The sequence below is a fragment of the Pyrus communis genome, chromosome 11 (genome assembly GCF_041283825.1).
Source record: "Pyrus communis isolate YQ-2024b chromosome 11, ASM4128382v1, whole genome shotgun sequence".
In the NCBI taxonomy this organism is placed as follows: Eukaryota; Viridiplantae; Streptophyta; class Magnoliopsida; order Rosales; family Rosaceae; genus Pyrus; species Pyrus communis.
In genome coordinates this window covers 30,110,497-30,181,208 of record NC_142575.1, presented here as the reverse complement: position 1 = coordinate 30,181,208, position 70,712 = coordinate 30,110,497, and the positions used below count along the sequence as shown (strand labels likewise).

General features: G+C 36.4%; 7 protein-coding genes across 16 annotated transcripts; 6 read left to right on the top strand and 1 right to left on the bottom strand.

Annotated features, from left to right (window-relative positions):
* Positions 1–6,878: 6,878 nt before the first annotated feature.
* Positions 6,879–8,079, bottom strand: LOC137742605 (3'-5' exonuclease). The gene has a single exon (XM_068482514.2). The coding sequence runs from the start codon at positions 7,930–7,932 to the stop codon at positions 7,240–7,242; it is 693 nt and encodes a 230-aa protein (XP_068338615.2). The 5' UTR covers positions 7,933–8,079; the 3' UTR covers positions 6,879–7,239.
* Positions 8,080–11,385: 3,306 nt separating this feature from the next.
* Positions 11,386–16,679, top strand: LOC137741864 (F-box/FBD/LRR-repeat protein At1g78750-like). Its single transcript, XM_088680346.1, has 5 exons — positions 11,386–11,393; positions 13,977–14,821; positions 15,738–15,808; positions 15,907–16,035; positions 16,125–16,679. The coding sequence occupies exons 1-5, from the start codon at positions 11,386–11,388 to the stop codon at positions 16,314–16,316; spliced, it is 1,245 nt and encodes a 414-aa protein (XP_088536472.1). The 3' UTR covers positions 16,317–16,679.
* Positions 16,680–19,933: 3,254 nt separating this feature from the next.
* Positions 19,934–28,743, top strand: LOC137741992 (polycomb group protein EMBRYONIC FLOWER 2). 9 transcript variants are annotated; one of them, XM_088679376.1, is made up of 22 exons: positions 19,971–20,211; positions 20,298–20,451; positions 20,570–20,625; positions 20,730–20,844; positions 20,955–21,114; positions 21,202–21,270; positions 22,014–22,153; positions 22,362–22,424; positions 22,597–22,721; positions 23,157–23,221; positions 23,492–23,544; positions 23,754–23,807; positions 23,893–23,952; positions 24,425–24,471; positions 24,592–24,713; positions 25,638–25,655; positions 25,755–25,893; positions 26,662–26,710; positions 27,179–27,262; positions 27,531–27,610; positions 27,825–27,914; positions 28,402–28,743. In XM_088679376.1, the coding sequence occupies exons 2-22, from the start codon at positions 20,326–20,328 to the stop codon at positions 28,520–28,522; spliced, it is 1,836 nt and encodes a 611-aa protein (XP_088535502.1). In that variant the 5' UTR covers positions 19,971–20,211; positions 20,298–20,325; the 3' UTR covers positions 28,523–28,743. The 9 variants fall into 9 exon arrangements, with proteins under 9 accessions (XP_068337817.2, XP_088535502.1, XP_068337815.2 ...); XM_068481714.2 differs by having other exon boundaries at positions 25,638–25,676; XM_068481716.2 differs by lacking the exon at positions 25,638–25,655 and having other exon boundaries at positions 19,934–20,211.
* Positions 28,744–29,757: 1,014 nt separating this feature from the next.
* Positions 29,758–32,093, top strand: LOC137741865 (cytochrome P450 CYP72A219-like). Its single transcript, XM_088679381.1, has 5 exons — positions 29,758–30,132; positions 30,302–30,519; positions 30,755–31,011; positions 31,086–31,479; positions 31,580–32,093. Exons 1-5 carry the CDS (start codon positions 29,853–29,855, stop codon positions 32,009–32,011), a joined length of 1,581 nt encoding a protein of 526 aa, XP_088535507.1. The 5' UTR covers positions 29,758–29,852; the 3' UTR covers positions 32,012–32,093.
* A 9,056-nt stretch (positions 32,094–41,149) lies between these two features.
* LOC137741478 (cytochrome P450 CYP72A219-like) lies at positions 41,150–43,672 on the top strand. Its single transcript, XM_068481183.2, has 5 exons — positions 41,150–41,525; positions 41,681–41,898; positions 42,134–42,387; positions 42,459–42,852; positions 42,961–43,672. The coding sequence occupies exons 1-5, from the start codon at positions 41,246–41,248 to the stop codon at positions 43,390–43,392; spliced, it is 1,578 nt and encodes a 525-aa protein (XP_068337284.2). The 5' UTR covers positions 41,150–41,245; the 3' UTR covers positions 43,393–43,672.
* A 6,659-nt stretch (positions 43,673–50,331) lies between these two features.
* LOC137743577 (cytochrome P450 CYP72A219-like) lies at positions 50,332–54,209 on the top strand. Its single transcript, XM_068483498.2, has 5 exons — positions 50,332–50,768; positions 50,999–51,216; positions 51,391–51,635; positions 52,671–53,058; positions 53,596–54,209. The coding sequence occupies exons 1-5, from the start codon at positions 50,486–50,488 to the stop codon at positions 54,019–54,021; spliced, it is 1,560 nt and encodes a 519-aa protein (XP_068339599.2). The 5' UTR covers positions 50,332–50,485; the 3' UTR covers positions 54,022–54,209.
* Positions 54,210–58,853: 4,644 nt separating this feature from the next.
* On the top strand, positions 58,854–62,263 carry LOC137743591 (cytochrome P450 72A397). 2 transcript variants are annotated; one of them, XM_068483514.2, is made up of 5 exons: positions 58,854–59,308; positions 59,534–59,751; positions 59,916–60,160; positions 60,700–61,087; positions 61,638–62,263. In XM_068483514.2, exons 3-5 carry the CDS (start codon positions 59,919–59,921, stop codon positions 62,061–62,063), a joined length of 1,056 nt encoding a protein of 351 aa, XP_068339615.2. In that variant the 5' UTR covers positions 58,854–59,308; positions 59,534–59,751; positions 59,916–59,918; the 3' UTR covers positions 62,064–62,263. The 2 variants fall into 2 exon arrangements, with proteins under 2 accessions (XP_068339615.2, XP_088536738.1); XM_088680612.1 differs by lacking the exon at positions 59,534–59,751 and having other exon boundaries at positions 59,166–59,308.
* The last annotated feature ends 8,449 nt before the right edge of the window (positions 62,264–70,712 follow it).

Below are 70,712 nucleotides of genomic sequence, written 5' to 3'. Positions count from 1 at the left end.
ATAACCCCTTGGCATCTTCAAAGCATCAATCTTCTTGGAGTAAGGCTTTGAGTACAGTACGGAGTCATGCGAGCTTCCTTCGTACTGTGTCTTGACAGTGCTTGCGATCATCTCCTGTAGCTGCTGGATAGAGAGAGATCCCATGAATGCCGTTGCTTGGTCTAGCTTCGGCTTCTCTTCAACTTTCTCCACTGGTGGCTCCTCTTCTTCGTCGTCTTCTTTCTTTAATAGGCCAATATTTGGGTCGACTTTCACGTCGGGCAGCGCATCTAGTTGGTTGACAAGTGCGGCAATCTGCAAGTCCTTCTCTTCCACAGTCCGTGTGAGCTTTGCGATTGCTTCATTCATCTGAGCTAGCTGCTCCTCGATTGAAGTTGCTCCAGTGGTCATGACTTGCATGGTTGTACTGCCGCTTGGATCAGGGTCGGAGAGTAGGGACTCTGAGTATTTCCTCGGGCTTTCGTCTTCTTTACCTTCTTGAACCGTGATGTAGAAAACATCTTGGATCTCCTCTTCAGTGCCGTTCTCTTGGGTTTGTTGGCATGAAGATTTGCCAGTGTGGACGATGATGCGCCTCCTTACCTTCAGTGGTCCTTTTGTGTCGACCTCTAGGATTGCTTGGCGCTCCATCCTTGAAGGAATCAAGCTTCGAGCGTCGTCTTTTTCTCCTAACCCATCGAGCTTTTCTCCCTTTGGGGTTGTCTTCCTCTTTCCAAAAGGCTTACCATTATCTTCAAATATTTCTGAAGCTGATCGTCGCAGAGGAGAGAGAGCTGTGTTGCTTTGTTTCTTAGGCTTTAACAACCTTTCAAAAACAGAGCTTTGGGATGTCGGCGCGTTAAGCCTCTTGAAGACAGAGGTTCGGTCTTGACCACCAATGCGATTAAGCACTGAAGTTCTGGAGCTTGAATGGCTCATCCTATTGAAGACCGACGTCCGAGGGGAGGGTTTAGGCTCTTCTTGGTCTTGTTCAATGCTCACGCTGATGTGTTGAGCGCTAGCTTTCTTCACTTTGCTTGAAATCTTCACGGGTGCATTTGGTGTGAAGCCAAGTCCAGCCTTGTTGTTGTCAACTCCATAATCATGCTCCTTCAACTTCTTTTGAGTCTCGGTGAGGTCGCGATCTTTGTTGTTGACGGTGTTTGAAACCTTCTTTCCAAGATTTGAAGAGGAAGCAAAGTCATGCCTAGCCTTTGACATGAGTTCGTAGGCATTTGGGTTGAAGTCTTCTTCGGTCCTCTTAGTTGGAAGAGAGCTTGGTTTCACTTTGACGCCATGCTGTGCCTCCAGACGGTTGATGAGTCCGGCGGTTTGCAAGTTTTTCTCCTCTGCAGTCTTTATCAGCCTTGCAATTGTTTCCTTCATCTGAACCAACTGTTTTTCAATGGAGGTAGTGCCGATAGTCATGACTTGTTCTTTGTTTGAAGCCATGGACTGTGCTTGAATATCTTGAACGGAGACAGAGATGAGAGGTAGAGATAGTCCCACCGGGCGTGCCAAATTTGTAAACACGAAAAATTCCTGAAATAAGAAACAAGAATACCGTGTACAAAATATATTTTATGTTTAATGATTTTGGGGTTACAATCTCTTTGTAATTTGATCCTCTGATTCTATCTTCGTAGGGTGTAGGTTTGTGGATGAGCTGTTGATCCAAAGGGCTGTCGGGGCTTGATCTAGGGATGAACAGTTGATGAACGGATCTTCGAGGGCTTTTGGGCTTGATCTTGAAGACTGGGTGTATGGATTTCTTCAAGGGGGCCGTCGGGGCTTGATCTTGAGGGTTGATGGATGAGCGGATCTTCAAGGGCTTTTGGGCCTAATCTTGAAGACTGATTGGATGTGTAGATTTGTTGAGGTTGTTGATCCAAAGGGCCGTTGGGGCTTCATCTTAGGACGAACGGATGATGAACACTTTCTTCAAGGGGCCGTCGGGGCTTGATCTTGAGTCGGCGGAAGTTCTTCAAGGGCCGTTGGGGCTTGACCTTGAAGGAGGGTTTGACGAAGAACGAAGAGTGTTTTCTTGATCCTTCGGGATTTTGCTTGAGAGCTTTAGAGTTTCAAGGCTTCAAGATTTTGGTGTGATGTAAATTCCCTTCCTTCTTTCTCTTCTTCTTTTTTTTTCTCTTCTTCTTCCTTTTTTCTTTCCCCCTTGAAATGAATGCCTTGGCCTCCTATTTATAAAATTCCAAAACTTGATTTTTTGGATTTAAATAATCAGATGAAATAAATCATTTCTGCCAGATATTGACACGTGTCCTATTTGATGACCTTTCCAATTTATTTCGATTTTTCGTTGAGTCACACGCTACATGTAAAATTTATGTGACACGTGAGCGTTGAAATTTTAATTATTGGTTAACATTCATTTCACCGAAATTTCGATGTCTACAATTTAATTAATATTTTTATCAAGTTGAGCGAGGAAGTGGGCCCTCCTCAAGCCATGTCATCATTTAACAGAAAAATTGACAGACAAACTAACGGAGGTCTAACTTGCAACAAATTTGTAAGATAATGTATGACATTATAATATTTAAAACATGAGGTATGAGATTGTAATTAGACTCATAGTTAATGTAGTTTTGTGTAATTTACCCTATTATATATGACATCTCTTTTGAAGATGCTCTTAGAAGATATCAAATCAAACTTTACTATAAAAATGGACAATGTTCGCATGCATTTCCCCTTCGGGAATGAGCTCGTTCTTCCATTTGCAAAGAATGTATTTTTACCATTAAAATTTTATAATTGGAACCGTTAAGTCTCTTGATCTTCATTTGAGGATCATTCCTAAAAAAAAAAAAAAAAAAAAAAATTCAAATCGGAGGTCATTTAGTCATCCAAATATCCCAAACAAATCAACACTTCATCATGAATATGCTATTTGGTGCCTATATCATTGATTTATTTTGATACATTTGGATGATTAAAAGGTCTCCAATTCAAATACTTCGTTTGTATGAAGGATCTTGAAAAAGAGATAAAAAGTATTGAACGGTTCCATTTATGAGATTTTTATGGTTAAGATACATTATTTGTAAGTAAAAGAATGCGTTCATCCCTGATTGCTAGCATGGAAACTGAAAGAATATAAATTATCAATATTCAACTGACAACAGCTAGCAGAGGTTTTTTTTTTGGGCAAAACAGCTGGCAGAGTTTAGAAATTGAAAGAATAAAATATGGAATATTATATACGTCATCGTCATCTCTTTAAATCGAACTTTAAACTATTTCAATTACAAGTAAAAATAAATCTATTGGACCGCAATTTTAATTAATAATCTTCCACTAGTTTGAATTATAAATACAAATTGGATTTGTTTTACATGAATCACGTCACATTGTAGAGTAGAATTAGAGCAACTTGCCTCGGCTTTCATCTTTAAATTGTATAGTAATAGTGAACATGTGCATTTGCCATTGTTTGCTCTTTTTTTTTTCATGGAATATGTACTGTGCAGAAGCTACAAAAAAAAAAAAAAAATTAGCAATTAAGCTTATCAAATTTTATTTAAACTTGAATATTAATTCTTCTAGAATATGGATAAAAAAAATACACAAGCCAACGGAATATTGAGTTAGAATCCAAAACACATGAGACGTATTTTTTTTTTATTCTTTTAGTTGTTAATAAACACTTGAATAAAAATGATACTCGTTCATTTAATTTTAAATTAAAAGTCAAAACTTAAAGATAGGATCTAGTGAACTACCAAATGCATTTTTTATGTATTCATAAATCGTTGAACTACCAAATGCATTTTTTTTGTCAAAAGCGCTGTCAAGACCACCATTTTGTTTAATACATGGAAGTTCAACCATGGGGAGAATTAGAGATTAACCTGACTCTACTGTTTTATGGGATTCGTCTACTATGTGCTTCTCTTCACGTCTCATCGGGCGTTCAAAACTTTGCTCTTCGTCTGTAGGAAACAATGCGAGGGCCTTTGGATCGTTATGGAATTGTAGTATGTTGTTGTGAAAGTAATGTGCCTTTAGAAATTATGGATCAGAAATTTGATGTGCGGATCTTTCGAATTAAAATAATTAGGATTGTTGACCTTTGCGTGAACCACTTTGAATGATGGTTGATTTTTTAGCCAACATGTCCCGAATCATGCTTGAATATTGTAGTTGGCATGTACAATCTAGAATTATGTGTTTTATCAATAGATTTTTGAGACGAGACTTGTGCTTTGTTTATAGGCATTGATTGTACTTAAGCACTTGAACTTTGTACTAGGGGTGCTACAGTGCGGACTCTAGATGAGTGACTTTAATATATGCAATACAGTGATTAACCATGAAATTCTCATGTGATATACTTTATGGATGTGGCATTGAATTATAAATATGTTTTCTATTAAAATTAATGTTGCTTTTCAATTCAGTCATTGGTCTATTATAAGGAATGTGTTCTTCCATGCATATTTGAAATGATTGTGAAATGAGAAAGCTAGTAGCGGACCTCTAACTTAGTGCCATGGGGTTTTGATCTCGAGCTTGTATCCTATGGATTCCATTGAGTGAGTATGGAATCCTACTTCCAATTCGGTTCCATTATGTGAGTATGGAACGTGGAATCTTATAAATTGTAGGCTTCGACTGCACTATGTCACTCTAGCCCTACTTTTGGCGTTTTTATGAAATAGAGGATTGAAAACCTTTGTGGGTCAATCTAGAAAGTGCGATGGACGTCTGTGTGTCTCCTTTGAAGTTTCTAGCGAGATTTGACTATGGTTTTACAAAGTAAGGATTTTTGTTAATGATTCTAAACTGAGAGCGATGGACTTGTCTTTATTCCTATCACATACTTTCAATTATCGTCACTCACACGAGTTTGCAACTTATCTAGATTTTTACTTTGCCGGTGCACCATTCCCATGATGACGGGGCGATTGTGCAAGTGATAGGACTGAGTAGATACGAGGAGCTAGTAGGGTATAGCAGAAAGGTCATAGAGCTTGGAGCAACTGGGTTACCCTTGTACCCTTCCTTGTATTATGTTGGATTATCTATTTTGGGAGCCCACGGGCATGGTACCCTAGAGTATGTTGGTGTACATACCCTGTGTTTATATTTGTGAGCGATAGCTATTATTTCTAATATTTCATTGTGTATATTGCATGTATTTCTTGCACCATCTGCTCTCTAGAGTCATGTGTCGATCATGGATAAGTTTTGTTCATCTCTTAAATAAATCGAAAATGCTTGGTCTCTCGCCAAAATGTAATCTTAATTTTAATTTGGCTCTATATGTAATTGTTCCTAGAATATTATTGTCAATATGTATTTGTTTGAAAATAAAAAAAATTTAAATTAATTGCCACGTCAGATTATATATCAACCAAATGGAATGATCTAATAATCTAAAACTTGTGTCAAATATTGTGTCAAAATATGATGCCACTCTTTAACCCACGCAATTTGAATTGTCTCAATGAGAGTAACAATCTTTGCAACAATTCCATTTGGATAAGAAGACGAAGCAAACACTCCTAAAAAGACCATTAGAGTCACGAAAAACGCCACCACTACCCACCTGTGTAGACATGATTAAGGATCAATAGCAACTAAAGCAATACGGCAGTGCTTACAACAATAATTAAAACCATGCTGTTGAGGGTTTCTCTCGTAGTAATGGTTGAATCCACGCTGCATCAGGCACAATGCTGTTGAACTTGATCTTCATCGATCTTTATGCAAGTGATGCAAATGACACAACTTTGCTGTCGCCCTCGAAGCCATTTTCATGTCCGAAACGCTGGTGGCTTTGAAATTGTTGTCAAATTGTAATACTTGTACTTCCAAGTCTCAAATTCCTCTACACTACAATTGGTCATCCATAATAATGCGTCGGTGCAAACGCTTTTCTCTTGCTACTTTTGTTCTTGAAGAACAAGCCTGCTATGAGCAGAGCAAACTACATTACTCAACCGACCCAAGGAACTATCGACAGTCTATACTAAGCCAACTGGCCCTTCTCCTATACCCGGCTGAGATGGAAACGTATGGGGTGGACGGAAAAAGGGAAGGAGTTTTCTCTTCCTTTCCTGTACGGGGGAAAAGTAGAGGGGTGTGGCGTGGATGCAGACCCATCACATTCTATCCCTTAAAAATTGGACAGATTGGAGGAATGAAACAAATTAAATCGCAATACGGTTTGATGCAAGCTCAAATTGTAAACATGGGAACATAAACCTGTACGCACCACATATGAGAAACTGGCTCTTACAGTCATAAATGACGGATTAAGCAGCAATTCAAGGACTCCCCTCAACAAATCTAATGAGAAAATTGACCAATACTATCAAGTCATGACCAATACGAAACTAAGTTGCAATTCTTCTGGGTGCGGACCAAAAGGAAATTCCTAACAAGTCTCATTTTATATCAACTACAAAGAGAGCATTTTGGAGTTCCTTTCAGCAGATTGGTCCTATAATAATTCATCATCAGGCAGACTATTATCGTTTCTTGTGATCAAAGAAAAGAGAACGCTTCAATGTCACCGAAACTATGATTTTTTGTTCAACAGGATCCAAAACCAGTCAGTCCAACTAATACCAATCATGCAATCGAACGAGAAGGAGTTGCTTACCTTTCCTACTTGCATTGAACAGATTAAAACAGGAATCCAACAATATATGCATATACATATGCCAAAGTCAGAAAATTCTGATCAGATGGAAAACATCAAGCAATTACTAAACTAACTCAAAAATTGCAACTAACAAAGCACCGATATCAAAAGCTTTCCACAATATCGATTCAATCCCTAACTACGACTGATTAAACCTGCAAAGCAAACCCAAGTTTCTAAAGTTACCCAACAATGTAAACAAATTTCTATTATGCTACTAAATGCATAAAAAACCCGACATTTCAATTTTCATCTCGAAGTTTCAACATCTCTGTTCCATTCCACAAACTCGCATTGAACAGAGGCAATCAGGAAACAACGATATATGTATATACATAAGCCAAAGTCAGAACCATCTGATCAGATGAGAAACGTAAAGCAGTAACTAAACAAGCTCATAAGTGCAACTAACACACATCAACCCGAAAAGTTATCCACAATGTCGACCGAAATCCCTAATTCAGGTCCATTAAAACGAGCATTGTAATCCAAATTTCTAAACTTACCCAACATTGTAAGCAATCGTGCTAAAGCCATAGAAAATCGACATTTGAATTCTCTCCGCAACAATGTCGAATGGCAATCCACTAAGCACCCCTAAGATTCAATTGCCTAGCAATCTCATAAGCAATGAAAGCATCAACAGCAGCATACTGAATCTGATCATAAGTAAGCCACTGACTGTCCCACCTGCTCATCGTCACCCTCTTCGGCTTCTGCAGCTCCTTCCCCAGCACTGCGCTCGCCAACCGCTTCAACCCGGCGTTCCCCAGCTCCAAAACCCCCAACCTACGCGCCGCGAAACCCCGAAGATCAACCGCATTGGCGACCCGCAGCCCGTAGTCCAAAAGTAGCTTCTCACAATCGCTCTCGATCCCGACGCCGACGAACGTGAAGGCGGGATTGGCGAGGAAGTTGGTTAGGGACTGGGGAATCGATTCTGAGTGTAAGACCTGGAAGATGAGGCAATTGGGGTCCAAGCAGACGCCGGGAAGCACAGTGCCGGGCGGGATTTGGAGGGAGCCGGCGTAGTTGGGACCGGTGCAGAGCTGTAGGGTGGCGATCGGGTTGTCAGAGTTGCGGCTGAAGTTAGGGCGCCACTCGACGTCGAGGCCGACGATGCGGTGGTTGGGGTTGGCGAGGGTGATGGTGGAGAGCCAGGATTCCACCATGGCGGGGCTGTTGGTGAGCATGGTGTGGATTCTGTCGCCGTAAAACGTCACGTCGTACTCGTTGTGGGTGTCGTACGGTAGCTGGTAGTCCACTATGCTGATCGCCATCCTGGCGGAGTGCAGAGAGAGAGAGAGAAAAAGAGGAAGAGGAAGAATAAGAAGAAGAAGAAGAAGACCGCCTGTTGACCTCCTCTGGGGATTTGTTTTGGTAAAGTGAAAACCGAAACGCAGCGTTTCATCTCGTCGACAGAAATCCCGCTGGACCCGCATAAAGTTCCGGGTTTTTAATTTTTTTCAACCCGCGTTCTTCTCCGTATTTGAAAAGCAGAGATTTGTTTATGAAAAAGCGACAATTTTGCCCCTGCATTATGTGGCTTATTGTATAACAAGAAAGTTAATTTCACGAGGGTAAAGTGGAGATTTGAAAGTGTTGCAGTTATCTATCGAATCCTAATGGTATTAAACGTGTAACAACTTTGAATTTTATTCTAAGTGGAACTCGTTTAAATTGCTTTCCCTCTAAGTAATCTCTAGCAATCTGCATCCGAGAAAACCGCCGCGGGTGAGTTGGTCCGCAACTGCTTTTGGTATGTGATCCTAAACCGAAAATACAAATTGATCAAATAATTGCAGTCAAAAGCGTCAAACAACGGATCATGATAGGATCATTGAATTACCAGACGAGTGCTTCGGCACATGCTTCCATTCGTCGAAACAAAACCGACATTTTGTCTACGAGACGGAAGAATGTATGGGTGTCTGCTCCCACCCTTGACATTCGCGGCATACTTCTCCCACACTCTATTGCTTTTGTCGAGCATGTACTGTCCTTACTTGATTCTTCAGACATTGAAAAGTTTCGCCTTCACGCAATGACATCAACAGTTCATCTTGTGTCGATGGCTGGATTCGCAAGCTATTCTGCATAACTTTGTTGAACTTGATTTTGTGTTGAGATTTATAGTTGCCCGAAAACCTTTTCACATGCAAAACGCTAAAGTTTTTGAAGCTGGGGTCGAATTTTATCACCAATGTTCCGGCATTAGGATCCTTAAGATAACTCAATTTTACAGCTTTTCTGGAACTGCCCCTTACTTGAAGATTTGGCTATAGAAGGATCTCGCAGATATAGCAAAGTTATAAATTTCAACATTAATTCATGCTCCTGAACTGAAGAGGTTGAAAATAACATTGGGGTCTGATGATTCTTTGAAAGATGGGGACTACTTGTTATTTCGGCCCCAAAGCTTGAAACCCTTGATCTCCAGGGAGCAGGGTTTGTCAAATCATGTTTTGGAGAATGCAGACCATCTATTCAAAGCCAGTATTGTCCTCCATGACCATTGACCACCATGAACATCTGAGTACGCTCAAAGTTTGAAAAAATTCCAATGTTGTAGCCTAGTTTTTTATTTTTATTTTTATTTTTTGGACAAAAAGTGATAGAGTGATATTTCATCATCTAAAGTTTCAAACTAACGAGCAAAGGACAATTCTTTCAGTTGGGTTTTGTCATAAAGAGCTTGGTGACAAGATATATGATGGGGTACATAAATTCTTTGTAATGAACCTCTGTCTTATCTTATATTAAATAACGTATTTTGTATTGATGTTCTTGATAATATATTCATAATATTTTACTAGTTCTATTACCGACAATGATATTGACACCTTCTTGATGCTATTTCAATAATTGCACACTTAGGGTTGGATTTGACTAACTTGGCCTAACAAAACAAAGTACTCGGATATGTGAGTTAGCCTAGTTACGTGTTTGACACCATGTATCAAAGTATTTATACATTCTACCATAAATTACAATAGTTTAGAACATTGGTACACACATATTAAAATTTGGAGAGCAACTACATATATTTTGATTTCATTGGCACAAAAGTACCACCATTATGGTATACCGTGCCATGCAAGTCCTTTTAAATTTTAAATCTTATGGACCAATGGCCCAAAAGTCATTTGCTAGCTCGAAAGTCCAGTTTTCTTTTGTTTAACTATTTAATTATATTATGAGTGTTGATAAACTCATCTCATTGTCCTATTTGTCTACCCATATTATAATTTCACTCACCTTAAAATGTTAAAAAAAAACTAAAATGTTATTTTCCCATCCCTTATTATTCCTAAAATAACCTTTAATATATATTCAAACTTTTATACATTTTTTTAATATATCCCTTCCTTAATCGCAGCACCACATTCATAGCGACAGCCGTAGCCCCGGTCTGCTCACTTACCCCAACTCGCAACCCATCCACCACCACCTCTAAACAATCAAGTATCTTTCTCCCCTACCCACCACCACACTCTCTCCTGATCTCTGCCTCTCTGCGACCTAAACATGTCCCCCTTTTCACGCCATAACCAAATCCTTCTCCAACTTCATAGCCAACCCATAATCCTTACTCTAGACAGCCCCCAAACCCCATCCTCATTTAGGTTTTGAATGAATCTCATCCAACCTAAATCCTATAACCCAACATTTTTTTGTACAAATTGAAGTGGTTATGGTGGTTGATGGTGATGCGGCATTTACACGTCAGCTACCCATTTATAAACAAGGGTTTAAAAGTATTTTTCTAAAAGGATGTATATGTCAATAACATTTTGATTAAAAGGTGGGTGAAAAATAAGACAATGAGGTGAATTTAGTAGCACTTTTATATTATTTGAAGTGACAAGTAGGTGACGTGGCCACACCACAGTTTGGAGCCAAAAACTCGATATTGAAGGGTCAAAAATATAAGGGTGCGTTTGTTTGGCTTCACTAACCTTCACTGGACTACTCATTAGTGCAGTTCTGTGTTTGTTACATAGTGGGACTATGTTTAATGGGATTGAAGGGGACTTGCGTTCATTAAGGCCATTTCCAACGGACACGGTCAAAGGGCCATAGGGCTAAAAATAGCTAATAATAACACGAAAACTGTTTCACCCTCTTGTTAGATCCCACATCGCCTAGGGGAGATGATCCTCTATGCCTTATATGCACACGCCCACCTCCATTTAGCACAAGGCTTTTTGAAAGCTCATTGGCTTCGGAGTTCATCGGAACTCCGAAGTTAAGCGAGTTCGTGCGAGAACAATCCCAGAATGGGTGACCCACTGGAAAGTTCTCGTGTGAGTTCCCAGAAACAAAACCGTAAGGGTGTGGTCGGGGCCTAAAGCGGACAATATTGTGTCACTGGGGAGTCGAGCCTAAGATGTGGTGGAGCCCGGGTCAGCATGTGACAATTTGGTATCAGAGCCAATCCCTGGGTGGAAGTGTGCCGACGAGGACGTCAGGCCCCTAAGGGGGGTGGATTGTTAGATCCCACATCGCCCAGGGAAAATGATCCTCTATGCCTTATATGTACATACCCACCTCCATATAGCACGAGGCCTTTTGGAAGTTCACTAGCTTCGGAGTTCATCGGAACTCCAAAGTTAAGCGAGTTCGCTTGAGAGCAATCCTATGATGGGTTACCCACTGGGAAGTTTTCGCGTGTGTTCCCAAAAACAAAACCATGAGGGCATGGTCGGGCCTAAGGCGGACAATATCGTGCCATGGCAGAGTCGAGCCCAGGATGTGGTGGAGCTCGGGTTGGGATGTGACATCTCCAGCCCACTAACCCAGCCTTCCAGCGCTAGAATGTCAAGCTTGACATTTTGACAGCCCTCCAGCTCAGCCAATTTGAATGCCAACGTCTACTTGGCATCAGTATGACGCTAGCTAGCAATGACTAGCTAATATCATGTTGTCGTCAGGTTAATGTTTGAATTTGATGAATGGCTAAAATATAAAGATCCCTAGGATCCCCACCATTTGACCCTCCTTCGGTTGGAGATCGAAATGATTACCAGATTGGTTCTTCCAAAGACAAAAAAACACTGGAGTAATCAGGAAACCAGGGTGGTGTGCGGTAAGGATTACCGGATTAGGTTGGAGGGGGAAGGAGATCGTTCGATCTATTATGTTCTTTTTTTTTTTCTTTTTTTTAAATTTATTTAAATGATAAAAATGATATCAAATTTCAGTTGTGAAAAAATAATGACATATGGCGGAAATTTGAATGAAAATATCACGATTGACGTGGTATTACAGTACCACTTAATAATTTGTTATGTTAATGATTCTCAATATGTATATATTTTTAAAATGATCTTTGAACGATGTAGTAAATGACAAATGATTAGAATAATTAAAATAAAATTCAAAACGGGACATAGAAGGTGTATACACGAGGGAGGATTTGGATCCCATATAGATTCAAATGGTGAGGATCTTATAGATCTTTACATCTTAGTCATTTATCAAATTCCAACGCTAACCTGACAGCAGCATGACGTTAGCTAACCGTTGCTAGCTGGCATCATGCTGACGCCAAGTAGCCGTTAGCATTCAAATGGGCTGACAGACCAAGACCACCATAACCTCACCTGGTTAGGAGGCAACCAATCACTTTAATGCTCTGCTTAGTTACAAACTCATGCTACTAGGCTCGGCATAATAAAATTCTTAGCGGAATGGAATTTTATGAGTAGATATCTGTGAAGAAAATTAGCATTCAAGGACTTAATTTGTTGTTACATGTAAAACTTATGATTATTGCCATTAATCAGCAAATTCTCAAAATTCGAAATATAGTGGTGTGTTATGAATTTGATTGCGGTATGTGATATGCACTTTGTTGTCTATGATTGAGGATTTGGATGCTGAATATGGAACACTGCTCTTACTATATTTGATTGTTTTTCCTATTACATGATAATATATCAACTTCTTTTTTACTGGCAATGAGAACTTGTAATTTTTTTCTCCAGATTGGTTCCTTTAAATGTATAAATTTATTTTGTAATCTTTCATAATTATGCAATCTCGTCATTGATAAACAAAGACAGCCCAAAGGGAGGTGTAGCGTTCGTATTGAATGATTCTGATTATGACACATGTACCGTGAAGATTCGTATTGTTCATAAAAAAGTATGAGGGGACCTGCTATCAAAGTGTTCTATGTATAAATAGATAACTATTGACCCCTCATCCCCTCAAAATTTCATCGCCGCATGAAACTGAAAACCCTAAGATTGAAAATTTGGGTCTATCAAATGAAAACCCTAAGATTCAAAAGTTCAAAACCCTTGGTTTGATATTCAAAACTCCCTTAATTTGCATTTTCGTTTTATCAAATGAAATGTATGTTTGGAATATGATCTCCTTATTCAATGGTCTGCTGAATAGACTCATCTCAAAGGTATCGTTTGGTATGCAGACGAGACGGGACGGAACGGAATGGGACGGGACGGGACGGGACAGGACGGAACGGAACGGAGCGGGAGCAAAGATGCCCTCGGATGGAAACAAGGAGGAAGAAGAAGGAGACGGAGAGGTTATAATTTTGTGTTCCACGAATGTGGAACGAGTCGTTCCAGGGGGGTGAGGTGGAACGAAAATTCACCCAAATCTCGTCCCATAGAACAGCTCGTTCCACCTGTTTAAGGCGCACCAAACGTGGGACAGAATGTCTTGTCCCACTCTGTTCCGTCCCGTCCCACGTACCAAACGGTACCAAACTGACCAAAAATCTATACAGAGAAAAGAATCATATTAGTCATGATTTATTTTAGTAGCAAGTGAATTTTAAAAACTGTGTATTGTTTTGTGCTTCACTCTCATACTTCAGATATTGTCTCACTAGCATTTTGACTTCCTTTCCATTAATATCTGTTTGGCTACCAAGAAAACTGTCAAAAACACTAGAGGAATAGAGAAATTTAAGTCTTACCCTTTCTGTTGTTTATCTCTAGAGAATATGAAATCTTTATTTTGTTCATTCCGTCTCGAATATAGTATCCGGAACAATTGTTCCAATATAATGAATATTTTCTTTGAACTGTTTGTTTTCATTAAGAAATAGTAATTAGATATTTGTGAAGGCCATTATCATTAGAGGACATTATGGTTAAATGCAAAGTTGTTGGCATTCATTTGTAAATACTCGATTTGAAATATGATATACTCAAATTTTTGCTCATTTACTTCTCCATTAGACTGTAAGTTACCATATGCACATCATAAATATGCTTCTCTTTTTAAATTTTGACGAAAAGGTACAAATGGGTTCAATGCCAAAGACTCAAGAGAGAGTCAGTGATAGGATAAGTGCACTACGAAATGAGGTTCTTTGGCACATACTTTCATTTCTTCCAACGAAGTATGTTGTTAGGACCACCGTTTTGTCTAAGAAATGGAACAACATATGGACTTGCGTTCCTAATCTGTACTTTTGTGACGATGACTACCCTAATGTTAATGCGTTTATATCATTTGTGGATCATGTACTTGACTCTCCTGACTTATCACGCATCCAAAAGTTCCGTCTTCGATGTGACCATGACTACTTCGAACCCCCACCTATTGATCGTTGGATTCACAGTGCAATTAGACGGAAGGTTGTTGAACTTGATCTTTGTGTTTCTCACTTTGATCCAGACGACAATTTGGAATTGCCTCAAACAAATTTCATGTGCGAAACACTAGAAGTTTTGAAGCTGCAGTTTCATTTTATTGCTCATTCTCTTACATCAAAGTGTTTTCCAAATCTCAAGTTCCTCTATGTTCTAATTCATCATCCTGATATTGAATCAGTGAAAAATGTTTTATCTTACCTTTCTGTACTGGAAGGTTTGAGAATTGGGGGATCTCTTGACGATTATGATGTTGAAAGTCTGGATATCAACATCTCTGCACCATCACTGAAGACGTTAGCTATATGTTTGGAGTTTGACGATTTTGATGAGGAGTTCAAGATTTGTATTGACGCTCCAAAACTTGAATCCCTTGATGTCCAGCTACTTACTAGTTTGTTAAATTTTTCTTTGTTGATCAAGGAAAATCTCATAGTCAAGGCCAATGTGGATCCCTCATACACAGAAATGCCTAATAGTGATATTGCAGACGTGGCAGATATTCTCTTCTATGCAGAAGAGCCTGATCGTGTTGGTATTCAAAGTTTACTAACTCAATACCAAAATATGTGGGTGATAAGTTTACAAACTCTATCACACCTCTCACTTTCACTCTCAATAAAATTGGACAAAGAAATAGAGAAAGGAGGGAAGCAACAAGCTTTGACAAACAAGGCACTTGGACTTTGATATATGAAAAGAGAGTTTACAAACTCAATAGAATAAGAAAGCTTACAAGCTGAAAATGAGAATGGGAAATGAGATTTGGATGATATAATTTAAGCTTAGCAAGATGGCCTATTTATACAAAACAGAAATTAATAAACAATGCAACAACACTTGCAATGAATGATGGTGTTCCACATCTTTACACCCTTTCAAACACATGCAGCAACTTTGATAGTTGGCATACACATGCATTGCATCATTCCAGGTTGTAATCACAACCTTTCGGCTAGCACACAGCAGCTCACATCTCTGCTGTCTTTCAACACACTTTCAGCTAGCACATGGAGGAAACTTTAGTCTTTGTAGTTGCAGCATGTGTGGATACAACCTGTAAAGAAACTAATGTTGAGAATTAATGTCAATTGTAGGTGAAGTAGGTGGATGTTGTAGGTGAAGTAAGTGTGTGAGGTTGGTGAAGTAAGTGGAGGTTGTAGGTGAAGTAGGTGGATGTTGTAGGTGAAGTAAGTGTGTGGTGTAGCTTTCATTTGGTTTGCTATAAATACCCAAGTCCCCAAGCATTGTAAATCATCCAAGGAAAAACAAAGCCTAGAGCTAAATAAGAAAAGCTTTGCTAATTAGTTTGTTTTGTGAGCTTTCTTTAATAGTGTGCTCTATTTTCTTCTTCTTGGGATCATTAGAGTTATCTTGGATACTCTTCTTATTCAACAACTAACAGCTAGCAGCAACCTTTTACAGCCTGTTTTGAGTTGAATTTCCAACAGATCGCGCAATAGCACTTCTAAGAAATGTCTCCAATGTCAAGTACCTGTCTCTTTCAGCTCATAGTTTGGAAGTAAGTTCTTTACTGTTTAAGATACAAAAACGCATAAATAATGTTCAGTTTCTGAATGAGTTTCTCTTTGATCATTACTTGAACTTATTTTCATCTAGGGTGATTTTCCTGCATTTGACAATTTGAACCAACTGAAGCTGGTTTTTTACGATTGCAGTTACTGGAGATTTCTGACAAATTTACTCGAGAGATCACCTAATCTAGAATATCTCGTCTTTGAATACAAAGTAAGACATAATTCGACTTATGCAACTGTTTACCAACAAAGACCAGCCTTTCGGATTCTCATGATTTATTTATGTTACTTGCATTTTAGGATTGTACCATATGCAATGTCGAAGACTTCAGGCATGGATTTATTCCACCAGAAGTTGTGCCTATTTCTTTGTCGTCGCAGCTCAAGATTATTACTGTAAACAGATTCAAGGGAACGCGTGGTGAGATGGAATTGGTAAAGTACTTGTTAAAGAATGGTGGAGTACTAAATAAGATGACCATTGACGCTTAAGGGAATACAAATCTTCCGCATGCACGTACGAAGGTTTTATCAAAGGAAGTTTCACTGTTTCAAAGGGGTTCAAAGACCTGTCAAGTTGAAATTCGATTTGGGATTTCACAATGGCATCATTTTCAGGCGCATTTCAATAGTTTGGAAGGAACATTATTCCAAAGGCATTACTGGATCGTGCACACAGTTGTTCCTCAAGAGATCACCTTTTTTGGACGTTGCCTCAAAGATTTACAAACAATTGAAGTAATGAGTGCCGATTAGTCAGTTTGTAGTCGTTGTTTTGTACTTTTTGTGTCATCGTTTTGAACAAGTTTTGTTTAATTAATCAGTCAGATTATGAACATTATTTAAGTTTTAATATATCTGGTTTTCTTTAAAAAAAAAAAAAAAAAAAAAAAAAAAGACTTGCAAACAATAATTGATTCTTAATTTCTAACTAAAAAGTTCTTGATCAATCGGTATTTCTGTTTCATCTGTTGGAGTATATCTCAAGTTCGAACAAGACTCTTCTTACAAGAGTAAAAGTGATCTTATTATCAACTGATGCCGCTTTAAGGTTTAGAATCAAAAGTAATCAATTGAAAATATACATTGAAAAAGAAAAAAAAATACATTGTTTACAATGGTAGACTAGCAAATTTTCACTACTTTAGTTTATCAATAGATGTGTTAGTATGAGTAAACAACTTGTAACTCAATTTGGTTAAAAGCATTCACCTTTGTACAAATGTTCGAGGTCAACTTTCCATTGCCAGTGTTGCTTGTATTAAACAAAGAAAAAAGATGTGGTAGTACATATGCATGTAAATATATATTTTGCTAGTGTTATTCCAAGTTATAACTGTGGTTGTAACCCGACAATGTTTTCTAAAATGCATCAGGTTAAAAATGGTTTCGAAGTCTAAGAATCAAGCAAGATTCATGTTGTCATGTTCCCCATATGTAGAGAGGAAGGGGGAAGTGGTGAAAAATACATCTAGGATCATAGTTTTTAATCCCTTCATAGCTGGACAGATTGAAAGAAACGAAGGCGTGGAAGACGCTGGTTCTTCCCAGCTGTTGTTTATTACTTCATCTTTCTTGAAGGGTTGTTCTCTGCCTGCTTTTGATAATTTGAGCAAATCGACGCTGGTTCTTCACAGTTGTTGTTACGGGTGGGAAATGCTAATAGAGTTGCTCAGGGGATCACCTGCTCAGAGCTTCCATGGTATGCACCGGATTTTGTTCCATTTGTTTATCGCCATAAATCAAAACTATCTCCATGAGGGCATTCCGGGGAAATCCTGATGAGATTGAAGTAGCAAGGTTTTAGTTAACGAATGGTGAAGTCTTGCAGAAGATGACTATTTTATACTGCTGATCTTTTGATTAGAAAGGAGACTTATATGAAAAATTCTCAATGTTCGAAATGGCTTCAAAGACTTGTGATTTGTGAAGTGGAATTCATCGAGATGTAGGAGGATTTTACTTTTGGAATCTAATTCTAGGTTTAAAATCGGTTAAGGTGGTTTGGACACGTGAACCGAGTATCTATTTATGATTTGGTTAGATGATGCAACTATGAGACGGAGACTCAAGACAAAAAGGGGTCAAGAAAGTCTAGTAATACTTAGGTCCCATTTGGTATTGCTTTCTTTTCACCAGAAAACTGCTTCCCTTTAAAGTTAAGTAGTAAACAAATGTTTGGTAAACGTAAAATATCCTGCTTATTTTACAAGCAATAGCTTCCAAATAACAGCTTTTAAAAGTAGCTTGTACGTTGCTTTTAAAAGATTCTTTAATAAAAAGCTAAGTTGAGCCACTATAAATATTTTCAATTACTGTAATACCTTCATAACTTTTTTGAAAATGACATATTTAGCCATCCACACACATTTTATCTCTTAGAGAATAAAGTGATCGCTATCGTCTACCACTGCCATTAATGTTGCTACAACCACCACCATAACCATAACCTCCACCAATGTGACCACAACCACAATCAAAACTACCACCATTGTCACCACTGCTACCTCCACCACCGCCGCCACCACCACCATAACCAATACCGCCACCACTACCACCACAACCACAACCACAACTGGCACTACCACCACTATAAAGGCAACCGTCATCACTGCCAACACAACTACAACCGCAATCACTGGTGCTACAACCGTTCCTACCACCATTGTTACCTCTGCACTCGAACCACCACATCCCACTATTAGCACCACCACCACCACCACTATTACCACCACCATCCCCCCACTGTTGTCGTCGCCTCCACCACTACTATGTCCATTTTGTCATTATATGCGATTATATCAGTTTTACCTTAAAATTTATTAAATGCTTTTATACTGCTTGTCAAACTCACAACACTTTTAAAATATAGTTAACCAAATGCTAATATGCTTTATTTTGCAGCTGATTATTTTTAAAGCATAGCAAAAGCAGTTTTTTGAAAAAAAAACATAGTAGTCCTAAAATAGCCCTTATAAAGGGAATTTAAGAAAAAATGTGAATTACTTAAAAAAAAAAATAGTAGTCCTAAACTAGCCCTTATAAAGGGAATTTAGTACACATTTGTTTTCTCTTATGCACATATTTTAATCACATTCGTAAATTATTCTTTAATATATACATAGCATTTAATGATAAGGAAAACATATGATTGAAATTAAAAATAAAATATTTAAATACTTGTGGAAATCAAATTTAGTGTTGTTGTTATCATTTAAAGTGTAGGACTGTATATTTAGGGCTGGTTTGGTATTGCTGTGATTTGAAAAAAAGCTGCTTCTGCTGTGCTGTGAGAATAAGCAGCTGTGAAATAAAGCAGCAGAGTGTTTGGTAAACTTTTTTGTAAAAGTGCTTTTGAAAAAAAAAAAAGCAGTATTAGAGTGTTTGGTAAACTTTTATGTAAAACAGATGTGAAAAAAAGCCAGTTTTTCAAAGCTAGGTTTTGCAGCTTCTTGTTTTTGGCTTTTTTTCATCCAAAACTGTGAAAAAAAGCTGAAGCTGAGTGTTTACCAAACACAAAAACAGCTCCCAGCTTTTTTTGATAGCAGCTTTTTTCAGAATCACCTCAGTATCAAACCAGGTCTTAATGACATGAGAGACAAATGACTAAAATTGAAAATAAAATATCTAAATATTTGTGGAATCAAATCTAACATTTGTTGTTATCATTTAATGTGTGTGACTGTGTGTTTAATGATACAAAGAACAAATGACTAAAATCGAAAATAAAATATCAAAATATTTGTGGAAATCAAATTTAATGTTCGTTGTTATCATTTAAATTGTGCGATTCGTTTAACTAAACAGAGAATAAGTGACTAAAATTGAAGGTAAAATATCTAAGTATTTGTAGAAATAAAACATCTGTTCTTATCATTTAAAGTGTGGGACTGTATATTTGACGACACGAGAAATGAATGACTGAAATTGAAAATAAAATATCTAAGTATTTATGGAATCAAATATAACGTTTGTTGTTATTATTTAAAGTGTGTGACTCTATACGGGAAATAAATGATTAAAATTGAAAGTCAAATATCTAAGTATTTGTGGAAATCAAATTTAACGTTCGTTGTTATAGTGTGCGAGTGTGTGTGGTTATCATTTTTATTTCAAAATTAAGGTAAAAAAATGCTTCGAAAAAAAAGGACAAAGGAGTATTTATATAATTTTTGGTCTGAAAAATGAGCCAAAGCTGCAGTAAAATTGGCAGCGTAACGCAGAGAATATGAGTGAGAGAATCCGGTAGAAGAGAGCAAGCACGCGTTCGTGATTTTCGATGAGGAAAAGAGCACCGCGAAGAACCCAAAAGGCAGAAGAAGAATTGCAGACCGGAAACCTCCACCCAATCTCTTCGTCTTCAGCTCCAATTCTTCCTCCTGGCTCCGTAAGCTCTCGTTTTCTCATCTGGGTTCTCTCTCACTCCTTTTTTGCTGCGACTTTCTGCGAAAAAATTTGAATCTTTGGTTGCAGGCACGCGAGGAGCAGCGGCGGCGGTAACATGTGCCGGCAGGAGGAGCGGGTGCGGATGTCGTCGGAGGAAGAAATTGCGGCGGAGGAGAGCCTCTCTGTCTATTGCAAGCCTGTCGAGTTCTACAACATTCTCCAACGCCGCGCTATTAGAAATGTACTACTTTTTTTCGTATTGTTTAGCCTAATTATCTGCATATATGTGACAATGAAATCGAAGATTTATACTTTGGTTGCCAATTTGTAATGGGTTTGTGTGCATTTTTCGAATGTAGCCAGCGTTTCTTCAGAGATGTTTGAGCTACAAAATAGAGGCCAAATACAAAAGGAGGTAATGGCAGCAATCAAATTTTAACTTCTGTTCGGTACAATGTGTGTGCTAGTTTGTTTTTTTGTTTTTTTCTCCTGACTGGGTTGGTGTTGGTTGAAATTCAGGATACAAATGACGGTTTCCATTTCGATGAATGAGATGGAAGGTCTACAAACCCAGAATCTCTTTCCTTTGTATGTGTTTTTGGCCAGACTAGTTCCTGATGTTGCGGTTCCAGAGGTATGTATATGCATGTTTTTAGTTTTAGAATTGTTGATCAACGTGTTGCTTTGTTGTGGTTTCATCTACATGTATCTGATAAGAGTTCTGTCTTGGAATGTATGAACAAGTATTCTTCTACATATCGATTCAGTCGAGCTTGCATGTTAAGTAATTCCACTGGGGTTGATGGGAGTAGTCAACTGCAAGCAAATTTTATTCTGCCAGATATTAATAAGCTAACATTGGAGGCTAAATCTGGCTCCCTTGCAATCTTGCTCGTCAGCTTTGGTACGTTGTGAAATTTTGTTGGTATGGAAGCCTTTTTTATGTGGAATGTCATCGAAATGTTTGGGCTCATATATTAGTTCATTGTAGTGGGAGCTCAAAACCCATTTCGTGGAATCAATTTATCCAAGGGTCCTGTGGATATGTCTTTTTTCCCTTGTAAGTTAAAGCTTTACTTGCTAAGTTCTATCACATGTTTGAATTTTGATATGTTCTTTAACAGATTAAAATTTAAAACTGTGACAGGTCTGACATAATTTTGCAATTTGGATTTCTTTAGTAAACTTTAAGTTCTACATGATGCAGGCACATTAGCATATGTAGAGACCAGATGTTTAAGTATATGACCCATTTGCAAGTCCCTAAAATTTTAAATTTCTGATATATTTTATCAACTTTAAAAATAAGATAGAACGAGTATACTTTGGTCTCGTTTGATAGGGAGGACTAACTTGGATAGTACTATTCACTACATTGAAGGCAATTTGAGGAAGAAATGGATGAGATCTTCAATATTTTGTCCAAGTTGAAGGTCACTCATGAAGAAAAGATATCCCTACTAGTCCCCACAAAAATGGTAGGATTAAAAGGGACAACTTTTCTTCATGAGTAATTTTCATTTGGACAAAATAGGGAAGTTGTCATCCATTTCTCCCTTCAAAATGCCTTCAATATAGTGAATAGTCCTATCCAAGCTAATCCTCTCTATCAAACGAGGCCTTTATGTCATGCCTTTGTCTCTTCACACTAATATATGTGGAGTGAAAGATGAAGTATTCTTTGTTACTTGTAATATTGAGAATTATTTTACCGAGTTTAATCTTCTTTCTTACGAGATTGATTGCCCAAATCAGTTCTATTTTTTTTTTGGTTCTAAATTCACCATCAATTTTGCTTGACAGCAAATGCAGGAGGATATTGTCTATGGAACAAGATACCACTTGAATTACTTTATATCTCTTGGGAGAATTCTCCTAATTTTGGTTTGGGACAGAGAGCTGAGATGATTTCAACGATTGACATGCGCTCTTGCTTCTTGAAGGTATGGCATCAGTACCCTGACTATTGATTAACTATTTGCAATTTTTCTTGACTAAGAGTTCCTGGTTAACAATGTGCTAAACCTTTTGACATTTTAGCTGTCAAAATACTTTAGGTTTTTTCTAATCTCTTGTTTGTGACTGGACCCGTATAAATTGTAGACCTCCTTTTTTCCACTCTCAGTTGATATAGTTTTTTCCCTATTGCAGTTGAGCTGTTTAAATGAGGACAAGTGCCTTATGATTGCAACTCCCCCTAATCCTGAAACTGTTGTATGTTTTTTTCGGTGTTTTCTTCTTAGATCAATAATTTGAATCTCACCTCTCTCTCTCTCTCTCTCCCCCTCTAGGCATGGGACATACATGTACGTGTATTCAACATTCTTTTCTTGGCAACTGTTGCTGATGAATATCTGTTACTTTTGGTTGTTTGGGCCTTTCAAAGGTCATTTCTCAGCTAGTGCAGGTCACCATTTCTGCAGAGGAGTTTGGTGCGAGGGAAAAATCTCCTTATAATAGTACATACATATGTAGCGACATTCCTTCTTCATCATTGCCTCATATCATTCGGTAATTATCATCTCTCATCAAGTAAATTTGTCTACGTCATTCTGTTTATTTCTTCCTACCTTTTGCTTCCCTGAAATTGTTGTTATTGGATACTGTTTTGTTTGATCATTAATAAACTTAGTTTTTGGGTCCCTACTTGTATTTTATAATTTTCTTGTTTCAGTCGAAATTGAAATAGTTGATCATTTGTCTCTTGGTAACTTCCCATAAGAATAAACGATATGAACTTAATTTGGATATACTCCCAAAAAACTTCGCATGCTTCACTTTCTTGCATGCAAATGGGTGATTTGTGGTGCTATTCATCGAGAGTACAAAATCCATTTGATCTCAGCAGATTGTTCATGAGGATTTTATTTTTGGATCTGTATGTATATATGTCTGTGTTTGAGCTCTTGGGGATATGCTTAAATATTTGTGACTTGTCTTGTACAGGTTAAGGGCAGGAAATGTGATTTTTAATTATAGATACTACAACAATACATTGCAAAGGACAGAAGGTACTAATGATTTCCTATAATTCTTGGCAACTTCTAATATGGTATTTTCGTTATGGGACAAGTTGGCATCTTAAAGTTAAAATATGAAAATTGGTAATTTTATTCCATACTTGCATTTCCTTGTCCATAAAAAGATGAAAAATATATTTTTGTATTTCAATGAATATGTTTTTTCTTTTCATCTTCCTCACATTCTTTAACCAATCAAGTGGAAATACCAATGACTACACATTCTGTTGTTTGTGAAATAATTGTTTGTTCATCTTGCAGTAACTGAAGACTTTTCTTGTCCATTTTGCTTGGTTAGGTGTGCAAGCTTCAAGGTGCAACTTTCTGCTCAAAATCTGTGTGTTATTGTGTTGGGATAATAAATTACTTCACACCCCAACAACTTAAGCTTTTAGGTTCCATACATAGAATTGATCTAATAGCTTAAGATTATGGGAAAAGTAGGAGTATAGCAATCTTAAAATAAACCAGTAGCTAGTGAATTTATGACTGATGCTCAGAATCTATTCAATCTTTTTTGTAGGGTCTGAGACATCATTTGTTCTCATCACATGATCTCTTCAACTTTGAATTTTGGGTTAGTATTCTGTGAGAATCTTAGTGGGATTATATTCATTTAATTAGGGTAGACCAATGGCTACTAAACTGATAAGTATTTATAGGTAACCGAAGAGTATCAAGCTGTAAATGTGTCTGTGAAAACTAATAATTGGAGATCAGAGGTATGTATTATTTTATTATCATTTTACGTCTTTTTTGCATGATAGAGCAAAAGTACCATTTCTCAGTGATCAAGTTCTGTATTAAGTATTAGCAACCATATCTCATATCCATTCAGAAAAATTGATATTTACACTGTATATATCGTTGCCTGAGGTATTATGCAAATTCCATAAAAGTTAGCTGTCTCGATCATTAGTTTCTCCTATGTTAAATTTGGAATTAGATTACGACATATTTCATCATGATATAATTTTTCTAGTTTCTTCGGATATACATGTTGAAATAGTAAAGATGATGTTGGCTGCTGAAGATGACAGATGAAACGACTATTAGGCCAATTTAGGAATTGTAGCTAACTTTGAGAATACATTTTTTCTACACAAATGGATGGTAGTGGTACAAAAGAAAAATCATAAACAAATCCCTGATAACTAGCTGCAGAAATTTAGATCTTATTTTTTTTCTTTTCAGATTGTTGCTGGTGGTGTTGATCCTAAGTTACAAGCATTCTCCTTTTGGTAAGTTTTCTCTTCTTTCTTGGGCCATAGTTGTGCCTAATAATTTCTTTAACCTTGGGTCATTTTTTTGAGATATACGAATGCCTTAAACCGAAAGGAGTAAGCTCATACATTTTCCAGCTCAAAGCCACTTAGACGCAGAAGACCCAAGAGCCTATATCAAAATGCAAAGCATGTGCATCCTCACGTCTTTGAGTCTGAGTTGCCTGCAGGACTCTGTGAGCTTCTGGACAAGGCTGATGGTACATGTTCTTTTCTCATGTTCACAGAAACTATCTGAATTGACTATATGATCGATTACTTTTAAAATTTTGAGAAAGTATAAAGTGCTGAAGCTCCGCTTTTCCCCCTTTATATGTATTTTTCAATATTATATTTTGGGTGGGTGTTTGTTGTTTTAAAATCAATGGAGGCAAGACAAACAAAAATGACCAAAAATATGAAACAAATCAGGCTTTTTTGAACTGTGTGAAAGATTCAAATTGTCTTTTAGCTAAGAACTCTTTCCTCTGGAATTATATGGAAAAGATATATCTTAGTAATGGAGAAAACTTGACATGAATAAGTAAATTGTGTATTAACTCCTTGCAAAATGTGTCTGGTCCAAAAATTATGGATCAACCAATCCTCTTGCGTGTCTTGATCTAGTTGATTGGATTATTGTTAGGAACCCAAAGTGTTCCTGACATAGTGAATCTGAACATATCCTGCAACATGAAATTTCAAGCTCCAGACTGCAGATGAAATATCATTGATCTCCTGGAGACCTATGTAGTAACCTCCTTCAGGTGCCTACTAAGCATCCCACGAATATTATTTTCTATGAAAATTTACGTAAATTAGGCCTGAATAATTGAACAATGTAAATTAGACTTGCTTTGGAGCAAAATGATAAATAGCTATTTTCTTGCCACAAATAGCCATCCTTGTTTAGGATCCTAATAGAAATGACCCTGCGAGATGTTTCTAACACATCTAGTTAACGTTTCTTATTTGTACTTTGAGCTGAACATATTGAGTTAACCCATTGCATTGTATTTTTTTTCTTTACCTGATGTCTGAAAAGAATTTTTTAGTCTATTATTCTTTTAGGCAGATTGAACTAATATCTCTTAATGCGCTCCTTTTCCGGATATTGTCGTCAAACACTCAAATTCTTTGCTCAGATGCTCATTCTAGTAGAGGTGATAAGGCTAGAATATCGGGTAGGAGTAATTTGCAGAATGTTACGGATGGTGTTGCTGTCTCTGCAATTTGTTTCACCCAGCTTTTTACTGTTGCAGGGGTTTCAAGCTCCACACCCCAGTCATATGGTGATCCTGGTTGTGTTCAATCAGTATCGGGAAACAATTTTGCACCTCCTGCAATGCTTCTGTTTGCAAAGACAAGAAAGTTATCTGTTGAGCGCCCAGACCCTAGAAAGTATCTCTCTCTCTCTCTCTCTCTCTCTCTCTCTCTCTCTCTCTCTCATGAAATAGTGCAGTGTAATTACTTATGGGCGGATCTGTCTCATCAAAGTCAAATGTATGAGGTTTTACCTGGTATTCAGCTACCAATCTAAGGCTTCACGTGTGCTTAGATCCATCATATATTTATAATAAAAAAGATACATGTATGTTACTTGGATGCATGGCTACTCATTCTTACTTTATCATGTGAACTTAATAAAACTAACAAAATTCAGGTAGCGCTGTCCAACAACCAGCTGAATCTGAACCATTTGAAGCAACTGACTTAAACTGACCTGAACTGGTTATTTGCTTCAGTTCAGTTCCTATTTTCCTGAAACCAAAAGGACTGGTTCAACAAAACTTGTTAAAACAACTTTTAGGATGTGTATAGCTCTGTTGAGCTTGTGCATGCACGTGAATTCACCTTAATAGATGGATGCTAACCGTTGCTCCCATGCTACTCTGATGTTAACTTGTCAAATCTACACACACACACACACACACACACAAACACACACGCATGCACGCACACCCTCAGAACTGATCATGTGTGGACAGGCTGTGTTTCACTTGCCAATTGATCAGCAGTTTTTATGCCTAGTTTTCAATTATGTTAAATGTGGTTTTTAAGCAAATGCTGTGGTATTTTTCATAGATACTTTTGCATGTCGATTATTAATCTTGCATGTAGCCACATATGAATAAGGTTTTTATCTAGAAGTTTTCTCTAAATTTTCAGCTGTGCCCTCCTGCGGAAGCGAAAGTTCTTTCACTCACATAGGGCCCAGGTGAGAGAACAACTCATGTGATAATGTATCATCCAATACTTAAGCTTTATTCTGGAGTGAAATTTTCAGTTACCATTAATCATGAAGTAGTCATATATGGAAGCCATTGTGAATTTGTCAATTTTTCTTTCCATGGTGTATGAACGAGAGTCCAGTCTGATTTTATGGCCTGACACACCATATTATTATTTCTTTTCTTTAGCACGAATTCTTAACAGTGTTGCAGTAAATTATTCTTTCCCTTAGTACTTACACTTGTATCATAAGTCTGTAACTACTATGGTATGACTACATACTAGTATAATCATAAGTCTGTAAAAGTTGCTATATTAGCCGCTTGCTCAGTTGCTAGCTCCAGAGGCCGACAGGTGTCACTAGTTTAGTTTCTTTTTGGTTCATATATTTAAATGACACTATTGCTTAGAATATGCGGCAGTGTATTTCTAATTATTATTTTTATGCTTGAAGCCAATGATGTTGGAACAAGTTTTGTCAGATCAGGATAGTGAGGATGAGGTTGATGATGATGTTGCTGATCTTGAAGATCGAAGGGTATAAAACTAAACCTCCTCTCTCTTGTGCAATAGCATATGTTTCTTAGGCAACTAATTTTTGGTCAGACTTGACCTTTATTAATGGCTGATTGAGCCATTGAGGAATAGATTTTCTTGCCATCTGGACTTGTTTTAAGTTCTTTGTATTCCCGTGCACTGATGGATCTGCGCTGAACATATGGGAGCTTGTTTGGGAATATGTTAGCACCACTTTACATTGACGTGGCATCCAGCAAATGAATAAGTGATATTTTACTCTATTGTAGATGCTTGATGATTTCGTTGATGTGACTAAAGATGAGAAGAAAATGATGCATATGTGGAACTCCTTCGTGAGGAAGCAACAGTAATTTCTCTACACTTCTCAATTCTTTCAATTACAACTGTTGGACTTGGATATCAAGGGGCACTTTTGGTAGGTCTCTTCATTTGCACTAATAATGCTCAATGATGGACAAGCACCGGACCAAAAGAAAAAGGGATAAGCTCATTTTCTTATGTGGAAGAACATTATTTTTCTCTTGATTCTTTTTGTGAAATATTTTGTGTAATGTTGGCAGGGTATTGGCTGATGGTCATATTCCTTGGGGGTGCGAGGCATTTTCGAGATTGCACGGGCAAGATCTTGTCAAATCCCCTTCTCTGATATGGTACTAATTGCACTCATATTGTTATTTCCCTCGAATTTATTGCATCTATTAATTTACAACCCCCTCCATCTAATTTTTGTAATGCATTCCTAACAAATTAAAGCCTAAGTTCCATGAACTTAAAAGTCCCTCATTCAAACGCACCATTAAGGACTATATGTACAGTGGCGTTCAAATAAGGACCTAGTTTAAGTATTTAACTGTTTTCACTCTTTGCCCTCAAGATTTTTTTGGTCAGACCCTTTCTTTGCCTTAAGTTTAAGGACTTCACCTTCAGTATTGAACAGTTGCTGTATAAAGTTATTTTGCCCTTGCATCATTCCTCCGGAAAGCACCTAATATCATCTGACTGTCTGTTATATTAGAATAAGATAATTTGTCTTCTCACGCACTGGATGCTTTACGTATTGCCTTGGAGGAAAATGTAGCATTATCATGCTGTGCTTTTGATTAGAATTTCTGAATCTCAAACGACTCACTTTGGCAGGTGTTGGAGATTATTTATGCTCAAATTGTGGAATCATGGTCTCCTTGACGCACGGACCATGAACAACTGTAACATAATTCTTGAACAATGTCAAAGCCCGGCGTCGGAACCCCAAAGTTGAAGGAGATTATTTTGTTGCCTCCATTTTGTATTATGTTTGCTTATTTCATAGTTGGGCTGAAGGATTTTTCCATGCCTATTGCCATTGTTGTAATGAGCTATATGCCATTTTCCAGATGAATGTAGAACTGTACTATTGTATCCATGTATCCTAACATGAGAGAAAACATAGCAAAGGTATTTCAATAAATGTCTTAAAAAATTGTAAGTTCTTTCTTTACAGTGATTTAGTGTTCAGGTTATGTTTTACTTGCCTTTTATTTTTTCAAATAATTTATTCATGCTATATGAATAAAACTAACTAAATTGATAATAACGAGGAATAATTGCAATTTGAGTCTATGCATAATAGAAAGATAAGAGTACCAATTTTGATGCAGACTTGGGTTTAGTCAAGTTGGTTAGAGGAGCGTGTTCTCTTTCTTTACATTCAAAGTTTGAGTCTTTATTTTTGTAGTATAGATGAATTGTGTAGAACATTTTTTAAAAAATGTCTCCTTTCTATGGGGGAACCTATTTATCTCTCCATTTGAGATTAACGTATCTTTATCGTACAAACATCATATTCGAATTGTTCTTTTTATTTTTTTTATTTTTGTTATCATCATCTAAAAATCATCATTGCACAAAAATTATTTAATTTGGAGATTATTAGCCATCCTTGCATGTGAAAATCAATTGACGATTTTGATATAAAGCCGTATCATCATATTAAATTGCACATTTGTCGATGCATATGAATTATTTGGAGAAATTTTTCGATGTATTCGGATCACCACCATGCGATGTTGTGATTTCACTAATTAAAATTATAGCACGTGTGTTTATTTACTTTTTATTAATATATACTAAAATTGCGACAACAATTTTATCCTTATCCATGTTATACAAAAATTTCGGTTATTAACGCATCATTATGATGTGCCAACCATTAAATTTGTCTTAAGTCACGGAGATTTTTAGTATATCAGAAACACGATCCGATACACTAAGTTCCTTAATTCCATTGGTTGGTGGTTTTTTTTTTTAATTTTAATTTTAATTTTTTTAAAAATTTTCAATCAATTGAATTATTACACTCGATATTACCAGACCGTGTACCCAGCACACTATTAAAACATATACGTGCAAATGCCAACTGGATCCCTACACCTCCATGCAGACTGACACGAAGCCATCCTCTTACGTACCACCACCGTTTTACATGTGGATCAAGACTGGATGTAAGGTGCTTACAGGGAGCAAGCATTTTCCACACCATTCAAACAAGTTCCTCATCACCAAAACTCCATCTCTCTCCCTACTTCCCCTCTCTTTCTCGCTACAGGTTAATGGAAGCCTCACTGGGCAGTGTTGCCCTAACTGTTGTTTTTGTTAGCATTGTAGCATGGGCATGGAGTTTGCTGAATTGGGTGTGGTTCAGGCCAAAGAAATTAGAAAGATACCTGAGGCAACAAGGCTTGGGGGGCATCTCCTACAGACTTTTGTTTGGAGACTTGAAAGAAATCTCCATGATGCACAAACAAGCAAGATCCAAACCCATGAACCACCTCTCACATGATATAGTGCCGCACATCCTCCCTTTTCTCCACCAGACAGTGATCACCTACGGTATGTCCAGTCTTATTTGTCAAATATGTATTATGTATACTAATTAGTATTGTGAACTCTCACCGTATGCCAAATATTTGATTACATTCATATCACCATGCATGTGTAGTACTCTTATAAGTTAAACATGACATGGATTAGTTAGTTAAACAAAAACTAAAATTTGCAGGCAAGAATTCTTTTATTTGGATGGGGCCCACCCTGAGGGTGAACATTTTGAATCCAGAAGATTTGAGAGATGTCTTAAACAGATATGATGATTTTCGGAAGCCACTTAGTAATCCAATAACAAGGGTACTTCCACAGGGACTCGTAAATATTGATGGTGAAAAATGGACGAAACACAAAAAGATTATCAACCCAGCATTCCATTTAGAGAAGCTAAAGGTATTGTACTGTATATTTCCAACATGCATTCAAGTTTCTTGAGCTTTCGTTTTCTTCTGTTCCTTTTTTGCATGAACAATTCCTGGAGATCTAAATAACAATTGTGTGTATTTTATAAGTAACTAACCTCCCTGTCGTTTTTCATTGTTCATATACTCCACCCGCACTATGAACAATTCTTGGAGATCTATATATTGGTGTAAAGTGATAATTAATAATTTTTCTCATATTGCAGGTTATGGTACCGACATTTTACCAATGTTGTAGCGAGATGATTGATACATGGGAGAACTTGGTGGCCAACGAGGGTTTATATGAGTTGGATGTGTGGCCTTGGCTACAGAGTTTGGCAGGCGATGTGCTTTCTCGAGCTGCATTTGGAAGTAGCTATGAAGAGGGAAAGAAAATATTCCAACTGCTGAAAGAGCATGCGAGAATTGGTGCAACACTTCTAAGAAGAAGCTTAACAAGTGTCTATATCCCAGGATGGAGGTAAAATTTAACTTTTTTTATTGGAAAAAGAAAAAAAAAATACTACTAATGTAACAAGTTCATCATTTGTGCAGGTTTCTACCATCAAAAATGAACAAGAGGATGAAGGAAATTAATAAAGAGATAAGAGTGTTAATCATGGATATTATAAACAAAAGAGAAGGGACGATTAAGGCAGGTGACAATATTAATAAAGATGATTTATTGGGTGTGCTTTTGGAGTCCAACTCCAAGGAAATTAAGGAACATGGGAACCACAAAAACGTTGGAATGAGTATTGAAGAAGTGATTGAGGAGTGTAAGCTGTTTTACTTTGTTGGGCAAGAGACCACTGCAGCATTTCTAGTTTGGGCAATGGTTTTACTAAGCCACAATCAGAATTGGCAAAATCGAGCAAGAGAAGAAGTCTTGCAGGTTATTGGAAGCAATAACACACCAACCTTTGATGAGCTAATGCACCTACGTGTTGTAAGTGTCTAATGTTTTCATGTAAACTAATTATATGTATAATTTGAATGTTTTATATCGCTCACATGAAATAATTAGCTACACCTATAATATGCCCTAGGTGACCATGATCTTACTGGAAGTTCTGAGATTATACCCACCGGGTGTTGAGGTGTCTAGAATCACTCACAAGAAAACACAACTTGGGAAATTATCATTACCAGCTGGAGTCGACGTCTATGTACCCATACTTCTTGTTCACCATGACAAAGAATTGTGGGGTGACGATGCAGATGAGTTCAAACCAGAGAGGTTTTCAGGAGGAGTTTCAAATGCAACAAACAACAGATTCACATACTTCCCCTTTGGCGCTGGTCCGCGGATTTGCATTGGCCAAAATTTTGCTATGATGGAAGCAAAACTGGCCTTATCATTGATCTTACAACACTTCACCTTCGAGCTCTCTTCATCCTATGCTCATGATCCTTCAACATACGCAACTCTTCAACCTCAATCTGGTGCTCACATCATTTTACGTAAACGTCGTTATTAGTTTTGTTAAGTATCGATGTTTAAAGTTCTAAACCATGTATTGTAATGCATGTATTTTCTCTAAATAAAACTTTGCCGCCTAATATGTCTTGCATGTTATTTCTAGAAGCTGCTACATAAGAATGAGCTAGATATAGATAGTCATAGTGACGCAGTGAGTTCAGCTTCGCCTGTGATGCAAGACGTAGCCTCCTGTAAGAACATTTTAATAGCCTAATGTGGTGCACATGATATGGCCCAAGTGTGATATATTCAGTTTAATGGATATTATTGTGATGGGTAATAAATAACTATGAGTTTCAAGGAAACAGGTTCTCTTTACCTATAACAGTGCACATACCCATATAGTGTTACATTAATGAAAAACACGTATTAGGGTGCACATACTCATCTACATAACGTTCAAGATAAAGGTTGTAGATGATATTTAACGACTAGTTATCAAGTTATGTGATTTACGTCTTCCCCATTAATTGTGTGAATATCATGGAGTTCAAGATTTTGGCTCATAAATTGAGTCTTATGACTTTACCCAATTTTAAGTTGGTTTTTATTACAAATAGTCCATGAAATTAACCCTCGCCATCAAGATAGTCTTTGAAATTGAAAATCAATCAATGTAGTTTCTGAAAATATGTGTTGCAAATCAATGTGGTCATTCCGTCATAATTATGTTAAAAATTATGTTAAGTGCTGATGTGGCACATAAATGGGCCCCATAAGTTTTTTTCTCCTCACAAATGATCCTTGAAATTGATCCACGATATCAAAATGGTCCTGAAATTGACTCGCGACATCAAAATGGTTCTTGAATTTGAAAATTGATCAATGTAGTCCAACAAGTAAGTGTCTCAAATCAATGTAGTCCTTCTATTATACTATTGTTATGTGCTGATGTGACACATAAATGGGTCACACAAGTCTAATTAAATTAAAAAAAAAAATTAGAAATATGCTTAATAATTTAATAGTTAATAAAAAATTGTCAACTCAAAAATCCAATCTTGCAATCACCTCCGATCACAGTCCACATTTCTCTACCTCATTCGTTCTCTATTCTCTAAAAGAAATCTCAATACACTCATCTTTACACATTTCGACACCCTTCACCAAATTGAACCTGGATCGAGATCAACTTTGGTGATGGCTTGGCCCATTAGCAATGACTACTGGAACATCACCGTTAACATTTAGGCGATCAACATCTTCACAACCTTAATCTTGGAAAGCTTGTTCACGCTTCCTTGTTGGTTTGGTGATGCAAAGAACGATGAGGTTTGCCTTAAGATATTGAGGTTATAACCGAGGTGTGCCCATTGTTGGTTGAAAACTATTTCCACACCCCCTCTTAGGCCTTGGTTAAGCCTTGTGCCTTTGAGAATTTATGGAATGGATCTCTCTTCGGAGTAGGCCCTACTACAAGAAGAAGAAAAAAACTCCATTGTGCAAAAGGGTATTTAGACAATTTTTAATTAATTATTAAACCCACATCAACACATAACAAATTTTTTTATAGAATTGTGATGGAAGGATCATATTGATTTGTGACACATATTTTCAAGGACTACATTGATTGATTTTCAATTTCAGGGACCATATTAATGATGTGGTTCAATTTCAAGGACCATCTTGATGGTGTGGATCAATTTAGGAACTATTTGTGATAAAAACCTATAAATTTTGTGGGGCCCATTTATATGCCACATCAGCACTTAACAGAATTGTGACAAAATGACCATATAGTTTTGCGACGCCTATTTTCAGAGACTATATTGATTGATTTTTAATTTCAGGGACCATTTGTGATAAAAATCCTTCTAAGTTTACATGTTGTATGCTCTGAGAACTCTTATATTTTCCATTAATATTTAGAGTTTAATTTATTCTGTACCAGCTTTCATGATTGGTGATTTGGATTACATATCACCAAAACAAAACAAAAAAAAAAAAAAAAGAAAAAAGAAAAAAAAAAAAGGAGAGAGAGATTTCGTCGCCTTATGTTTTGCCCGACAACAATCTATCGGGTAAAATTCGTTGCAAATGGTAATTTCTGATAGTGTATCTATCGGCAACTTTACTGTATGTGTATATACTCAAACGTCGCGTGGAGTGATCTTTGATGAACAATTTCATACGTGAGTATTTAAAATGATTTCTCACTTTGGTTTGGCCTGACACAAGTAAAGTTTATAAGAACTTTTCGTCTGGGTCTTTTCCTTTTTTTACTTTATGAAGGATGTATTATCATGTGTGTTGTAAACAGTGTTATTATAAGAATGCGATTGTGTAAATTAGAAATAGGAATTCATTAGGTGTTTGTAGAGATCAAATCCTTTATGACATGTATTACTTGTAAGTGTGAGAGGTTTTAAGTTCGATTTTCACCAAATACGAATTTGAACAATATTATTGCTAGCCTATTGTGAAGCTAAACCCACCTCCTCCCCTTTAGTGTAGATAATATTATTTGTTCAAAAAAAAAAAAAAAAAAAAAGCAACCCTAAACCTAATCCCTTTGATTTTTATTTTTATTTCATGCTTTGTATACTAATATTACTATGTTTCGTTATATGCAAATTACTTGTTGATGTATGCGTGGGTATATCAAAAAAAGAATAAACAAAGGATTTCAAAAGAGTAATATTACATTTACCATCTAGTTGTACCATCTTTCTAATAGAGATAAGATCTACCAATGCATTTGAGTCTCATTTTTATTTGAGAGATGGTAAAAATAACATTTTTTATTTCAAAAACCCTAAAATCCGTAGTAGCAGCAGCTGGAAGACGCACCCCATGGCGAGACGATGAGCGCGCCAAGCAACGAGCCAGAGTCACCAAACCCTAGCCCTGGCCTAGACAACACATCGTTTTTTTTTACGGTAGTGTTCCTAACCTCTAGATATAAACCGAGAAAACCCTACATCTGTGAGGACTAGCTAGTCAACATGATGCCAGAAGTCACCTTCCCGTGATGGCGGTGTTGTCTATGACGACTGGAATCCAAGAGATTACCCAAAGAATCTCATTGGATTAGGGCATCTTGAGGGCACCCGTAACATCTCCGAGGTCGGTACACCTCGCCGCCATCATGTGTGATGATGTCGGCATCGAAATAGGTGAAGGACCACCATGTGTGACGATGTCAGCATCGAAATAGGGTGTACCGAATGGACCTAAGACCTTTGGGCCTCCCTAGGCCATCATTAAACAAAATATAAGGGAGGAAATTTAGAGAGTTTTTGTACTGGCATGAATAATTATTTTGATACAACCTTATTTTACACTAAGGGGTGAAAGTTTGAGTTCATAACAATAATTTAATATCGAACTCGCTATTCATATGAGTCGAACTAAGTCCTTCTAGTGTTAAGTGAAAAAAATAAAAAAAATACATAATGCTTACATTGGCATGGGTCTTTATAAACTAAAGAAAAGGATGAACCTATAGAGTTTTTATGAGTTTAATTAGTATTGAGAAAATTATACCATAAGCATATAAAACTAATTGTTGAACGCATGGCGGCCACACTGTCAACACAATAGACCTTAATTTATAACAGAAATAGTTTTCTTTCAACATAAATTGATCCTTCATGCAGTTTGGATATACTTGATGTGTTATAACAGTTTTGTAAAACAACGTGCTATATGCTATATGGTACGAGCTGCAGAATGGGTCCGGGACTATCATGGCCCCCATGTGGCTCAGCCACTGATCCGATTTTTATTACCATGAAGCTGAAGTTTGCAAATTCTCTTGTGCAGACTTGTGTGTGCGGACTATCTGTTTGGACCAACATGAACTGTTGAATTTTATCTAAACGGCTCACATAAGCCAATTGAGCTTAGCGTGAAACCAGGTCATAAATGATCCATTAATTATTGGCCAACAGAACTGGACAATAGTTACAAAAAATTGAATTTGTAACTTCCCCGTGAGTTTACCTTGTCGTCTCCCTCTGCCCAACACTTCCATGCGAATTAAAAAAATTTCGTTCGAGTTTCACACAACGTCTCTGACGGCGTCTTCCACACCGCGTCTTCGAATCGACAGTGGCATACTTCGTTTCAAACTCTTTTGACACAAAAGACGCACCTTGATTCGTTTGCAGTTTGTGTTGAGGAATGACGGCCTACTTACTTCCTCCAAAACGATTGCCTACTTGCTTCCTTCAAATCGATGACAAACTTACTTCCGCCAAATCGACGTCATAGTTCCCTCCCTTAAAGTCACTTTGAAATTTCGGGTTGTTGATTTGGTGACTTTAAAATTTTGGAACCCTAGTAAGTAAACTTTTATTTATGTTCATCTTTTAAAAAAAAAAAATTAATTTAGCATTCATGGTTAATTATTCATACTTGATGAAGTTTGTTGAAATTTGAGATTGATATAGGTTTATGAATGCTTGTTGAAAGTTGTGTTTAGGTTTTATATTGTTAAATTTGGTCGAGATGGAGTTATATTTTTAACTTGGTTGAGTTGTGTTGATTAAAACTTGTTTAAATTTATGAATGAACTAATTTTTTCAAAATTTATGAAGTTTTGTTTAGGCTTGGTGTATGTTTATATGAATACTTGTTGACATGTTGCGTTTAGGGTTTATATTGTTGACTTGTAGTTGAGTTGGGTTGAGTTGCGTTGATGAAACTTAGATGCAAACTCAGATGCAAACTCGGATGTCAAATTAATTCATTTTTAAACACGTGACCTTATCAAGTGCTGCCGCCTAAGTTTTGCAAGTGTTTGGACCAATCAAAATGCGTCACATGTTTGGGTTGTGTATTGCCAAATTCAATACTACCCTCGCGGGTATTTTTTGGATGATGCCTTGTGACATGTAATGAAATAATACCCTAAACCCTAGTGATGACACATAATCTGTCACATGAATGATGAAAATGTTGACTTCCATTGACTTTTGTCTGTTGACATGTAGAAAATTTTATTTTATTTTATTTCTATAGCAGTCGTCGATATGAACACATAGGCACGAGCAAAATCGGATTTGAAGCTAAAATGAAGCTTCTACGAATTTTTGAATGTTAAAGGCATTTTGATAATTTCACAATTGAAGATATTTCTCCGCTTTGGGCCTCTCCTTGGTTGACAAGTGGCAATTTCCCCCCATTTCTGGGGTGCCCTTTTCTTCCCCTCATGTGACTTCTTTCTCTTTCTCTCTCTCTTCTCATCTCTCTCTCCTTCTTTGGCAAAGCACAATCATCACCATCACAACCAGATTTCGACCACCGTTCCCTAATCTTCTATCTCTTCCTAAAACCTAGGATCATAGATCACGAAATCAAACCAAAGCTCAAAGCTGTACATTGCACAGTGTTGCTGCATTGTTCATTACATTTCCCGGTGAGTTTCTTTCATTCACGACCAAGGTAGGCCTCGAGGTCCTTTCTTTCCGCCTCATTTCATTAAAATGTTTAATTTCTGAGCTTCAATGTGAGTTGTACACGTGATTTGACATGGGAAACAACTCAGGGGAAACTTTCCCTAGATTCCGATGAGAACCGTCACCTTCTTGGCCATTTCCAACCACGACACAGCTCCAAAATGGTATGAATCTCATCTTCTCATTCTAAGCTTCATTTCTATAGTTAGAATGTTGAAAATGGTGAAGAAATGAGCTGAAGCAGAGCTCTAGAAACTCTGCCCAGATTTCGGCCAAACCCATGGCCTGAAACCGAGTTGACTCGACCCACAACCCAAAAACCCAATCCAATAACCCAGCCCAAATCCTTGGCCCTTAAACCCTAACCCGGATCCAACCCAACTACTAAGCCCAATCCAACAACCGGCCCAACCCAGCAACCCAAAGCCCAGATCTGACTTGACCTGGACCTAATCCTAGTTTCTAAGGTCCGCCCATGAAGAGCTGTCATGGCCGGCACGTGGAGCACACGCACCTCCATTTGAGGTACTGTGCTCCGCCGCCGTCCACAGTGGTGACCACGACGACACTGGCGAATTTTCCAGCGACTCAACTCAGTGTGTGGTGGCTCGTGGCCTCTTAGGTTGCCACTGCGTGATGGAACCCAAGGTCCCTCCTTAGGTTTTTCGACGTGCCGAATCCGAATCCACTGTTCGTTTTCCCAAATTCTATCGTTTTAGTAGAGATTTAGTAAATGGTCTCCATTTGTGTTTAGGTGCAACGATTGGAAGTGATCCGGTCCTCCCTAGTTCGAGTGGCTCTCCGGTAGCGGAATACTTGTGAGTGGACCCCTTCTCAAATTGCATGTTTTTTTTATAAAATATTATGCTTGCATGCATTTCATATTTCATGAATTGAGTACGTTTTATATTATGTTTTACAGAGAGTTTATGATTTATTTAAATTGCTTTTACAAAATATTTATGATTTATCGAATTTACGTTTTACTAAAGGTTATGAATTATTGGATTTTCTTATATAAAATTCTATGGATTTACGATTATGATTTTTTTGGATTTATGAGATGAGGCTTTGAGCTTTTGAGCTCCGAATTTGATATGAGAGTTTGAGATAAGTTTTCGGTGCTTATCTAGTGGGTTATCATACAACACATACACACAACAGGGGTATGTAGACATTTATGGCCATAGGACACAATTGAGGATATTTATGACATACCCCCAGCTTCACTAGCAAAACTAGTGTCGGACAGCTTCACTGGCCACGACTAGTGTCAATGTGTTATGTATATGTTTCTTCTCTAGCGTAACCCAGAGTCGTACAACTTCACCTTCGGGTGATGGGGCCTACCATGTGTTCTTCACTGGTGTAACTCAGTGTCGTACAGCTTCACCTTCAGGTGATGGACAAGTTATCCCTTCGGGTGACTATGATACCCCTAGTTGAGTACATTAATGATGTGATTTACAAAGGTTTTATGGATTTGCCTTCGGGCGACGATATTACCTTTGTTTTGATTTATGAGATTCCTGGGTTTTGCCTTCGGGCGTTTCGATACCACCTTAGAGATGATTTTATTGCTATGAATATTTTTGGCATGTAGAGTTTTAGAAAAACTTATATGTAGTATTATATGAGTTTTCAAAACAGGGGGTTAATATGTTCAAAAAGAAATTGGTTTTCGTATTATTAGTATTAGTATAAATTATGGTCCACTCACCTTTTGGATTATTGTTACTATTGCCTCTTAATGTTTGCATATTCTTTTTGAATGTTGTTTTTTGCATAACTTTTGGATTACATGTCCCTTCATGTTCTCGTAAATTCGTATATCCATGGCTTTCGTCACTTTGGAATGGCAGCTAGCACGTGCCATTCAGGTGTCATTTGGATATCTGGGTTGGGGCATGTCATCTAGTCATTTACAATCCCCTCTATCTAATTTTTCTAATCCATTCCTAACAAATTAAAGCCTAAGTTCCATGAACTTAAAAAGTCCCTCTTTCAAACGCACCACTAGGGACTGTATGTACAGTGGCGTTCAAATAAGCGTTTAAGTATTTAACTATTTTCACTCTTTGCCCTCAAGATTTTTTTGGTCAGACCCCTTCTTTGGTCTGAAGTTTAAGGACTTCATCTTCAGTATTGAACAGTTTCTGTATAAAGTGATTTTGTCTCTGCATCATTCCTGCCCCTATCCAGCCCCTATCTAGCGAAAGCCATCCGGAAAGCACCTAGTATCATCTGACTGTCTGTTATATGAGAATAAGATCATTTGTCATCTCAAGCACTGGATGCTTTACGTATTGCCTTGGAGGAAAATGTAGCATTATCATGCTGTGCTTTTGATTAGAATTTGTGAATCTCAAACGACAACTCACTTTGGCAGGTGTTGGAGATTATTTATGCTCAAATTGTGGAATCACTGTCTCCTTAATGCACGGACCATGAACATCTGTAACATAATTCTTGAACAATGTCAAAGCCCGGTGTTGGAACCCCAAAGTTGAAAGAGATTATTTTGTTGCCTCCATTTTGTATTATGTTTGCTTATTTCATAGTTGGGCTGAAAGATTTTTCCATGCCTATTGCCTTTGTTGTAATGAGCTGTGAACGATTTTCCAGATGAATGTAGAACTGTACTATGTATCCATGTATCCTAACATGAGAGAAAGCATAGCAAAGATATTTCAATAAATGTCTTAAAAAAATTTAAGTTCTTTCTTTACAGTGATTTAGTGTTCAGGTTATGTTTTAGTTGCCTTTTTTTTCAAATAATTTATTCATGCTATATGAATAAAACTAACTAAATTGATAATAACGAGGAATAATTGCAATTTGAGTCTATGCATAATAGAAAGATAAGAGTACCAATTTTGGTGCAAATGTAGGTTTAGTCAAGCTGGTTAGCGGAGCGTACTCTCTTTCTTTACATTCAAAGTTCGAGTCTTTATTTTTGTAGTATAGATGAATTTAGTGTAGAACATTTTTGAAAAATATGTGACCTTTCTATGGGGGAACGTATTTGCCCCTCCACTTGAGATTAACGTATCTTTATCGTACAAACATCATATTCAAATTATTTATTTATTTATTTATTTTTATCATCATCTAAAGATCATCATTGCACAAAATTATTTAATTTGAAGACTATTTAGCCATCCTTGCATGTGAAAATCAATCGATGATTTTGATATAAAGCCGTATCATCATAATAAATTGCACATTTGTTGATGCATACGAATTATTTGGAAAAAAATTTCGATGTCTCCAAATCATCACCATACGATGTTATGATTTCACTAAAATTATAGCACGTGTGTTTATTTACTTTTTATTAATATATTCTAAAATTGCGACATCAATTTCATCCTTATCGATGTTATAAAAAATTTTCGGTTATTAACGCATCATTATGATGTGCCAACCATTAAATTTGTCCTAAGTCAAAGAGATTTTTCTTATATCGGAAACATGAACCGATACACTAAGTGTCTTAATGCTATTGGTTGGTGGTTTTTTTTATTTTTTATTTTATTTTTTTATTTTTAGTTTTTAATCAATTGTATTATTACACTTTGTATTATCGGGTCATATACCCAGCACACTAAAAAAACATAGACGTGCAAATGCCACTTGGATCCCTACACCTCCATGCAAACTGACACCAAGCCATCCTCTTACGTACCACCATCGTTTTACATGTGAATCAAGACTGGATATAAGGTGCTTACAGGAAGCAAGCATTTTCCACCCCATTCAAACAAGTTCCTCATCACCAAAACTGCATCTCTCTCTTTACTTTCCCCTCTCTTTCTCGCCACAGGTTAATGGAAGCCTCGCTGGGCAGTGTTGCCCTGACTGTTGTTTTGGTTAGCATCGTAGCATGGGCATGGAGTTTGCTGAATTGGGTGTGGTTTAGGCCAAAGAAATTAGAAAGATACCTGAGGCAACAAGGCTTGGCGGGCAACTCCTACAGACTTTTGTTTGGAGACTTGAAAGAAATCTCCATGATCCACAAACAAGTAAGATCCAAACCCATGAACCACCTCTCACATGATATAGTGCCGCACATCCTCCCTTTTCTCCACCAGACGGTGATCACCTACGGTATGTTAAGTCTTATTTGTCAAATATATATGTATTGTGAACTCTCACCGTATGCCAAATAGTTGATTACATTCATATCAGCATGCATGTGTAGTACTCTGTATAAGTTAAACATGACATGGATTAGTTAATTAAACAAAAACTAAAATTTGCAGGTAAGAATTCTTTTATTTGGATGGGGCCCACCCTGAGGGTGAACATTTTGAATCCAGAAGATTTGAGGGATGTCTTACACAGATATGATGATTTTCGGAAGCCACTTAGTAATCCAATTACAAAGGTACTTTCACAGGGACTCGTAAATATTGATGGTGAGAAATGGACGAAACACAGAAAGATTATCAACCCAGCATTCCATTTAGAGAAGTTAAAGGTATTGTACTGTATATTTCCAACATGCATTCAAGTTTCTTGAGCTTTCGTTTTCTTCTGTTCCTTTTTTGCATGAACAATTCCTGGAGATCTAATTAACAATTGTGTGTATTTTATAAGTAACTAGCCTCCCTGTCGTTTTTCATTGTTCATATAATCCAACACTATGAACAATTCTTGGAGATCTATATATATATTGGTGATAAAGTGATAATTAATAATTTTTCTCATTGCAGTTTATGGTACCGATATTTTACCAAAGTTGTAGCGAGATGATTGACACATGGGAGAACTTGGTCGCCAACGAGGGTTTATTTGAGTTGGATGTGTGGCCTTGGCTTCAGAGTTTGGCAGGGGATGTGATTTCTCGAGCTGCATTTGGAAGTAGCTATGAAGAGGGAAAGAAAATATTCCAACTGCTGAAAGAGCAAGCGAGAATTGGTGCAACACTTTTGAGAAGCGCAACAAGTGTCTATATCCCAGGATGGAGGTAAAACTTAACTTTTTTATTGGAAAAGAAAAAAATTTACTACTATTGTAATAAGTTCTTCATTTGTGCAGGTTTCTACCATCAAAAATGAACAAGAGGATGAAGGAAATTAATAGAGAGATAAGAGTGTTAATCATGGATATTATAAACAAAAGAGAACGAACGATTAAGGCAGGTGACGATATTAATAAAGATGATTTATTGCGTATGCTTTTGGAGTCCAACTCCAATGAAATTAAGGAACATGGGAACAACAAAAACCTTGGAATGAGTATTGAAGAAGTGATTGAGGAGTGTAAGCTGTTTTACTTTGTCGGGCAAGAGACCACTGCAGCATTGCTTGTTTGGGCAATGGTTTTACTAAGCCACAATCAGAATTGGCAAAATCGAGCAAGAGAAGAAGTCTTGCAGGTTATTGGAAGCAATAACACACCAACCTTTGATGCGCTAATGCACCTACATGTTGTAAGTGTCTAATGTTTTCTTGTAAACTAATTATATGTATAAACTTGTAATTTGAATGTTTTATATCGCTTACATGAAATAATTAGTTGCACCTATAATATGCCCTAGGTGACCATGATCTTACTGGAAGTTCTGAGATTATACCCACCGGGTGTTGAGGTGTCTAGAATCACTCACAATACAACACAACTTGGGAAATTATCATTACCAGCTGGAGTTGACGTCTATGTCCCCATACTTCTTGTTCACCATGACAAAGAATTGTGGGGTGACGATGCAGATGAGTTCAAACCAGAGAGGTTTTCAGGAGGAGTTTCAAATGCAACAAACAACAGATTCACATACTTCCCTTTTGGCGCTGGTCCGCGGATTTGCATTGGCCAAAATTTTGCTATGATGGAAGCAAAACTGGCCTTATCAATGATCTTACAACACTTCACCTTCGAGCTCTCTTCATCCTATGCTCATGATCCTTTAACGTACACAACTCTTCAACCTCAATCTGGTGCTCACATAATTTTACGTAAACGTCGTTATTAGTTTTGTTAAGTATCGATGTTTGACATTAAAGTTCTAAACCATGTATTGTGTCGTAATGCATATATTTGCAGCCTAATATGTCTTGCATGTTATTTCTAGCAGTTGCTACATAAGAATGAGCTAGATATAGATAGGCATAATGACGCAGTGAGTTCAGCTTCGCTTGTGATGCAAGACGTAGCCTCCAGTAAGAATATTTTAATATCCTAATGTAGTGCACATGATATGGTCCGAGTGTGATATATTCAGTTTAATGGATATTATTGTGATGGGTGATAAATAATTATGAGTTTCAAGGAAACAGGTTCTCTCTACCTATAACAGTGCACATACCTATATAGTGTTACATTAATGAAAAACTCATATTAGAGTTTTAACGTGCAAGCAAGGCTAAAGAGAGAACCTAATTTCCTCCACATTGACTGCTAATCTACGGAACGTTCAAGATAAAAGTTGTAGATGATCTTTAACGACTAGTTATCAAGTTATGTGATTTACATCTTCCCCATTAATAGTGTGAATTTCAAGGAGTTCAAGACTTTGGCTCATAAATCGAGTCTTATCCGTTTACCCAATTTTAAGTTTACATGTTGTATGCTCTGAGAACTCTTATGATTTTCCATTAATATTTAGAGTTTAATTGATTCCGTACCAGTTTTCATGAATGGTGATTTGGATTACATATCACTACAAAACAAAAAAAATGAGATTTCGTTGCCTTAGGTTTTGCCCGACAACAATCCGTCGGGTAAATTTCGTCACAAATGATAATTTCTGATAGTGTATCTGATGAGTCCATATTATGTTATATATTTTGTCCTAATCTTTTAATTTATTGTGTTTCTTAGTTTTTAGAAGACCTTGTCTAGTAAGGATTTTATTTTGTATTAGTATAAATCAGGCTTATTAGCCATTTGGGCTTAAGGGGGAACACACGCACTAGTTAGGAGAACTGCTTTTGACGATTCAAGTTTATTTTCAAGGTGTTTTCTATCCTTTTTCTATTTCAATAAAATTCTTTTTGTTTTATGATTGTTTGTAACTAATTTCTTTTGCTAGGGTGAGACCACGAGCCTTAGCATGAATATGTAGTTTTTATTTAATTGTTTATGATATTATGTATGCATACTTTGAGTTATTAATCACTGTGTTTAAACTGTCTCTATATCTTAATACTTAGCTATCATTAGGATGTTTAGATAAGTAATCGGATGCAATTCAGTCGGAATGCCACGAGAGGATTGAGTATTGTTTCTTGTGAATGATAGTTGTAAGTTCACCTAGGACGAATATCAAGTCTTAGGGGTTGCATGGTTTTTCAAAGGGTTTTCACAAAGCTTAATGAGCCATGCATGTTTATATTTGATTTGAATGCCACAAGTAGAATATACATTAGGAAAACTTAACCTTCAAAGTTGCATGGGTAATCATAAGTAATTGGTAAAACTACATAGGATTGCTAATGGTGATAGCGGAACCTTGGTGCTTCAATTGCTTTTCAAATTATTTTCTTTTGTTTTATTTACTTTGCTAATTTATTTAATTGTTTTTAATTAAATTCGTTTTTAATATTTTAGGTCATAAAATCAACATTTTCCAAACTTTGTTTTCAAATAATTAATTAAGATTTGGTTTTAACATCAATTATTCATTCAATCCCTGTGGAAAACAACCTTATTTGAACTACTATACTACGATACCTTATACTCTTGCAAGTATTTTTAGGTGCTTTTATCCCCACTTTTTCAAGTGGTAAAAAACCTATGAAGAAATTGGCACCGTTGCCGGGGAGATGGGGATTTTTATTTTTATTCTTTATTTTTAATTATTTCTTTTCCTTTTTGGGAAATAAAAAATGTTAGGTTTTTAATTTTTGTGTCAATAAAAAATTTCATTCTTTTTAAGTTAATATCCATAGATGATTTTAAACGTTAGAACAAATGGACATGGTGAAGGTTAATCCCACAATAGAGTAGTTTCTATTTATTTTTGCTTAGACACTAATTCATGAGTTATACTTTGAAAATTGCACATTCACATCAACATGGTTTGTGAGGAGTGAGACTGAAATACTTGCTTTTCGTCTATGTAATTTTTAATTTTTGTTCTAAATAAAGTAAAGTTTAGCTTTTGTTATAATAAAGTAATAATTGTTCCACCTGAGGCTTTGCTTAGTAACCGGGCCAGTTTTGCCTAATCAGCAGTGATTCTCACATCAAACGGTAGAGTCTTGGCATGGGGCATGGTGGTTAGTTGGTTTCCTAGCCTTTTTAGCTCGAGTTAATAAGTCGTTAGAGGTTTTCTACACCTAGTGCCCTAAAGCCTTAGGGTTTGGGAGACATTGACCTAAAGCTCGTTACATGGGTTGGATAGAAAGTTTAAAGGAACTGAAATAGCATGACAACAACTATTACTAAAGAAAAAAAATATATGAAAAAAGAAATGAAAAAGAAAAAAAAAATCGAAAAGAAAAAAGTATATATCAGTATCTATCGGCAACTTTCCTGTGTGTATATACTCAAACGTTGCGTGGAGTGATATTTGATGAACGATTTCATACGTGGGTGTTTAAAATGATTTCTCACTTTGGTTTGGCCTGACACGAGTAAAGATTATAAGAAATTTTTCGTTTGGGTCTTTTCCCTTTTTTTGCTTTATGAAGGATGTATTATCATGTGTGTTGTAAACATTGTTATTATATAGGAATGTGATTGTGTAAACTAGAAATAAGAATTGAGTATGTGTTTGTAGAGATCAAATCCTTCATGACTTGTATTACTTATAAGTAAGAGGTCTTAAGTTCAATTCTCACCAAATGTGAATTTGAATAACATTATTACTAGCTCATTATCAGACTAAGCTCACCTCCTCCTCCTTAGTATAAATAATATTGTTTGTTCAAATAAAATAAAATAAAAGCAACTCGAAACCTAATCCCTTTGATTTTTATTTTTATTTCATGCTTTGTATACTAAGATTACTATGCTTCATTATATGCAAATTACTTGTTGATGTTTGTGTGGGAATATCAAAAGAAAAAAGAAAAAAGGAATTTCAAAAGAGTAAGGTTACATTTACTACCTAGTTGTATCATCTCTCTAATAGAGATAGAATCCGCCAATGTATTTGAATCTCATCTTTATTAGAGAGATGGTAAGAATAGCATTTTTTATTTCTAAGACCCTAAAACCCGTCGTAGCCGCAACTGGAAGACGCACCCCATGGTGAGACGATGAGATGTACCAAGCAACGTGCTAGGTCACCAAACCCTAGCCTTGGCCTAGACAACAAGTCGTTTTTTACAGTAGTGCTCCTAACCTCCCAACGCCAAGGCCACCCTATCTTCTCGCCATAAACCGAGGAAACCCTAAGACTGTGAGGACTAGCTAGCCAACATGACACCAGAAGCCGTCGTCCCGTGATGGTGGGGTTGTCTATGACGACTAGAATCCAAGATATTCCCCAAAGAATCTCGTTGGATTAGGGCATCCTAAAATCATCTCCAATCGATGGCTGGTCAGAGCGCTCGTTTTAGCTTTCTGGCCCTCCAAGATTCTTCAAGATATTAATATTTTAATGAACAGTACATGACCATATTTGTCTCCGTCTCCAACCGAGGGTCAAAGGGCCATAGGGCTCGTTTTAGCCCTGTCACGAAAAACCGTCTCCAACCGAGGGTCAAAGGGTCATAGAGCCAAACATAATTTATTATTTAAATTTAAATCCAACAACAACTTAAATTCAAATCTAACAACATAAATTTAAAAACTACAACGATAACTAGCCCAAAAAACCCAAAAAATTAGAATTTTTAAGAATTTAAAAAGAAAATTGGCCCAAAAAAAAAAAAAAAAAAAATTGAATGCAACGGCTAGGCATTCAAAATTTTTATTTAAACAATCATGTTGGTTATAACCGACAAGAATGTTATATTTTTTGGCCAGCCCCGGGCTGGTTGGCTGGCTGCAGCCAGCCCTCCAGCCCTCTAGCCCTCTAGCCCTCTCTGATTCCTTGGGGCCCTCTCAGATTCCACAGCCCTCTGGCCTAGCCCTTGGTTGGAAACGGTTTTCAGGCTATTTTCGGTCCTCTGACCCTCTGGACCCTTTGGTTGGAGATGGCCTAAAGGCTCTGTAACATCTCCGAGGTTGGTGCACCTCGCAGCCATCTGTGTGACGATGTCGGCACCGAAATAGGGTGTACCGAATGGACCTAAGACCTTTGGGCCTCCTAAAGCGGGTCAATCACATGGCGGAGCCATAAATACAGGTTAGGAGGGCCTTTAAGTTAGATCATCATTAAACAAAATATAAGGGAGGAAATTTAGAGATTTTTTTGTACTGGCATGAATAATAATTTTGATGCAACCTTATTTTATACTAAGGGGTGAAAGTTTGAGCTAAATCATATAATAAGTCTGTAACAATAATTTGATATCAAACTCGTTGTTCATATGAGTCTAACCTATGTCCTTCTAGTGTTAAGTGGGAAAAAAAAAACACATAATGCTTAGATTGGCATGGGTCTTTATAAACTAAAGAAAAGGATGAACCTATAGAGTTTTTATGAGTTTAATTAGTATTGGGAAAATTTTACCATAAGCATAAAACTAATTGTTGAACACATGGCGGCAACACTGTCAACACAATGGACTTTAATTTATAACAGAATTAGTTTTCCTTCAACACAATTGATCGTCCATGCAGTTTGGATATACTTGTTGTGTTATAACAGTTTTGTAAAATAGCGTGCTATATGCTATATGGTGGGAGCTGCAGAACGGGTCTGGGACCATCATGGCCCTCATGTGGCTCAGCCACTGATCCAATTTTTATTACCATGAACCTGAAGCTCGCAAATTCTATTGTGCAGACTATCTGTTTGGACCAACATAAACTGTTGAATTTTATCTAAACGGCTTACATCAGCCAATTGAATTTAGCATGAAACCAGGTCATAAATGACCCATTAATTATTGGCCTACAGAATTGGACAATAGTTACAAAAATTGAATTTGTAACTTCCCCGTGAGTTTACGTTGTCGTCTCCCTCTGCCCAACACTTCCACGCGAATTCAAAAAATTTCGTTCGAATTTCACACAACGTCTCTGACGGCATCTTCCACGCCGCGTCTTCGAAATCGATAGTGGCATACTTTGTTTTAAACTCTTTCGACACAAAAGACGCACCTTAATTCGTTCGCAATTTGTGTTGAGGAATGACGGCCTACTTACTTCAGCCAAATCGACGACAAACTTGCTTCCTCCAATTCGACGTCATAGTTCCTTCCCTTAAAGTCACTTTGAATTTCGGGTTGTTGATTTGGTGACTTTGAAATTTTGGAACCTTAGTAAGTAAACTTTTTATTTATGTTCAATTTTTTTAAATTAATTTAGCATTCATGGTTAATTATTCATGCTTGTTGATGAAGTTTGTTGAACTTTGAGATTAATATAGGTTTATGAATACTTGTTGAAAGTTGTGTTTAGGTTTTGTATTGTTAAATTTGGTCGAGATGGAGTTATATTTTAACTTGGTTGAGTTGTGTTGATGAAAGCTTGTTTAAATTTATGAATGAACTAAGTTTTTCGAAATTCATAAAGTTTAGTTTAGGCTTGGTGTATGTTGATATGAATACTTGTTGACATTTTGCGTTTAGGGGTTTATATTGTTGACTTGGGTTAAGTTGGACTTGTAGTTGTCTTGGGTTGAGTTGCGTTGATGAAACTTGGATGCAAACTGAGATTCAAACTTGGATGTCAAATTAATTCATTGTTAAATAACACGTGGCCTTATTAGGTGCTGCCACCTAAGTTTTGCAAGAGTTTGGACCAATCAAAATGCGTCACATGTTTGGGTTGTGTACTGCCAAATTTCGATACTACCCTCACAGGTATTTTTTGGATGATGCCTTGTGACACGTAATGAAATAATACCCTAAACCCTAGTGATGACACAGAAGTTGTCACATGGCAATGAGTATAAGAGGTTAAATGTGTTTTTCTTGAGAATAAAATCAAAGAAAAATCGAAAAAAAATTTTGAAATTGCTACAGATTCCTTGAAACGTGCTCATTGTTTTGATACTGAATCACATATTTGATAAAATACTATATATGTTGTAAAATTCATATAAAATCATACAAAAACTGAAGAAAAAAAATGATCCGAAAATTGCCACGGACTCCTTGAACCGTGCTCGTCGAGAAATGAGCATAAAACCTCAATTACGAGTTAAAATCAAATAAGAGGAGTTCACAAATGTTACATGGGTACTTGGTGTTTGTCGTGTTACATCATACACTTGTACAAATTTCATGATTTGTTGCTTGCTTGATTGCACCTCCTTGGCGAATTATCAAGTTCATGACCATGATTTGGTGTATTGAACATACCACGTCAAACATGTCGCCTACCCAGTCACGTACCAATCGACGAAATTTTTTTCAGATGTGTAAAATATTTTTTATTAATCTTAAACTCAAACAACCGCCATACATTAGTGGTTATGGCGCAATTGTGGATGCATATCTATCAAAATTAGTCCAAGGACTCCACGTTTATATCACACACAAAAACAAGATACTCTCTTGTTACCAATTTAATATGTAACAAACTTCTATTTATCAACTGAATCACTTTTTGAATGCGTAATAAATATTTATTAGACAAAAGATGCCACCAAATCTATCAAAATTAGTCCTTTCCACTTTTACTACACACAAAAACAAGATATATAACAAAGCTTTTATTCAACGGGTGGTGCATTTTTTGAATGTAATAAAGCACTTATTAGACGGATGATCCCACCATATATATATCTTGGTTGCAAGATAAACTGGTCCACAAGTATAATGATAAGTGTTGATTGGGAAGGACAAAATTATTTTGTTTTTAATCAAAAGGAACACACGATAAAATTTGTGGAAGGACTTGTATGGATTTGGGGGATAAGGAGTTCCTCGAGTTTCATACAATATTGAAGCCATTTAATAGTAAACTAAGACTCCATATGTAGTATTATAAAAACAAAAGTATATAAGAATTTTCCTTCTTTCAATTGAACTCCATCTCTCTTTCTCTTCTCTCTCACACCAATGGAACTTTCCATAGAGCCTTTTAGTGTCGTTCTAAGTGTTGTTTTGGTTAGCATAGTTGCATGCGCATGGAGGGTGCTGAATTGGGTGTGGTTGAGGCCAAAGGACCTAGAAAAATGTCTGAGGCAGCAAGGACTTGCGGGAAATTCATACAGGCTTTGGTCAGGAGACCTGAGAGAAAGCTCCATAATGCTAAAAGAAGCAATGTCTAAACCCATGAACCTCTCCCACGATACAGCGCCACGAGTCCTCCCTTTTGTCCACCAATCTGTGAGCACTTATGGTATATATGTTATCTTTCGTCATTTCCTTGTACAGAATTAATACTTTCCTTATGACAATATTAATTAGCTGCTAAGTATAATGTTCTCTTACCAAAATAAGAGAGCTTTTGGTGAAAGTTTGTAAAAATATTCACAATCTTATTTATAACTGTGGTAAGACACTGCCGATGACTTCTTGTAAAAAATTTCTTATGTGTTAATACTTTTACGGTAAAAAATAAAAATGCAGGTAAGAATTCTTTTATGTGGATTGGCCCAACGCCAAGGGTTAATATCACAAATCCAGAAGATTTGAAAGACATCTTTACAAAGCACGAGGATTTTCCAAAGCCAGCACTAAATCCGCTAGTCAAGTTGTTAGCAACAGGTCTAGCAAACTATGAAGGTGATAAATGGGCAAAACACCGAAGAATTGTTAACCCAGCATTCCATTCAGAGAAGCTAAAGGTATTATATATACATACTCTTGACAATATTCATTATTTAAGTTAATTTCTGAAGTTTTAACAGTTTTATTCAATCGGATTATTATTAGGTGTGCATTATATCATGAAATTGATCGTTCCTGTTTTTTTTTTTTTTTTTTTTTTTACCTTCTTTGTTGTTCTTTGTTTGCTGTAGCGTATGTTACCGTCATTTTATCAAAGTTGTAGCGAGATGATTGAGGAATGGGAGAGCATGGTGTCCAAAGACAGTTCATGTGAGTTAGATGTCTGGCCTTATCTTCAAAATGTGACAGCCGATGTAATTTCACGAACATCATTTGGAAGTAGCTACAAAGAAGGAAGGGAAATATTTCAACTCCTGAAAGTGCAAACCGAACTTACAATAAAAACGATACAAAGTGTTTACATTCCAGGATGGAGGTAAAATTATATATTCTTTCAAAAATGATACTTTTTAAGTTCCTTTATAATTAAAATTAATTGGCAATATGGAGAGTAACTCAACTTCTTTCTCAACATGCCCCCTCACGTGTGGCAAACTTTCAAGCCTAACATGTTGATAACATAAACGGGGTGATGTGGAGCACGTGTGGCCATTGGGCTTTATATGTGGAACAACTTATTCTGATACCATAAAAAGGTTCTACCATAGAACTAATTGGCCATATGAATAGCCTATTTATAAGCTTATGCAAGGTCCCTCATCCCAACAATGTGAGATTCATTCTCAACACTCTTATCACATTTTTCATATCACATTAGTACCACACTTTAATAGATATGAGACTCACTTGTATTGATGGGTCCTACCTTCAATAGAAAGATAGTATAAATACGGAATGAAAATGTGGTAAGTGTAACATACTCCTATTAAGGGTAATGTTAAGGAGACTAGATTTATAGACAAAATTTGCAAACTAAATGATGTGTCACTAATAAAAATGAACATATTTATCAACGTTTAAGTAATAATTCAATCATCAACTTTTACATCATTTAATTTATAAAATTTAATCTCCCTAACATTACCTCTCCTATTAGTTTTTTTTTTATTTATTTTTTTATTAAGCTGGTAATTAACTATTGAAAACAATGCAGTCGATCTTTACATAAGCGGTGAACGACTGAAATCGGTGACCGGTGCCCTATGGCTTGTTTTCTTGTAGTGATCCAACGAAAATAAAAGCATATTAATTATCCAAAGCTTTTTGTGTCATTTGTAAATAGTGTGAAGGGTTTTGTTTGGTAAAGTTATTAGAGAACCAATATTTCAGTAGAAAAAAAAATCCCTACGAGAGGCGGGTTCTCTACAAGTTAAATCTCATACTTGAGTTTTTTTTTTTTTTTTTTTTTCTTCACATCCATATTAATCAACTTAAATTTACTCGCTTTCTTCAATCATATCGTGTGTATATATCTTACAAAACGCATTGGAATAATACTGCTATTGTGTAGGTTTCTACCAACCAAGATGAATAAGAGGATGAAAGGAGTTGACAAAAAAATCAGAGAGTTACTCATGGGTATTATAAATAAAAGAGAAGAGGCGATCAAGGCAGGCAAAGCCACAAAAGACGACTTGTTAGGTTTGCTTTTGGATTCCAACTTCAAGGAAATTAAGGAACATGGGAACAAAAGAAAAGTTGGAATGAGCACTCAAGACGTTCTTGAGGAGTGCAAGCTGTTTTACTTTGCTGGGCAAGAGACCACTTCAGTATTGCTGGTTTGGACGATGGTTTTACTAAGTGAAAACCAGAATTGGCAAGATCGTGCAAGAGAAGAGGTTTTGCAAGTCTTTGGAGGCAACAAACCAGATTTTGATGGGCTAAATCACCTGAAAGTTGTAAGCATTGAATGCGTTTACATCTACATTTCACATTCAAAAAAAGAAACATTTACCTCAAAAACAAAAGTTCTATATGTACTTGAAAATTTTCGTTAGGTTTAAAAGAAACATAAAACAAATTAATCAAATATTTTTAGATATATTCTCGCTATAAAAACATTTTGATGTCATGCATGGTGGAAATCATCAAACACTAGAGTTACTTTTGTTTACCAAAAGTATGTTGCTAGCTACAAAGTGAACATGAACTACACTTTTTGGGAAATCAAATCTGATGGATGATTGTGACTCACATTCTAACAACATAATTAAGCATGTCAGATTGAACATAGTCTGGCAAGAGAACATTTCTCCAAGCTTGCATAAGCTCGTTGAGACTCCTGATTCGCATTTTCTTTCGTACAATTTTAAATTTCTTCCATCTCATTTTTTGTTTAATTCGATGGTCCTTTGATGTTGAAGATGAATACGAATTTGTGTTATACAAGCCAATCTTAACTTAATTATGTATTGTTTGGTTGTATAACTCTCCAGGTAACCATGATTTTACTTGAAGCTCTACGATTATACCCACCAGTTGTTATGCTCACTCGAATGATTCACAAGAAAACACAATTTGTAGAATTCTCACTACCGGCTGGGGCCGAAATTTCCTTGCCCACAGTACTAGTTCACCATGACAAAGAATTGTGGTGTGATGATGCAACGCAGTTTAAGCCAGAGAGGTTTTCAGATGGAGTTTCAAAAGCAACAAAGAACAAACTTATATACTTCCCTTTTGGAGGGGGTGCACGGATTTGCATTGGACAAAACTTTGCTATGATGGAAGCAAAACTGGCCTTAGCATTGATCTTACAACACTTCACCTTTGAGCTTTCTCCATGCTATGCTCATGCTCCTTCTAGAAAAATCACCCTTCAACCACAGTTTGGTGCCCATATCATTTTACACAAACTTTGATTAGTTATGATCAAGGTTTTAAAAGACGCTAGGCACTAGTCGGACGGCGAGTTGGGGCTTAGCGCCTAGGCAGCTATGCGGGATCTAGGCGGGCTCCTAGGCGGACTAGGCAGATTTAACTAAATTCATTATATTTCATGTAAATAAGTGTATGTTTATACTTAAAATATATATAATTTCATCATAAACTACAAAATAGAATGACACATATATTATGAAGTATTGAACATAATGAAAACATGGGGAACAAGTATATAATGTGTGCTCATTTAAGTATTCAACAAGTCTCTTACAATTTATTAAAAAAAAATTACAATGCAAAATGAAAGTTATCTATTTTCTGCCTAAGTGAGTCGCAACTTAGACAGGTGTCTAGGCTATGCTCATGCTCCTTCTAGAAAAATCACCCTTCAACCACAGTTTGGTGTCCATATCATTTTACACAAACTTTGATTAGTTATGATCAAGGTTTTAAAAAATGATAGGCGCTAGTCAGACAGCGAGCTGAGGTTTAGTGCCTAGGCGGCTAGGCGGGGTTTAGGCGGGCGCCTAGGCAGACTAGGCAGATTTAACTAAATCCATTATATTTCATGTAAATAAGTGTAGTTTATACTTACAATATATATAATTTCATCATAAACTACAAAATAAAATGACACATGAATTATGAAGTATTGGACATATAAAAACATGGGAAACAAGCATATAATGTGTGCTCATTTAAGTATTCAACAAGTCTCTTACAATTTATTGAAAAAATAAAATAAAATGCAAAATGAAAGTTATCTATTTTCTGCCTAAATAAGTCACAACCTAGACGGGTGTCTAGACGGGTCTGGGCAAACTAGGCAGGTGCCTCACCAGGTTTAGGCCCCCTTTCTTAATTTTCAAACTCTTAGGCATTAATCGGGCGGTGGCCAGCCGCCTAACACTTAGGCCGCCACTAGGCGAGGATTTTTAGAACAGTAGTTATGATTGATTTGGCCGTTGCACAAAAGTTGATGAAAAAGTTGATAAAGAATGGATATCAAACTAATAAAGATGGTCATGCGTTTGTATTAAATGATGTATTATAGAACTATAGATATACTGATGCTAAATTAATAAGGGTGTGGTGATTTCCACACATCCTATTTTAACTCTCAGTTTTATAGTTTTTTAGAGTGTGTGAAGTAAAATGGGATGTGTGAAGGTGGTTGTATGAGAATTGGATCGGTCTAATGATATTTTTTGCACTAACTTTTATATAAATGTACAAATCGACAATGATGAAAACTTTATCCTGCTAAGTGGGGTCGTTTGTACGAATCATAGAAAACCACTGTGCTCTATTTTTAGCCAAGTCTTTCTTTAGCTCCAAGTACTCAATGTCTTTTCTTAAAGTCTCTTTCTAAGTCTTAATAAGTCTTTCTCTACACCTTTTTCCCTAAGCCCCTATCTCATAATCGCATTTCTAACCGGAGTATCTATAGGTAGGGGTGGGTTCAGTTTCATTCGATTCAGTTTTTTCCTAAAACCGAAACCCAACCAAAACTTCGGTCCGGTTCAGTTTTTTTTGGTTTGGTTTTGTTTGGTTCGGTTTCAGTACAGTTTCAATTTTTTTATTTTATAAAACTTATCTTTTTTTTAATATGAAGTTTAGAAAAGAGGCTTGCATTGGTAGACTAAGAATAAGAAAATGGGGAAAGTAGGAAGGTAGTTGTACATATACAAGATCGTATAAACCAATCATATTCTATCAACAACCTCAATTGCAAAGAAAATGATCACCGTATCCATTCAAAAAGCAAACAAATAGAGAAACTCTTCCAAATTCCAAAGCATTCCAAAACTTTCCTGCATAACCAATGGAATATCCTCCCTAATTAAACCAATTATGCTCCTTGAAAAAGCCCTAGGCTAAGTTTCAAACTTGGCAACAAAGTTTCACAAAAGAAATAAGTTGGGCATACATTCATAAAGTGTAAGGGATTCGGTTTGATTTCCAAACCTTCAAAACTGAAACCAAACCAATAAAGTTTGGTTTGGTTCAGTTTTTCCTTTTTAGGTTTTTGGTTTTTCGGTTTAGGTTTGGTGTTCGGTCCCTTTTTTTTTTGGTTTTCGGTTTTTTGAACCCACACCTATCTATAGGTCTTCAATTCACATGTCCAAATGACCTTATTCTATTTTCTCTCATCTTATCTTCAATTGCGGCCACTCTTTCTTTATCTCGAATATCCTCCTTCATTGGAACCAATTTCGCATCTCGCTGTAAGTGGTGGTTGAGCACAAACTTGAGCAACCTGCAAAGCAATAAACAATCGTGAGCAAGCCTAATATTAGGGGTGTGCCGGCCAAAGGCTCTCCGACGGTCAAGTTAGTCAATGACTTTAGACTCAAGCAGTGGTCAAGAAAAGTGAAGTGTTTAGATTGCGTTACCATAAATGAACCTTAGATGGAATGTAGGGAGAGACACTTGATTTGAGACACGTGTCCTTTGTAATGGAGACACGTAATAGAGACCACCGTGTTGTTTACCCGAACCAATCATCTTCCCCGTAGCCATGTCCTGCAAGACACAAAAAGTGGGAAACAAAAGGACACAACAATTTAAAGAATTAGTGACTTTACTGACAAACATGAGACTGACAAACATGAGATTTAAGCGAAAAGAGGAAACACATAAAACTTTGTCTAAGATGATATCTGAATTGAAAGATCCAATGCCGGTGGAAGTGATTGGAACCGTAGATCCGGTGGGTAAATTAACAGTGGGTATTGGCCAAGATTCTGTCTTTGGTGAAATGTGGTCAGTAGCTCCACCAGTCAAAATCCAAAGTTAAAGTAGAATTAATTTAGACATCTCTAAAGGGTGACATACCTGAATCATTTGCATAGGAATTGTTCTTACTAAAGACGCGGTTTGCATTTATTATAAATATGGTGTGAGCGAGTTGTTGATCCTTTTTTGCAGAAAACCCATTTATTGGGTTCAGTTGAGAAGACTGTGAATTGGAGAACTGGGCCGGCGCATGAAAGATTTGAGACTGCTGGCCTCAATTGGAGGTCTGGGCCGGACCTGCAGAGACATCTGCTGTGTTGGCAGCATGTAGGAAGGCAGGTGCCTTGTCGTCCGCGCTGGCAGATGCGTTGGCTGCATTTGTTGGCAGCATGCTTTGGCTTCATGTTACGATGATGATGCATTTGCTGTGATGCATCTGATGATTCATTTCCTGCCATGGGACATCAGCCCAACGAAAGTCTGATGGCTTACTCAAATATGCATTTGATCCTGTGGAAAAATCTTGGGATTGGGTCTAGACTTTTCTTGTAGTGTTGAAAATTGGATTTTGTGTTTTCTGGCAGCGGAAAAATTTTGAGAATTGTGCTTTGTGATTTTCAAAAATATCATTTAGTATTATAGTTTAATAGTATTTATTTTAAAAATGAAAGATTTGAAACTTGAATAAATATTCAATAAATAATTTGGTGAATGATTTTTTGGTTACTTTCATTGTCAACAATACAAGATATATATAATATATATATACACACACACCATTCAACCACACCTATTTCTAAGGCTAGGAATCCGTGATTCATCTTTGATGAGATTTGATCTTAGACAAAATCAGGAAAGTAAAATATTACAATTATATGACAAAGATAATTCTTAACAGTTGTAAACTCAACTATTTTGGGCTATAATTATTTTTCAAGGACACTTGTTTGTTTTTAAGTCATTCTCCAAAACCGTCAATGAAAAAGTTGAGTTATTTTTCCTTTTATGCAATAGATGACTGCATTCTTCAAATGAATAGAAGAAAATCATTCACTACCTATCTTTCCAAAAGTTTGACCCTGTGTCTTCATATGCATCTTTGCTCATATGCTCGACAATAAACGTCACCTCTTATTCCCACTATGGAATCCATTAGTATTACAGACATGGCTTCTCTGCCCTTCCACTTCCTATACATTCTTATCTTCTCTTATTTATGCAATTACAATTAAGTCACGTCAACATTTTATATTATTATTACTTTTATCTGACCGCACAAAATAGGAGGGGATGGGAGTGTCTGAGAAGTGAGAGGGCAGAGAAGCCGGGTCATATTATTACAGACAAGGATTGTCTGCCCTCCCACTTCCTGTGCCCTCCTATTTGTGTGATCATGATTAAGCCACGTCAACATTTTATATTATTTTTTATAAAGATAATAAGACAAAAATGAATAGTAATATAAAATGTTAACGTGATTTAACCGTGATTACACAAAACAAGATAACATAAAAAGACACGAGAAGTGAAATGCACAGACATTACACAGACAATCCTTGTCATATTATTACACTTCTGATGTGATATGTCGGCAAGGAAATTTGCGATTGTTAAAAGGAAGAACGGCACCACCACAAAAGACCACAAAGTGAAATGCACTCGTCATGGCTGAACTCATCACAAAATTAGTCCAAGGATTCCTAAAAAAGGACACCCCACCACAACAAGGACCACAAAGTCAAATGCACTCGTCCTGGCTGAAGTCGTATCAAAAATTAGTCCAAGGACTCCAAGTTTACCACACACGAAAACCAGATATCCTCTTATCACTAATTTATCATGTAAGAAACTTTTAATTATTGACTGATTAACTTTTTGTATGCATAATTTTGTATGCATAACAAGTATTTTTTTAGACTAATGATGCCATCAAATTTAACAAAATTAGCCCACCAACTCAACTTTTACTACGCACAAAAACAAGATATATTTATATAACAAAGCTTTTATAAGACGGTTGGCACATTATTTGAAAATGTAATAAAGCATTTAATAGATGGATGATCTTACCGTATATATTTTAGTTGTAAGACAAACTTCTCCACCAGTACAGTGATATAGGTGTTGATTGAGAAGGACAAAAATATTTTGTTCTTAATCAAAAGGATCACACACTCGCTAAAATTGTGGAAGGACTTGTACGGATGAACTCCATCTCTCTCTCTCTCCTCTATCACACCAATGGAAGTTTCAATGGCGCCTTTTAGTGTTGTTCTAAGTGTTGTTTTGGTCAGCGTACTAGCATGCGCATGGAGGGTGCTGAATTGGGTGTGGCTGAGGCCGAAGAAGCTAGAAAAATGCCTTAGGCAACAAGGACTTGCTGGCAATTCATACAGGCTTTGGTCAGGAGACCTGAAAGAAATATCCATGATGCTAAACGAAGCAGTGTCTAAACCCATGAACCTCTCTCCCATGATACAGCGCCACGAGTCCTCCCTTATGCCCACCAATCTGTGAGCACTTATGGTATGTTAATTATCTTTCGTCATTTCCTTATACAGATCAATACCATCCTTATGTCAATATTCGCTGCTAAGTATAATCTTCCCTTACAAAAATAAGATAGCTTTTGGTGACAGTTTGTAAAAATATTCACAATCTGATATATAGAAGTGGTAAGACGCTGCCGATGACTTCTTGTAAAGAAGTTCTTATATATTAAAACGTTTATGGTAAAATATAAAAATGCAGGTAAGAATTCTTTCATTTGGATTGGCCCAACACCAAGGGTTAATATCACAAATCCAGAAGATTTGAAAAACATCTTTACAAAGCACGAAGATTTTCCGAAGCTAACAGCAAACCCGCTAGTCAAGTTGTTACTAACAGGTCTAGCAAACTATGGAGGTGAGAAATGGGCAAAACACCGAAAAATTATTAACCCAGCATTCCATTCAGAGAAGCTGAAGGTATTATATATACATACTCTTGACAGTATCCATTATTTAAATTAATTTCTCAAGTTTTAACAGTTTGATTCGATCGGATTAATATTAGGTGTGCATTATATCATGGAATTGATCATTTCGGCTTTTTTTTTCTTCCCTTTTTTGTTGTTCTTTGTTTGCTATAGCGTATGTTACCCGCAATTTACCAAAGTTGCAGCGAGATGATTGAGGAATGGGAGAGCTTGGTGTCCAAAGAGAGTTCATATGAGTTGGATGTGTGGCCTTATCTTCAAAATATGACAGCAGATGTGATTTCACGAACATCATTTAGAAGTAGCTACAAAGAAGGAAGAGAAATATTTCAACTCTTGAAACTGCAAATAGAACTTACAATGAAAACGAAACAAAGTGTTTACATTCCAGGATGGAGGTAAATTTATATTTTCTTTAAAATAATAAAGTTGAGGTTCCGTCATAAAACCAATTGGCAATATAGAGAGTAATCCAACTTACTTATAAGTTCATGTAAAGTCTTTCTTTCCATCAATATGGAATTCATTCTCAACACTCTTATCAAACTTTTCATATCACATTGGTACCATCCTTTTGTAGGATTGAGACCAACTTGTATTGGTGGACCCTACCTCTTAGAAAAATGGGACATATGAAAATTAGGTAAGCATAGCATACTCTTATTCTTTTATTAAGCTGGTAAATAACTATTATCCAAAACTTTTTGTGTCATTTGTAAATAGTGTGAAAGGTTGTTAGGAGAAGTTATTAGAGAAACCAATATTTCAGTAGAAAAAGTCCCTACGAGAGGTGGGTTCTCTACAAGTTAAATCTCATAATTGGGTTTTTTTTTTTTCACATCCATATTAATCAATTTAAATGTACTCGTTTTCTTCGATAATATCGTATCTATAGCTTACAAAACCCATTGGAATAACATATACTTCTATTATGCAGATTTCTACCAACCAAGATGAATAAGAGGTTGAAAGGAGTTAACAAAGAAGTAAGAGAGTTATTAATGGGTATTATAAATAAAAGAGAAGAGGCGATCAAGGCAGGCGAAGCCGCAAAAGATGACTTATTAGGTTTGCTCTTGGAGTCCAACAACAAGGAAATAAAGGAACATGGGAACAAAAAAGAAGTTGGAATGAGCATTCAAGACATTCTTGGTGAGTGTAAGCTGTTTTACTTTGCCGGGCAAGAGACCACTTCAACATTGCTGGTTTGGACGATGGTTTTACTAAGTGAAAACCAGAATTGGCAAGATCGTGCAAGAGAAGAGGTTTTGCAAGTCTTTGGAGGGGAAAAACCAGACGTTGATGGGCTAAATCACCTTAAAGTTGTAAGTATAGAATGTGTATACATTCACATTTTACATTTTTTTTTAAATATTTAAAATAAAAAACGTTCATTTATATTTTAATTTGAACATTTTCATTAGGTTTACAAGCGAAAATAAAACAAATTAATCAAATATCAAAATGACATTCTCGCTAGAAAAACATTTTGATGTTATGCAGGGCGGAATCATCAAACCTTGGAGTTATTTTTGTTTACCAAATGTATGCGATAGGAAAACGCTTATGTTGCTATAAAGTGAATATGAACTACACTTATTGGGAAACCAAATCTGATAGACGGTTGTGATTTACATTCTAACAACATAATTAAGCATGTCAAGTTGAATATAGGCTGGTGAGAGAACATTTCTCCAAGCTTCCATAAGCTCGTTGAGACTCCTAATGCACATTTTCTTTTGTACAATTTTAGGTTATTTCATCTCATTTTTTGTTTAATTCGATGGTCCTTTGATGTTGAAGATGGATATGAATTTGTATTATATAAGCCAAGTTTAACTTAATATGTATTGGTTTGGTTTTATAACTCCCCAGGTAACCATGATTTTACTTGAAGCTCTACGATTATATCCATCAATTGTTACGCTCTCTCGAATGATTCACAAGAAAACACAATTTACAGAATTCTCATTACCGGCTGGAGTCGAAATTTCCCTGCCCACAGTACTAATTCACCATGACAAAGAATTGTGGGGTGATGATGCAACGCAGTTTAAGCCAATGAGGTTTGCAGAAGGAGTTTCAAAGGCAACAAAGAACAAACTTACATACTTCCCCTTTGGAGGGGGTGTACGGATTTGCATTGGACAAAACTTTGCTATGATGGAAGCAAAACTGGCCGTAGCATTGATCTTACAACACTTCACCTTTAAGCTTTCTCCATCCTATGCTCATGCTCCTTCTGGAATTACCACCCTTCAACCACAGTTTGGTGCGCATATCGTTTTACATAAACTTTGATTAGTTATGACGGATATACATAGCAGTTGCGACAAAAGTTGATGAAGAATAAGGACATCAATATATTCTCATAATTTAATCAATATTGATATTAACTTAATAATTATTTATTGTCATTCCATTGTAATGAGTCCTATACATATTCATGGATTAACAGTACTACTCAATGAATTATTTCTGGCAATACAACGTACGTTAAATAGTTGAGTTGGGGGCATGTAAGTCGTTTTACCATGTAGGACGAGACTATCTGCGAGTTGCTTGTTTGGACAATGGTTTTGGTGAGTAGATATCAAAGTTGCCAGGCTCGTGCAAGAGAAGAGGTTTTGAAGTGTAGTTTGGTAACAGCAACCTGGATTTAGGTGGGCTACTTCACCTAAAACTTGCAACTATAGCTAGTGGAATAATACTTTCATTCCCCACTTGCAAATAAGCATTTTTCCTGAAGAAATTTCATATTCAAAACCTTCAATTTCTTAATATTCAATTAAAGACCATACCTACAAAATATATTCAATCAGATATGATTTACTCATCTAAATTTATCAAATAAATGGATAATTTATTATTAATTAGCATGTTACTTGGTACCTACATTATTGATTTGTTTAACACGGCATGCATGTTTTATTTTACAGTCCAGATGTTCTCTTCTCTTCTGTAACAACTGGAATAACTTTGTTGCGACAACTTTAAAATTGTTTCAAAAAGATAGTTTCAAACTTTGTGTGCCACTATAATAATAGTAATATTATAGGAGATACCAAACCTGTCCCGAAACTTCAATCTCAAATGATGTGGCATCTTCTCATTTGTTCCTAATTGGAACCACTTTACCAGCTATTACATCCTCTTATAAAAAATTGGGAAATATTTTTTATTATTTAATTACTTGTATTTTTTGTATCATCACATTTCAGACACGTGTACCCGGGATGGAATGATCAACTTGAAACTCGTCATTTATATGTAAGTGGATATTCCACTTTACAAGAGATGTGATTCTGTAAAATTATTGAACTGATAATTTATAATTCTTAAAAATTATCACTTTTGACTAATTAACTAAAAAATGCCACAGGTAACCATGATTTTATACGAGGTTCTTAGGTCATACCCTCCACTACCTGTGCTTGTTCGAGCTATGCACAAGGAAACCGCTTGGAAATTTGTTACTCTTTCAGTCCTTGTTCACCTTGACCAAGAACTGTGTAATACCCCATATTTAAAAAAACATAGTTATATGTATATATGTATGTATGTGAGTAATTATTTTTACGTACAAGAACCTATTTTCGATATGTAGAATAGTTTCAATGTAAGATCCTTTTGCTACAAATTATTTCAAAAACTAGCTATTTCATGTTCATATGTAATTAGAGATATTTTTAGTTTGAATTGGAGAAGGGAGATTAAATGAGTTTGGTTTGATTTTCCTCACAAAGGGCTGAGAGTTTGAGGTTGGACTAAATGAGTAATTTTGTCTTCATATTTTCTCTTAAAGTGGAGAGTTTGTAACGTTAGGAGTGACTGACTTGGTGATTACTCACCACTCTAAATGTGAAGGTGGAAGTCTACTTAAGGGTGAGTTGGCAAGTTTGTATTCATTAGGAATCTAAGAGTTAAATGTATGGTGATGATTCATCCCTCCAAAATTTGAAGAGGTGGGATTCATATCCTTTAGACTTTGAACATGGCTTTTGAGCTTTTGCCCACTTTGCATGATATTCACCACTGTAAATAAAGGAAGATGACAACTTATTGTGGTTAGAACATTTCACGTGGCCTTTGATGCAAGGAACATCTTGCATATTATTCATTAGTTCATAATTAGCTTCACATTTGTTGTTTTTCTATTGGACCACATTTCATTGCTAAGGATTAGGACAACATTTGTTGCCTTGTTATTGGAACACATTTCATGGTGATGATTAGGTTAACAATTCATGTGTTCCTTTTGGAACACATTTTATGTCTAATGATTGGCACAACACTTGCTTTTTTTCTATTGGCACACTTGTGGATATTCTTTGGAGAGGAAGATGTCATGCAATCTTTATAAAGGAAGGAGCAAAAACCAACGGAAGACAAGGGAGAAAAGAGAGAGGAAGAAGAAGAAAAAAGAAAAAAGAAAAAGAACAAATCCAAAGCCATTCTCCTTTTTCATATTACCCCTTATCTTTCATATACATATTGTTAAGGCTTTAAGCCATCTTTCATTGTATTTATAAGTTTCTCATAAATAGTGAAATACAATGAAAGTAAACCCAATGGATGTAGTCGATTTGGCAAACCACTTAAATCTTGTGTTGTTTATGTATTTATATTTTGGAGATCATTTCCAAGAGAAGCACTTCCACCAAACTATCGAAAATCTCTATTTATATCCCTTGAGAATGATGTACAAAAAGTGTGAGACAAATCCCAGAAAAATACATGAGACCTTACTCAACAAATCTCCACCAAACTCACCGTCATTTTCATCTATCAAAAGAAAGATATCTAAAAACTAGAAATTCGTCCAGCCTATTTAACAGACCAAAACACCATCACCCATAGATTATATCATAGTACTTTCTTCATGAGAGTTGTGTGTCTGTCTCTCTACCATGATATCCAAATTTTAGGAAAATCAAACAGTGCGATCGTCCAATATGTTTGAAATACCAACTCAATCTCTAATCACACAGAAAACTGGGCAGCCATGTTATGAGTACCAAAACCCCATTTTTTGTAGCTCCAATCGAAACACTTCCTTCACAAAAGTTGTTCCTTATCATCTCCTCTATAACATATCCACAAACCACGACAATCCAATCTATGTGCTGACTTGTACCCCAGTTTGAATAGCTGATGTTTGGTTGAGCTAGCCTTCTCTGCCAACCTCTTTGCATGGCCAACATCTCCAGTTTCTTTCTCTCCCTTCCATGGAAGTTTTTCAGCAATCCGACCCCTACTACATATATAGAATTTCAGTTATATTAAAGAAGAGGAAAGGGAAGTGGTGAAGAGAACAAGATGGAGGAAATGGTAACATATTGCTTATCATTTACATTAAAGATTATTATTTTGTCAATATTATGATTATATTACTCTTGTTACTAATCAATTTGATTTATGTTGAAGCTTACATGCTTGTTAAAGAAAATGTGAGTATTGATATCTATGTGAACATGACACAGACATATGCATTGCAAAGCAAGAAAAAGAGTTGTGTTAAGTCTTGTAAAGTGTTTGAGTTGTGAGAATATTCAAGGGTTAAAGTTTTCCTTGAATATAAAATAATGAACCGTGTATATGTCAAGCGTAGGGTGCAGGGCTTGAGTATACAAATTGGTTGTTTATAAAAATAATGAAATCTTATATATGTCAGGTGTTGGGAGAATGGCTTGAATATACAATTGGGCGTCAGGGGAAGTGCTTGTTTAATAAAATGGAAACTGAGAGTTTAATTACAAAAATTGGGTTTAAGGGATGAACGGGAGTTAACTCATATTCTAACGCACTAAGAGCCAAGTGGTATAAGCATGGTATGGGACGTGCAGGCTTGGGTGCCTTAGGTATGTGTTAGCGGGATTAGAAAGGAGTGAGTAGATTCATCTATCTCATTTGCATATATTTCATGCATTTGAAAGAATTGTTACAACTTAATTATCATCTAATTGGTAGTTTTTGTTGTGAATTAATTTGTGTACTATTCTATTTCCATTACGTATTCGATAAATTTTTTTGAAAGATTTTGTTGATGTGTGGTGTAATCATTAATTATAATTTTATCTTCTTCTTTTTTCACCATATCTTGGTTGTAGAATTTGTTTCTATAGCTAAAATATGACTCACACCCTAACTCGTGAATAGTCTTTATTCGCAGGTCGGGGCGTGACAAATTGTGGGGAGGACAACAATGAGTTCTACCCAGAGGTTTTCAAATGGAAGTTTTAAAAGCATGCAAAGGGCCAAGCTAGTATCTTTTTTCACATTTGGATGGGGTCCTCGGATATGCATTGGCCAAAACTTTGGTTTGATGGAAGAAAATATGGCCATTATCATTAATTCTTAAAAGCTTCATATTTGAGCTTTCCCCATCTTATACTCATGCTTCATTCACAGTTATACGCTTCAGCCACAGTCTGTTGCACACATTATTTTGCATAGAAGATAATGTGTATTATGAGCATTGAGAAGGGAGTATTTGATTTGGCTTTTGTTGTTGTCTAGTTCATACTTGAGGTGCATATGATGATTGTTAATTCGAGTTTTCGTGTTGCTAAGGGAGTTTTGTCAAGGTGGAGATTGTTGGATTTGATGGCTCAATATCTTGAATTATGCTCTCTTAACTTCCGAATTGAAATTTGTATAAAATTCGATAGATGTGGCGCGGTTTTTCTATTGCCTTGACCCTTTCTTTGTAGACCTAAACCCAAATTGATGTGGCTCTTTAGTTGCCATATGTAGAGCTCATGCTACGTCCTTTTGGCTCTCATATATAAAGCCTCACATTGTGCATTTTGGATGAGAGTGTGAGAATAGAAGCAGTCGCACTAGTGTGAGGGAAAAAAAAAAGGCAGCACCCAATAGAAGAGAGAAATAATTGAAAGTTGTTGCATTTAAGGTTTCCTGAGAGTGAAATTAAGTGGAACTTGAGCGCCACAACTTTGTAATTGTAGATAAACAAATATTTTGTTGTTTTTCCGTTTTCTATTTTTGAGTGTATTTGGGGTTCGGGTTTGAGAAATTAAACTCTTTGTAATTTTTTTTTTATTACTAATGGAATTTTCTTGCTGTCTCCAAACCAGATGTAAGCACACACCGAACCAGTATATATTCTTGTGTCATTTCTAATCGTTTGTTTTGTCATATTTTGTCATATTAGTTTATTAGTTTCATATTGGCGCTTCCACTCAACAAATGGTTACAGAGCTCCAGGTTTCGACTTGGGGCCTTGTATTATGTCTATGAAGCCTTTGAATATTTTGGTGAAATATGATATTGAAAAATTCAATGGAGAAATGATTTTAGTCTTTGAAGTGACGTTTATACACTCTCAGTATGACTGAATGTACACATATTCAAAACCATCTTGATGAGTTCAAAAAGGTTATTAGGGATTTGAAAAGTATGGACAATAAAATTGATGATGAAGATCAAGTTAGGATTTTGTTGTATTCATTACCTCCTTCATATGCGCATTTTGTTGAAATTTTGTTATATGGGAGAGGTTGTAATTGTGTGGAGGAATATGCAAAAGCCACTTTGAATTCAAGAGAGTTGAAGAACAAAGTATTTGAAAATTTGAATGATGATCATTCTGAGGCTTTGGTAGCAAAGGTAGAGTTAAGGAATATAGTTCAAGTAGTAATAGAGAAAATTTGAGATTGAAGTTTAAGATAGAAACAGTACATGCAACTATTTTCGCAAGGAAGGGCATTGGAAAGTTGATTGCCCTAAACCCAATGATAAATCTAATAGTTCTAAGCTAGTGCTAGCGCGAACTTCGTCGACAACAGCATCGAATTTGCTCTATGATGAATGTTTGGTTGCACCAGACTTGGAAGGAATCTGGTGTTTTTGGGTGCTCTTGAATCTCTCCTATACGCATAGATATTTAAGAGTTTGTAAGGATTATTTTTGTTATGATTTGCAAAAAGTGGTTGGTAGCCTCTATGTATATCAGTTGCCTCTTCATCAATTTTTTGTTTGGGGTATTGGTATGGTTTTGCCTTTTGGTAGAGTTGTATTTAGTGAGGGCCAATTTTCGAGTTCTGCGAAGTTGAGATATTGATACACCATACTATTTTGGAGACACCACATGCAATTGAGGAACATTTGTGTGGAACCCTCTTTTAGAAGGCAAGTTGTATGTTTTCTAACATTGTTTAGAGTTTGGTTGGATTTGTTTGCTCCTACTATTTGGTTTGTTTGTTATCATCATTTGCAATTGTCTTTCTTTGAAGACTCCAATTGAGGTATGATTTTAGATTTCTATTGATTATTTGAATTTGAAATATTTGGTCGTCTAATTAGTTCTCATCTTTGATTTTGGGGATAAAGATTTCGTATGTGGTATGTTTGATCTATGCCACCAAATTATTAATAATCAGCTTTGACTTAGAGAAAGTGTTATGTTATGCGAACGAGTCTATCAGTGCAGTTCTGGACCGTGGTGTATGTAAGCCGATGAAGTTTGATAGATGTTCAACTTTGTTATGATGTGCTTGATTTTTCTGTTGGTGATATTGAAGAATTTCAGTTTCTTCATTTGAATCACTTTGTTTTGATCAAGACACTTATGGTTTGTGAATTTGGAGGAGACGATGAAGGAATATTCTCTCTTTTTTGGCTTTGGTACAATTTGAGTCGAGGTGGAGATTGTTATGAGCACGGAGAGCTTCAAGTATTTGATTTGGCTTTTGTTGTTGTCTAGTTCGTACTTAAGGTGCTTATCATGATTATTGATTTGACTCTTCATGTTGCTAAGGAATTTCACTAGGGTGGAGATTGTTGGATTTGATGGCTCAATTCTATTGCCTTGACCCCTTCCATGTCGACCTAAACCCAAATTATGTGGCTCTTTATGTGGAGCATGTGCTATGACTTTTTGGTGCTCGCATATAAAGCTGCACGTTGTGCAATTTGGATGAGTGTGTGAGAATAAAAGCAGTCGCCCTAGTGTGAGGGGAAAAGAACCCAATAAAAGAGAGAAATACTTGGGAGTTGTTGCATTCAAGGTTTTTGTAAGAATGAAATCAATTGGAGATTGTTTGTAACATCCCACATCATCCAGGGGAGTGGATCCTTTAAGCCTTATATGTATATTCCCATCTCTACCTAGCACGAGGCTTTTTCGGAGCTCACTGGCTTCGGGTTCCATCAGAACTTCGAAGTTAAGCGAGTTTGGGCTAGAGAAATCCCATGATGGGTGACCTACTGGGAAGTTGCTCGTGAGTTCCCAAAAACAAAACCGTGAGGGTGTGGTAGGGGCCCAAAGCGGACAATATCGTGTTACGGTGGAGTCAAACCCGGGATGTGACATTGTTCCTTGAGTGCCTCAACATTGTAATTGGAAAGAGACAAGTATTTTGTTTCTCATTTTTTTTCCTCATATATTTGTGAGTGTATTTGGTGTTTGGGTTTGAGAGACTAAACACTCTTTGCAATTTCCTTTTAACTTTTAGTGGAATTTCTTTGCCAACTCAGAAACTAGATGTAGACTTAAGCTAAACCAGTATAAATCCTTGTGTTATCTTGAATTGTTTGTTTCGTCATCTTTTTTTCATATTAATTTATTAGTTTTATATTTGGCACTTCCACACAACAATGTTTACTACAATAATTATGGCTTGTGAAAACTTAGTCTGTAAGTATCAATAAAGTTGCAAGTAGCAACGTACTTTCTGGTATTGCATATGACACAATTTTGTTCTTCGGTCTCATGATGGAGAAATTATTGCGCGAATTCATGTATGTTTAAACTCCCCTTATCGAAGGTAAAGTGATCTGTGTATGCGTATATATATTTGTTTAATTATGTGTTATGATTTTTGGTTGTGTACTGAAAGGTGATCAAACCATCTTTTTAAGCACGCAGAGATTCATTATGCCTCGAAATCACTCATAATTTTTTCGCAAAATAGTAAAATTAACAACCCCTAAAACTTCAAGTGAAAAAAAAGCATTCTTAGTTTTAAGGCCCTTAAACAGGGCTTTACATTGAGGGCCAATCAACGAAAGAATGAAGGATTATTGCTTAAAGCGTCTTACAAATTGAGGGCTAAAAAGTAAACAACAAACAAAAATTGAGAGTTACACAATAAATACAAGAAAAATTGCGTTTGGGATCTTAATCCAAACAGCTCTACTTTTTATTCTTGTTCAGGACAATAACAGCCTTAGTTTAATGCCATGCGACATGCACGTTGTATTTTATAGTCCAGTTCTGTGTTTGATAATTCAGACAAGAAATGCTTCAGCTGTGCTTTCGTTGTTGTCTTGTATCTAAAATTGTTTCAGAAAGACAGTTTCTAACTTTGTGCACCACTAATAATATTATTTATAGGAGATACCAAATCAGTCCCGACACTTCCATCTCAAATGATATGGCATCTTCTCATTTGTTTTTATTTCGAACCACTTCACCAGCTAGCTACGAATTCATCTTATTAAAACATGCTTTCTGGGACTATATATGACACAATTTTGTTCTTCGATCGGATATATTATAGCGTGGTACTATAGAATTTAGCCTTCAACGTTCTCTTGATACTTTATAGTGGATAAACAGCTATATTCTAATGCACGCGAGCGGCATATATGCATAATTAAATGTAAACGCCAAAATCTGATGAAATATCAACATCCAACACCATGTGAGGAGTTTCTCCCACTATATTATGTGAGGTAGTTTCTCCCATTGATCTCCACTTTTATTATTTTCCTAATTACGGTATTGACTTCTATGATTAATATTTGAAATAAAGTATTAGTAATTTTAAATGTAATTGTAACATAATATACATCAGGAATATATGCAAATAAGAATAAATTGTCGATTTGCCCCCTGAATTATTACCTAACTTTCGATTTCTCCCCTGAACTTTTTAATTGGAAAATTAAGGATTTACACTAATTTTTTTGGCCGATTTCCCCCCT

Bases quoted from the DNA above. Each gene is read 5' to 3' on its own strand.
- LOC137742605 (XM_068482514.2), bottom strand. From the start codon at position 7,932: ATGGCGATCAGCATAGTGGACTACCAGCTACCGTACGACACCCACAAC.
- LOC137741864 (XM_088680346.1), top strand. The intron at 14,822-15,737 runs GTATTCAAAGTT...AATTTCCAACAG, and splicing joins AGAAGAGCCTGATCGTGTTG to ATCGCGCAATAGCACTTCTA. The intron at 16,036-16,124 runs GTAAGACATAAT...CTTGCATTTTAG, and splicing joins ATCTCGTCTTTGAATACAAA to GATTGTACCATATGCAATGT.
- LOC137741992 (XM_068481712.2), top strand. From the start codon at position 20,326: ATGTGCCGGCAGGAGGAGCGGGTGCGGATGTCGTCGGAGGAAGAAATT. The intron at 20,845-20,954 runs GTATGTATATGC...TGTATGAACAAG, and splicing joins CTGATGTTGCGGTTCCAGAG to TATTCTTCTACATATCGATT. The intron at 21,271-22,013 runs GTAAGTTAAAGC...TTTGCTTGACAG, and splicing joins GGATATGTCTTTTTTCCCTT to CAAATGCAGGAGGATATTGT.
- LOC137741865 (XM_088679381.1), top strand. From the start codon at position 29,853: ATGGAAGCCTCACTGGGCAGTGTTGCCCTAACTGTTGTTTTTGTTAGC. The intron at 30,520-30,754 runs GTATTGTACTGT...CTCATATTGCAG, and splicing joins TCCATTTAGAGAAGCTAAAG to GTTATGGTACCGACATTTTA. The intron at 31,480-31,579 runs GTAAGTGTCTAA...AATATGCCCTAG, and splicing joins AGCTAATGCACCTACGTGTT to GTGACCATGATCTTACTGGA.
- LOC137741478 (XM_068481183.2), top strand. From the start codon at position 41,246: ATGGAAGCCTCGCTGGGCAGTGTTGCCCTGACTGTTGTTTTGGTTAGC. The intron at 41,899-42,133 runs GTATTGTACTGT...TTCTCATTGCAG, and splicing joins TCCATTTAGAGAAGTTAAAG to TTTATGGTACCGATATTTTA. The intron at 42,388-42,458 runs GTAAAACTTAAC...TCATTTGTGCAG, and splicing joins GTCTATATCCCAGGATGGAG to GTTTCTACCATCAAAAATGA.
- LOC137743577 (XM_068483498.2), top strand. From the start codon at position 50,486: ATGGAACTTTCCATAGAGCCTTTTAGTGTCGTTCTAAGTGTTGTTTTG. The intron at 51,217-51,390 runs GTATTATATATA...TGTTTGCTGTAG, and splicing joins TCCATTCAGAGAAGCTAAAG to CGTATGTTACCGTCATTTTA. The intron at 53,059-53,595 runs GTAAGCATTGAA...ATAACTCTCCAG, and splicing joins GGCTAAATCACCTGAAAGTT to GTAACCATGATTTTACTTGA.
- LOC137743591 (XM_088680612.1), top strand. The intron at 60,161-60,699 runs GTAAATTTATAT...TCTATTATGCAG, and splicing joins GTTTACATTCCAGGATGGAG to ATTTCTACCAACCAAGATGA. The intron at 61,088-61,637 runs GTAAGTATAGAA...ATAACTCCCCAG, and splicing joins GGCTAAATCACCTTAAAGTT to GTAACCATGATTTTACTTGA.